The sequence below is a fragment of the Rhea pennata genome, chromosome 3, assembly GCF_028389875.1.
Source record: "Rhea pennata isolate bPtePen1 chromosome 3, bPtePen1.pri, whole genome shotgun sequence".
NCBI lineage: Eukaryota > Metazoa > Chordata > Aves > Rheiformes > Rheidae > Rhea > Rhea pennata.
In genome coordinates this window covers 54,552,453-54,624,209 of record NC_084665.1, presented here as the reverse complement: position 1 = coordinate 54,624,209, position 71,757 = coordinate 54,552,453, and the positions used below count along the sequence as shown (strand labels likewise).

General features: G+C 41.3%; 1 protein-coding gene across 4 annotated transcripts; it reads left to right on the top strand.

The window, feature by feature from the left end:
* Positions 1-17,863: 17,863 nt before the first annotated feature.
* Positions 17,864-68,759, top strand: FNDC1 (fibronectin type III domain containing 1). 4 transcript variants are annotated; one of them, XM_062572330.1, is made up of 19 exons: positions 17,864-18,065; positions 19,916-20,014; positions 21,804-21,921; positions 23,807-23,994; positions 24,577-24,684; positions 28,635-28,823; positions 29,587-31,782; positions 34,671-34,786; positions 36,366-36,477; positions 39,528-39,914; positions 44,941-45,009; positions 46,350-46,511; positions 47,950-48,180; positions 49,646-49,754; positions 59,384-59,463; positions 61,934-61,963; positions 64,204-64,365; positions 65,380-65,502; positions 66,942-68,759. In XM_062572330.1, exons 1-19 carry the CDS (start codon positions 17,864-17,866, stop codon positions 67,055-67,057), a joined length of 4,797 nt encoding a protein of 1,598 aa, XP_062428314.1. In that variant the 3' UTR covers positions 67,058-68,759. The 4 variants fall into 4 exon arrangements, with proteins under 4 accessions (XP_062428314.1, XP_062428317.1, XP_062428316.1 ...); XM_062572333.1 differs by lacking the exons at positions 44,941-45,009; positions 46,350-46,511; positions 47,950-48,180; ... (4 more) ...; positions 65,380-65,502; positions 66,942-68,759 and adding exons at positions 40,817-40,898; positions 42,041-43,566; XM_062572332.1 differs by lacking the exons at positions 44,941-45,009; positions 46,350-46,511; positions 47,950-48,180; ... (4 more) ...; positions 65,380-65,502; positions 66,942-68,759 and adding exons at positions 40,785-40,898; positions 42,041-43,566.
* Positions 68,760-71,757: the final 2,998 nt, after the last annotated feature.

Sequence of the window (71,757 nt, the reverse complement as noted above, 5' to 3'; positions counted from 1 at the left end):
ATCTCCCACTTTCCATGTTAAAACATGGGTACATTAGCAACAGCAGACAGTAGTTTGTGCACATGGGTGACTCAGGGCTCAGGCAGGCTGCTAACTACAGCATTTTGGAGACTGAAAGCCTACCTTGTTCCTTCCTGAGACTTGTCTCCTGGTTTTTACAGAAGCTTTGTTCACATGAAGGGTTGATTTTTACCGCCAGACATCCTACTGGCTGGATATTCCACTGGTTGGAGGTGCTCTGCGGTGCACAGGTAGAGGTGACCAGCTCTACACCTCAGCATTAGAAGTCAAATTATCAGTTGCTTTGTAGATATTTGTATTTTCAATTCTAGATATCCTAGAATTGATAGGATTTCTTGGCCAAACCAAGGAAGATGGCAATGATGTTTTCACTTTTACAAACCTACAAAGCCATGGGTATATTCAGCCATCTTTCAAGGCTATTAATTGGTTAAAATCTTTGCTGACTGTCCCTGCTGATAGTTAACAGACCACAAGTATAAACAAAAGGGCTGATTACTCTCTTGGTTACCTACCTGAAATTAAGGCAAGCTGCTGCTGCGCTTTTCTTGGTGATGTCTGCTAAAGTGTGGTAGCATTAGACGTAATGTAGAATACAGCCCTGGACTTTGCATGAAGATACCGCTTTGACAAGAGGCAATGGGCACAAACAGGAACAGAGGAAGTTTCCCCTGAATATTCTTAGCAAGCCTGCACTTTGATAAGCTCTCAATCTTTTCTGATTTATGAATGGTTTAAAATGTGAAACAAAAGTTGAGAGTTTTAACTTTCTCCCTTGAATACATGATGAAGCTTGAATTCCTGTTTTCTGAGTTCGTGAGTCTGAGGAATTTTTGGCAGTTTCTAGTGGAAAGTTAAACGTGCGCTTCAGCTAGCAATGAAGTGGGAAGACTTTACATAAACATATGAATTTCTGGTAGACTAAAAAAATCTTTGCTGCTATACAGGGTAAGGGAGCAGGGCTAGCACATATTTAGCTGTTTTTAGAGAGAGGTGTATGCTACCTCCCCCTATCCCCTTGCAAATATTTCAAAGCTCTTAAGGAGGATGATTTTGTGAAGTCTTCAATATGCATAAAGGAGTGAAAGAAGACATCCAAATTGTCAAGACCTTTGATCCAAAGCTAACCTTCGCTTCGTAAATGCCTCACTGACCTGTTTTTGTGATAATCTCAGTTTGGAGTACCTGAAGAACAGTTTAAGCCATGAGTTTTTAGCTAATTGTCACTGCTGCCTTGTTAAGAGTTGTTAGCATTTCCGCAAAGAACTAACACACACCATTTTTTTGGGGGGGGGGGGGGATGTGTTAAAGTGTCCAAGCTGACTTGCTTTTTCAGAGGCTCTGGAGAGTGGGAATGTGAAGGGGGCTGAGAACTGTCAGTTCCCTCCAGACCTGGTGAACCAAACTGGGAAGGGGAAGGGCAGCTCTTATCTCCTGCTCTGGGACTGTGCCGCAGAAGTGTCTCTGAGGCCAACAGCTGGGCAGGGTTTGGAAGGGATTTATGTGTTTGAATAGAAATGTTTCATTAAATAGGATGAACTAAGTGTATAAAGCTTGGTGGTTTAGAGGTGTAGGTAACCACTGCTTCAGGTTGGAGAAAAAGTGGGTACAGGTAGAGGGCTGTGCTACTTGCTGTGGATTTCCAGAAATGTAATCTATATCTCCCATCAGGATAATTATGTGCAATGTTTTCTTCAGCCTTTGAATGAGCAGGGCCTCATTCTTCACTTGACTGCATCTGTAACATGCCACTGATTTTAATGAGATTTTACTAATGTGAAAGCAGTGCAATGGAGTGAAGACTGAGGTTCCTAAGGAGTAATCCAGGTGCACAGCATAAAGATGCTGCTATGGTTTAGTTAGCCTCCTAATGAGCATTGCAATTTTAGCAGGTGTGCTTTCCTCCTTGGAGATTTATGGCCGTACCTGCAGGAAGCAGGACACAGATTTGGGCCATAGAGCCTATGATCCTCATCTGGTTTGTGTCCCCTGCCAACCCACTTCAAAGCTAGCTCAGGCTACAGGGAAGCATGGAGCAGGGGCAGTGGTGAAGGGGATGTATGACAGCCTATAAACAATGTTTGGTCTTTTCTGCTGCTTTTCTGCCTTTGGACACCCTTTGGGGCTCACCTAGAGGGGAACAGGCCAGCTCACCTGCAAGCCATGCTTATATGGGTGAGGATAAATGTGGGTAGGCTGCCCTGTGGTTACCCCACGCCTCCGCATTTTCAGACTGGGCAGAGGGCCATCCCTCAGGGTCCATGCTAGCATCTGTGTTAGAGAGAAAGGCATCTCTGGGCTTGTGACCTGGTGTGCAGCTGGGCCACCCTTTCAGTCTGGGCACTCCTGTGTGGGAGAAGGAGTGCTATCTTCATTTTCAATGTAAGGAAAGCTCTGTGTCTAGTTCTGTGTGTGTGGAAACCTCTAAAGAAATCTCTCCCTTGGTGGCAGCATCATAGAAGATGAAACAATAAGCAAATTGCAAATTGCAACTGAGCAAATGCTTTCTCATATTCTATGTGCTCAGGACAATAAAATTAATCTAAAAGCAGCAGTGCTAGCAAAAGGTGCCATTTCTTCCCACTTCCATGGTGAATTTTATCATGTGCTTTTGTATCAGTGGTACAGTCTTCCCCTTAGAAACACATTGAGGGATTGAGACAGGAAGTGCCAGCTGTCAGCATGGGGGCCATTTTACCAGAGGTATAAAATCCATCATGAAGCAAACTTTGCACTGGGTCTGCTCAGGAGCTGTGGAGTAGCTCAGTGTGATCCTGCTACCTCTGGAGACCCTCAGGGACTCTTTTCTTCTGCTGCTACTGCAGCATGTAGTCAGCATGATCAGCTTGCTTCTTGCTGTCTGGACTGGCCCAAATGCGCTCAGGGAGAGAAATGTGAAATGGACTTTAAAGCCACTTTCTTTTAACTCAAAAAAAAGTTACTCTTTATGGTAGCTTTTTTAGTGCTGAGCAAAGTGTGCATCCAAAACCTATGCAGTAAAAGACCCTAGAATTTGTAGAGATGGTTGTGATAAGTGTGTATAGATAGTGAGTGCAAATAGGTAAAACCTCCCCAACCTCCAACAGTCTGTGACTCAAGGGTGTCCTGGGACAGAGGTAGCTTCTAAAAATTTAGCATTGCTTAGCAGATTCTGTTCTATGGTGTCTTTCTCTTCGTCTCTTCCATGGACAGTGTATGGTCAAGGCCTGAATATACCAGCAAAATATTCATAAAAAAGCAGTATGAGTCAGATCACCATGACTTTAAAGATAAGAATGTAGCTGTAACACTGTAAGGCTGTAGCACTGTTAGCTTTCTCTGTAGGTTCCCAGATTTTTGGTATGCTGTGTTTAATTTTAAACTGTCAGAGACATAAAAACTTCTGAGTAAACAGAGAATGTGATTATGAAAACGAGAATGACTTGGAGATGAGAGTCTTACATGTAGTGTAGAAATACACAGACTTTGAAGGAGCTAGTTTTGTTCCAGACATCTTGCCATGCAAGAGGAGCTCAGTGTGGATTAATGTTCTGTATTTCTCAGGCAGTTTCATAGCCTTCACAGAATTTCTGACTAGGACTAGAGAACAGACTATACAAGGATTATCTAGAGGAAAACAAGCTCTATTATTGTCCCATGCTTCTGTCATATTTGTGATTGCAGTCAAATTAAATTCAGATCTCAGCCCTTAAAGCACCCTTAGGCTCTGATTTATCTCAGAAACGGTGCTTAAGATATTATAAGTTGATATTTGTGGTATTTCTGCAGTTAAATACCAACTGAAGCCAAGGAATGTGAATTTCTTGCCCACTAAGAAGAGTCTGAAAGTCACAGGGAGCCTGCCAAATGAAACAGCCACAAGTCCTGCCGAGTGGTGCCGTGTCAGCACTGGGAAACCTCAGCTGCATCTCAGGGAAGAAGCACAAATATTCCCTTATTACTGAGGATGTGGAGACTGAAATTATGTGCATGGAATCAGCTGGAATCAATGGCTTTGTTGGGCCCATTGACAGCTCAGGCTCTTCATGTTTGTCTTTGTAATGCCGTAAAAGAAATATGTTTCCGTTAGTATTGTCTCACTTTCAACTTGTTTTTCTGATAGTTAATGAGTTCACCTTTTTTGCAGACCTAATTTCTGATTATGGGCTTGATAAGGAAAGGCTTCCACTGCGATCAGCAGGCTTTGAGTGAACCCTTCCATTTTTAAGCCTGGAGAAAGATTAGGCTTAAAATCAGTTGGAAAGGATTACAAAAATACCTGTGTATGGAGTTTATATTCACTAGAATGTTACAGACATTTTATAGACATTTATAGCCATTCTTTGTTACCAAATTCAAAGTTTAAAGGCTTTAAGCCTAATTCTGCTTGTGGTAAAATCTATCACTATTGTGCTTTTTGCCTAGGATTTTTCACTGGACACCTGAGGAATAGCCTCAGAATAGCCTTAGAAAAGGAATAGGAAAGGACTAGCCTCAGAAAGTCAGAATTTGTTGCTCTCTGTGGGGGAAGAGGACTCCTTATGTTGTTAGTTGTTCTGGCAGTACTCTTAGCTGATACAGTTAGGCCATGTCAAAGAGAACAATCTTTCTCCAGAAAACAACAGATGTAAGATTATTTCTGCCAGATGAAGAACTTCAAATGTTAGCAAGCAAATGATGTTAAGAGTTGACAGGTGTCTTGGAAAGACTCCAGAAGGAAGATGAGAAAGATCAGTTCTAGTGTGAAAAGCATAGACTAATACCAACATGAACTAGACAGCCAGGTGGATGGAGGAGATGTATCTAGAAAAAGGGATGGTCAAGTGGCAGATTTAAAAGCCAATTCCTAGTGTTGCTTTTGAAGTAGCTGATTTTGAAAACATTTCTGAAATGGGTCTGCCAAATGTTTGGATTTTTCCATTTTTTGTTTATTAGGGAATGGAGAATAATTAAAATTTCTATGACAGAAAAGTATGACAGTCAGAAAAAGTACACTCTTCACTAACTGTTGCTCCATTTTCTCTATGCACTTGAAGACTTCATTGTAGGGCGATTACAGTTCTAAATATCTTACCTGCTGTTATAGCCTGTGCTGTATCTATCTATCTCCATTTCGTTCTTGCCGCCTTTTACTTAGATATTTTCAATAGGCTTGATACTGGATTGGGTTTCATGTATTATTCTCATAGAAATGGCTGCTGAGTTAAACTGTGGACTGTAAAACTGAAACAGTGGCTTGATGTAAAACATATGTTTGGAGTCCGAGGTAGTGCAACCCTTTGTGTGGGTTGCAGCAGGGAACCCCAGGGGAGCGAGCCATTCAGCCAAGAGAGCTCAGGACCCTCCTGCTAAATTTTACTAGACTGGTGGCATTTTTGTCTTCTCATTGGACTTGAAGCTGCAATGATTTGCTGCTTCCCCTGTCCTCCTGGAGTGGGAGTAAGTTTCAAAAACACTAGGTACGCAGAGTACTACTGAGGTTTCAGCTCACAGTGCACCAAAGAACATTGGATGAAGTCTTTGGTCAAAGACTTCAGATGCATATTGTGAGGGATATTTTAAAGTGCTTCTGAGACAAATTTCAGTTCCTAAGTGAGGATCAAAAATAGAAAAGATATACTGCATTGAAACCATTATGTAAAATAAAACAAAAGGTTTTTTTAAGGTATACGTCTCCACAGCACTTTTTGAGATGACTTTAGGAAGGGAAAGATGGAAAAAACCCCAAACTTTAATTTTCTGAATGATAGCAGTAGTGAATCTAGGACCTGAATGGCTCAGAACCGATGGCTTTCACTGTTACTGTTTCTTGCTCAGCTAGAGAAACCATCACCTTGTATTTTTCATTGCTTGGTTTATGCATGCAGCAAAGCACAACTTAGCAGAGTCTCAGTTCTCCCCTTGCATGTTCAGTCCCTGCCAACAGTCTTGTTTTTACCCAAATGTTGCACTGGCCATTTGTGTGACCTGAGATCAGTGCCTTTTGTAGCTGTCATTCTGCATGTGAACGTGCAGTATGCACCATAACAATGCTTCTGTGCTTGGTGCATAGTTGTTTTTGTCTCATGGTCTTTGCTCATGAACTCTGCCCAATGAGTATGTCCCAGATGGCCACAACTTCCCAGAGGGAAGCTTTTCCATCTCCTGTAATAGCACATCAAGCCAACCAATCTCATCTACAGGGCAGCAGGTTTACATGGCAGCTCTGTCTTAATGGCAACTTAAAAGAAGAGAAAGCCCCGTTGAATAACGTGCAGACCAGATATCTATCCTCTCTGCCTTGTATGTGGTCACAATGATTGTACTATTGTTTTGCTGCTGTTTTTTGTTTGTTTGTTTGTTCGATTTTTTATTTGTAGTGCATATACCTGCTTGATTAGAACCATGCTCATTTGTTTCTTCTTGCAATTTAAAGTTTTTGGCTGTACAAATACAGTTTTCGGCAGAGTTAGTGAGCAGCATCATGATCAGGAACAGGATACCAAAGGCAAGTCCTTCAGGGAAAACAGACAGACAATGAACTCCAGTAAGTCAATGAGAAGGAGTGACTTGTGTAGTACCCTCATGTAACCTGGTTCTAGGTCCCTTCAGGGCATAGTTAAGAAAAGAAATCTTGACACCTTTTGTGCTTGTTCCTTAGGATCCCAGTTGGTTGTACTAGCTCAGGGAGGAGCTAGTAGTTAATCAAGAGATAATCCTGTTCAGCTTGAGACAGAGACTATGCTAAATAAAGCTGGCAAATTCTAATCTTTGGGCAGAGGATTTCCAGAAGAAAAAGAAGGAATTGGCCAGAAACTTTCCAAAGAAAGGTATGAAGAGTCTTAGAATCAGCAATAGCTGATACTGTAAAGGGGGTAACTAAATCATTCCTGCTTACCTGTGCCTGTAGAAAATAATGGAAGGATCAACAGTTCAAGCGGAATGCTGTATGTTTGAGACCCATGAGACAAATCTGGATTTCTCCAACAAATAAAGTATTTGTGGAATTTATTGTCAGTAAATAATATTGATTCAAAGCACCACAAGTCAGACAGGAAGGATATTTTTGTATCAGTTAAAGAACTCCCTGATTACCTTGCATTTAAGGAATATAAATGTGTTGGGTGGGATAGAAGACTGCTGATAACTCCTCAGAAAATACTTAGATTCAATAGGAAGTTTCCTTTGCAGAGGTTTTATAAGTGCTCCTCCTGGGAATTCCAGCAGCCATTTGGCACTTAATTTTCAGAGACAGCAGAGTACCTCAGTCCCTAGGTGCTGTGAGTTTTTTTCCTAGCCACAATGGCCATGTTTTCTAGCCTTTTTACCATCTTTGTAGCTTTCCTCCTGACTTTCCTAAATAGGTCAACATCTGCTTTAAAAACAGCACCCAAAACTGGCTACTCACTACAGTTCTTAAAGCAAGTGAGTTTTTACTGCACAGCTGAGTAGAATAATGGACCACATCATACACTCCAACTGATATATCCAGAATCATATTGATTTATTTTGAATGCCAATGTACTATTACTTCTGTTTAGTTTCTGAGCAACTACAACCACCAGATCCTTGTCTTGAATACTGCTGCTTTACATAGTATTTTCCTTTTATGGTTACTTGTGCCATTTTAAAAAAAATTGAAAACTATGCTGTGTTTTATAAATTTCGTATTTGGGTCGTATGTATATATATGTGTGTTTTATATCAATGTTTATATAACCTTAGAGAAACGTTAAGCTTGCTGGTGCATATGTACTACTAGAACGTGTTTCTTAGTATAGGTATACTTATTTTTCAAGAATTTAAGTGTTAAAAACCTTAAACAATAGAAATTCAGGAAACTCCAAGTTAAGGTTGCAGTCTTGTCAGCACAACAGTAAAGACATCTGTCCCAGAAGTGCTGGGAGTGTTGAATCTTGCATTAAGCCTGTATTAGAGAGAACAGCCTAATGCTATTTTTACAGTGGAGCTTGTGGAAGACTATTCATGCGGCCAGTTAGTTAAGAGTTGAGAGTAAATGTTAGATTGTTAATATAATTTATGGGCCAGTTACTCAGGTTTACTTCATGGTATGGAGTAGAATTTGAAACGATTTTTGCTGTAAGCACTATTGTAGTATAACTATGTAGATCTGTCATTTTGAATTTGTAGTGAAAGGAAAGAGTGAAGCTCTCATCTGCGCAGATGCCTTGACATCCAACAGAGCTATACCGCTGATAGCTCTTGTGCTTGTCCTTCTAAACTTGCCAGTGTAGAACCATTAAGAAAACATATCATTTTAGGGCTTACGTTTGGCAATGAAGAAGTGATCCTTAAAGAGCAGCAAACAAACGAGTTTTGAATTTGACTGCGATTGCCCTGCTGTGCAGTGTGACAGGATCATGAAGCTAATGACCTTGATCTGGGCGTAGGAAGGGGGTCCTAGCTGGAAGTATTTTGAAATATAATTGTTGCAGCTCCTTTGTCTTCCAGCCTCCGGAGCAGAAGCACTTCACTTGCTCTTACTACCCTGCCGCCCTTGCATCAGGCTCGGTATGCATGGCGGGGGGTGGTGTGTGTGTGTGTGGTGGTGGGGGGGATGGGGGGGTGTATGTGTGCACAGGACTTCTAGATCTTCTCCTTTGTTCTTCCACTGAAGGGAGGTCCTGCTCCCTTTTCACCAGAGAAGGGTGGCCCTGCTTCCACCCAGGACTCCTCCTTCCCTATCACTTTGAACCCCCTCCCCCCCACCACCAATTTTCATTTCCTCTTTCTCCTATCTGATATTTCCACTAACCTCTTTTAGCTCCTATTCTCCCCTAGAGTCCTGATGGACCACTCTCAGGGCCCATGCAATGAGAGTCTGATGGTATTTGCTGTGCTCCTGCCACAGCATTCAGCTTTGCTGATGCTGCTGAGAAGCCTTGAGCTGTCTCTGCTTGCATCTTCCCTGTTGCCTTCTATCTTTACCCTCTAAGATTTAGCAAGTCCTGCAAATTTCCTAACCACTCTCCCAAGTTGCATAAGGCTCACTGGGTTCTTCCCAGGGTGGAGAAGGTTCTTCCACCTCTGATGAGCCTTAGGAGGGTATGGAGGGCTCTGGGCTATCTACCATGGGCTTTTGGAGAAGTGGCTCAGCCATCCATTAGCCCTTAGCTGTGAGTTCATCCAGATCTCTGTAGCCTTCCATTTTAGACCCATGAGCAAGGTACCATACAACCTTGCAGCACATCCAGTATAGCACCGCATGTGTTGGTTTGGCCATGGCACTGTGAGACTTACTTGCCCACCTGCCAGTGCAGGCAAGGAGCATGCTGCTGGTGGCTGTCCTCAAGGAGCTGCCATTGCATGTGCCTCCTTCCCACTCTGCAGCTCTCGTCCCACCAGACCCCTGCCACAGCTCAGTTGGTGCCATACTTGGGCAGCAATGGCAATGGCGAGCAGAGCGTCCAGACATGTTTATCTGCTGATGTCGTCTGCTCTGCCCCTTAGAGAGGTTCCCAAAGGCACCTTCGCTGCCTTTCTTTGGGCTGAGTGAAAACACAGATGCTGGACGATGCTCCTGCATGGGTGGACACTTGCAGATCAGGGCTGGCACTGTTGTGTGTCTTGATGGCCCATTTAAGGTTACCGGGGCTTTTTGTTGGAGGAAACTAGGCATAGTGGTTTGGTTACTAGAGAAACCCAAAAGAGCAACGTCTGAACGCATTGAATGAGCCAGCAGAAAAAGGAGGGCAGTCCAGACTCTGTGGGCCCAGTTCAAAAGCCACCAACACAGAAGGGAACTTTTGCATCAATTTCAGCAGACCCCTGGAGAATGTGTCAAGTAATATTAAGCCATCAGTAACTCACCATCAGTTGTCTGCAAATCATAATATATGCAGTAAACATATAGAAATATGGTTCTGCGTTTGAAAAATTCCTTAGTCCTACTGTACTTAGCATTCAGAGGGCTCTTCAAAGAAAGTATTGGAAACTTCTGTTAATACTGTCAGTTTAAAGAATGTACCTTGGATGCCAGGTAGCCTCATCTAAAGATTTATAATGAATAGCTTTACATAAATCAGACATTACCATTGGATGCTGATATTCTGCCCAAAACTCCTGGCCTAGGCCTGGTGAATTATGGCACACCTTCCATTGTGCAATGCAGGAACTAAAGAGTTCCAGTCCCTGCTTTCTGCAGCCAAGCAGAAGTGAGAGGAAATGTGTTGAACAATTTTTCTGTAAGAAACAAAGGATTTATTTGGAACTTGCCTCCATTGCATTAACTGAGCGGCATATTTCCAAGGAGGCGATCTGATGCTGAATGTATGAGTTAGTGGCATTAAAAGAACTGAGCAGTCCACACAGGGACAAGGTTGACAGGGCTTTTTAAATGGTAGAGGACCTACCTACCCAATTAGCCTGAGGCTGGATTTTTTCTCCCATTTCAATCCTACTTTCTTTGATCCTATACTGTACTCTTACATATGTTCACTGCTTAATGCCATGGAGAGTCCCATTAGAACTGGTGATATGCTCTGTGCTAAAACTGAGCTTTAATAAATCATCAAATCCAGAGTCTTCTGTAGTTAGAGTAATCAGCACATCTTGATTTAGAGGGCCACATCAGCACTCTTTGAGCTGGCACATCAGTTACAGGAAATATCTTTGCAGAATGAATTCTTCTGGGGATGGCCCTGATCCAGCCCTCACTGAAATCAGTGGAATTGCTCCCATTTTCTCAATAGGGCTCAGATCTAGTTCTCAGCTAAAAATAAAATAAAAATCCATTAATATTTTGCCAGAGTGACATGGTCATTAATTTTGGGATGGAAAACAAGTTATCTTCTTGCAGCATTTTGTCTGTCCTCTTTGTTGTTTACTTTTCTGCTGATGTGGCTTTGGGATATCTGTGTGAAGGTGGGTAACAGTGAGAATATATGAAAGTAGAGGACAAAGCTGCCACCTCTTTGTGGATTGCTGGACCAGAAAGATGGGCTGTTCTCTTTCTGTTGTGCCTTTGAGTGATGGTAAAATGCCATTTCGCTTTTGCTGTTGATGAATAACAACTTAATGGAAAGCCCTGGGCTGCACAATAGATTGTAGAGCTTTAGACACCTAGCTCTGCTGCTAGAGCTCAGCTTATTTCCTCTTTTAGAGACACCCTTTTCATAATCTACTCCAAATGAGGATGAAAAAATAAAATGGCACATGAGAATTGTCCCAGTCCTTAAAATGAGTGTTCAAAGTGATATGCCACTGGAAGGCTATAGACCTGGTAGCTTCTGCAGCATCAGCATCCCTGACTTTTTCTGTACTCCTGGGCAATGATGATGTCTCTGTTTCCCAAGCTACCAAATAGAGGCAATTGTAGAGGCTCCCTAGATTGCATTTGCCATGTGTGCTACAAACTTAAAGGTGTCTTTGAATATACTTTTTTCAGAGGTTGCTGTTTAGGGGAGACTAACCCAGTAAGTTTTAAGAGTGTGAGTTATTTACAAAGGTGTTTTACCAAACAAATTGAATTAATTGATTTTAGAGTTGCCAACTGAAGAATAAAAATATAGTGTCTTTTTCTGCTTTCACTTAGTCTCTATTGTTTTAGGTAAAAGTGAAGCTGCTAGCTCTATGATGCCTTCTCCATGGTGGAAGGGCTTGGACAATCATGAGAGTGCATAGCATATAGTAGTGTCCTATCCCAAAGAAATAGCTCAGAGATCTTGGAACCACAGGTGGCTGAAATACTTTACTTTTCTAGCCCTGATGGTGGCTTTTGAGAGGCAAAGCTGTAGGGTGTTCTTAAACTGGATTACTCAGCTCTGAAACTGGATTGCTTTTGGACAATTGATTGTGCTTAGGGAGCAGTTAAGGACTAAGACGAAGTTCTACTCTTTGAGGAGAGTGACCTGAGCAGTTTGGCCCACTTTATTTCATCTTACGTATTAAGTTTTCTGTACAAGAGCGTTAGTTTCAGATCCAGAGTACAGAGTCAGTGAATCTGATTTGACTCCTAGAACTTCCTTAAAAAGTACGTAAGACAAAAAATCCCTGCAGTTTGGTGTTGCAGTGTAGCCTATGATGGCTTTTGGTACAGTGAACCAGGCCCAGATTTCATTTGCGAGTTGGTGTTTTTGGTCTTTTCTAATGAGTGCATTTGATCAGTGTCTGATGTGCTCATTATCTCTAAGCAAGTACAACTTCTCTCTTCAAGCTGATACTTTTTCCCTGGCTGGGTTACTCTGCTTAGCCTCCTAAACATCGTCCTGAAGTGAAATGAGAGCTTGGTAGATGTTTATAGACTACATGAATGTTGTCTACAGACTGTTTGCCAAATGTGTGTTCTCTTTGCAGCAGAACACATTTTATAAGCCCATTTTTCTAGTCCTGAAGTAATGGCACATAGGAGGAAAATGCAGAAAAGTTTTTGATGAGTAGAGAAGGAAAAAACAAATATTTGGTACCTAGGATTGTTGGTGAATTGACAATGCCTGATCTTATGGCCTCAAATTTCAACAACTTGTTAAATTTATATCTTAAAAGGTTTTGATTGGTTGGGATTGGCTGGGAAAAATTTCCCCACAATTATAGATTAATATCAAGGGGTCAAGAGTTTCCTTTTCTTCTGTAGCTAATTTGCTTTTTCCTTTGCTAGATAATTGATGAAGCGCTCTGAAGAGCCTGTGTGATTTGGCAAGTGCAAGCTTCCTCCCTGTGTGGTTGTTTAGAGTATTTTTTATCCTAAGCTTAGACCTCATGCTCTGTATTTGCATCATTTATAAACTGTTCTCCCACAGTCCTGACACACACAGAAACTTTGGCATTAGTAGTGGACATTTCAATGATGAAAATCCAGTACCAGGGTTTTAATCAGCCCTGCATTTTTGGAACCAAGATACTATACTCAAATTCCTGGAGCTATAGCTAATGTTGGATTTCTACATTCAAGATAGCAGAAGGGAGTAACCCGTTCTCACTACCCTGAATGCAGAAAAGGATTTAGTTTTATTGTAATTGCAGGTAGTTCCTTAGATGAGGTCTAAAGATGTTTCCAGGTTGTTTTAATTTGTCTACAGTGCAGGTCTAAAGAATTGTTAAACCACTTTTGGAACCAATAATGAAAAACTTAACCATATTTAAAGGGGCAATTAATGAGGAGGCAAGGAAGAATCAGCCTTCAATTCTGCTAAACACTTGGTTGTTGATCCCAGCATTTATGAAGAAAGAAAAAAGTTCGGGAGCGAATGGGTTCAAAGAGCCAGCCTTTTCATTGCTATTGTTCTGGGACCTCATCTAGAATTTGCTGAAGTCCAGTTGACTTCCTGAGGCGCCAGAGTAAGTGTTAGATGGGGAACGGACAGCTGGAATCCTGTATGCTTTTAAAAAGCATCAGGTCTAATGTGTTTCATAGGAGAATAACTGCTGAAAAACACAGGCACTGTAATAACTGGCAGTTGTCCAGCTTTCATGCTGTTCTGAAATCTTACCTTGGGACCTGTTAGGGCCATCTTCCCCTGAGGATCCAAGCAGCCTGCTGAAGTTCAAACCATTGTGAGAGACTTATGTTTGGAAGAGATGACAGGCAGGATCAGACTGCAGCTCAAGGAAATGCTGGACATGTCCCCCACTGCTGAGGGGCCCTAAAAGTAAACAGTGTTCTGGTCCATTTCTGGATGCCCAGTTGGCAAGCTTGGACTCACCAGGGCTGGATGGAGTTGTAGTATTGAAGTTCAGAGTGAGCAGCAGTATAACTTGTCTGTTCTGCGAAGTGAGAGGTGGGTTATGCTAAGTAGTGACAGATGCTGGGTTTTCTTTACATGTTCAATCCTTCCTTTAGTAAATCTACCACTTCCTACATTATTCCTACGAACTCACAGATATAATTTGATGTGTATTTTCTCCTCCAGGAGGATGAATTTTTATTTACAAATCTTTGTACCGCTGTTACTGAGATTAGTGTACTTGTATATCTGGTGGATATTTCTGCTTAAGGGAACCAATTTTTCTTATCACATTAATTTGTTTGGAGGAGGCTGGAGAATTTGTGCAAGGTCCTGTTGACAGAAGATGAAGCCCAGCATCCTCCTAATGGCTCCAGCTCTTCATAGTCTTGTCCTTCTGTCATTTCCATTCATGCTACTTTTGTCTTACTTTTCTCTCAAATTCAGCTCTATGTTTTCTTCCAGTCCACATCAGCTTACTGTTGGTGTTCCTATTTCCATGTCACCTTTAATATTATTACAGTACTTCTTTCACTGACTTTTATGTCCCTTGTTTCAACCCCTCCTCTGCCTGATGCCTTTTCTTGGACTTTTCCTTGTCTTCCTTAATGTAGGATTGAAGTGATGCCTTGATTTTTCGAAAGGTTTTGCTTTCTTTAGCCAGCATGGTACAAAATCAGTCACATAAGCTCTTGAGCAGGTTCAGATCTTGCTATGTGCTGGTTCTCATCCAGCATCGGGATGTGCAATGAATGGTGGGATCCTAGTGACACAGGGAGGTCGTGGGATATGTTCCCTAGTGCTGGAGTAGGCCCAGCTTCACCTGTTTCCTCTGGGCAATTGAGGACCTTGAGCCATACCCCACATCAGCATATCAGCTCCCAGGCTATTGGCTACAGCAAGGTGGTCTGTTTCCCTTTGTTTTTAACCAAAAATCCCTTTCTTGTCAAGCCTCGCACATGTTTTATACACAAATATTGTTTCTGGTGAATCAACACTTACCAGCAAAACTATTTAGTTGAACCATGCTCTGATAGCTCTATGCTTGATGTCTTCAGATAGTTAGGGTCAAACTTCAACAAGAAAAGATAAATAGAAAGTGAGCTAATTAATGAGAAAGGAACAATGTGCAGTAAAGTGTGGTGCTACCACGAGGAAAGTAATCAAAACATTAGAAAGTCCTGTTTTTAAAATCTCAGTCAATCCCCTTCATTCAGCATTAGAGGTGATAAACTTCTCTTTGCCTAAAGCCACATTTGTTTTAAAACAAGTACTTTCCATATGGCTTTCTGGCTGGCTTGGTTCCTTTTGTATCCTTTGTCTCCTACAACTCTTTACTGTGATTCCAGTTTGAAAGCTGTGACTTTAGTAAAGCAGAGCTGATCAACTGCAGCTTTGCTTCCTACCACACTGATCCTGCAGGCTCCTCAGCAGTCGGTTACCTTGCAGAGCCACCAAAAGAGAAAACCTGAGTGGTATGCTCCTGCTGCAAACCAGGCAAACTGCATGCGCTAGGGGCAGTGTGGCTGGAGGTCGAGGGAAGTTGTTATTCCCCTCTGCCCAGGGCTGGAGTGCTGGCCCCCTTCTCAACTGGGCCCGCAGTTTAAGAGTAATCGAGGATCTAGGGGTTGGCCAGTGAAGCCTACAGAGATGGTGGCTGCCTAGAGCATATGGCCAATGAAGAGAGGCTGAAGGAACTGGAATTGTGCAGTCTGGCAGAGGAGGTTAAGGGGACGTCCCATAGCAGCTTGCAGCTACTTGAAGAGGTGTTATAAAACAGCCAGCTCTTCCTCATGTTGACAGGTAATGCAACAAGGAGGAATGTACACACGTTGCAGTTTGTGAGGTTTGGTTTGGCCATTAGGGAACCTTTCACCCTCGGAAGCTAGTGAAGCACTGGAGCAGGTCCATAGAGAGGCTGTGCAATCCCCTTCCATGGAGATTTGAAGAATCAACTTGACAAAACTAGAGCTGGCCTCACTTCTTTGAACTGGAGGTTGGACAAGAGACCTCTAGGTCTTCCAGCTTGATTTTTGTCATCTTTCTAGTTCCCCATGGTGATACTGTAAATGGAGGCTGGATACCTACATGATCAGTAACTAATGGGCTTTGGAAACCTGTATTAAGCATCAGTTCAGGAGAGCAAGAAAAAGAAGCTGTGTGAGAGCATTTTTTTTTTAATAAAGGTTGACTGCATGAGAATGTTCCTTGAAAAGTGAGAAGGGGGCATAAACCATAAAAAAGCATAAAAGCAACCCTATTTATTGTATATAAAAAAGCATTTTATTGTTTATGAAATATCCAGATGTTTTACATCCAGATGTTTTTGCATCTGTAAACCTGGTTTAACTGGCTGATTAATCAGGGTTTATAGATGCCTTTTTTTGCTGGAGTAACAGGGAGCAGCCGTAAGAGAGAAGCTGCTGAGGTCCACATATTTAAAATGAAGATCTGTCTCTCTGTAGGCAAAATAAAAAGACAGGGTTTCCTCCTACCCTGAGCTGCTGCTTATTGTTTCAGTAGAAAAGCAGAGTTCCCAGAGTACCCTGGGAGGGTACTGTTTCCCTGCTTATGTTATATATTTTATCAGCACTGAAATCAACATTTTTCATCAAATTCTTAAGGGAGCTCTACAAACATCTTTGAGAGTCACTGTAGTCCCTTCCAAGGGATAATTTAATAGAAGATGATTTATTGGGAGGGTGCAAGAAGGTGCAATCCTGTCAGCAGATCAAGATCTAGACTTGTGAAGAACAGCTTGGTTAAAGAAGAAGCTGTCATTAAGGAGAAATATTAGAAGGCGACCTGCTTTCAGCATACATAAGGACATGAAGACATAAATACATACTCAAGGTCAAGTACATGTTTATAATGCTGTCCTGAATAAATATGAGCTCATAAACTGTAGCTGAAAAGAAGATCTTGCTCTGCTCTGGCTGGTTTGGTGCAAAAGGCCTGTTAGAGACATTTACCATAACTAGGTCATTGCAACAGTTTCTTTCATTGTCTGTCAAGGTCTCTGTGGTTGGCAGGTGTTCTGTCCGAGACTCTAATTCTCTTGGACATAAACATTGCTGTAGTTGCAATAACTGGCCTAGGCAGCGAGAGAGAGGGTTTCATCACAGTGCGTAAGCTCTGTGCTGGCAGCCCCTGCAACCTTGTGCCTGGGGAATGTCGTTGCTGAAAGAGAATGAGAGACCTGCCTTTGAGTGCAAAGTATAGAAATAATGGAGGCAAGAGATTGCTGCTTCACCATGACCCACACTTCTTATTGACTTTATGGCTGGTCAGTCTTTGCTGACTGGCACTTTTCAACTTACCATTTATAATAAGGGTCTGGGAGATTTCAGTTATAGCTGGTGCAACAAGTGCCCTTCTTCCTCTTGTGTCTGCTTACTCCTCTTGCAACCTGTGCATTAGCATGATGCAGTTCATACACAATGGAAAACAGCACAAGCAAACCAGAGCAAGCAGATCAGTTGCTTGAATAATCCTTGCATCAGTCTCATTTCTACAAACAGAGCTGCTAATTTGCCAGCAAATGTAAAAACAAGTGACTTGTGTGAGGTACCTGTTGCGGTACTGGATGCTGTATAATGGTTGTATAATGGGAGCTTGTGATTCTAAGCTTTAAAAGTCAAGAGTTGAAGCATGTGCAGAACAGACCTGTTAAACATGAGTCTGTCAGTGAGCAGAACCATTAGTGATAGATTTAAAGGAGAATCTGCTTTTAATGTAGATGGCTTTCTAAATGAAAGTTTAAAAATAGTGAAATGGTTCTGTGCTTCAGTTTACAGTGACCTTTAGCACTTGCCAAAAAAGCAGTGTAGTGGTATGCCTGAACTATGGAAAGGGGATTAAGGAAAAGGGAAAAGATGAAACAGGAAAACTGCAAGATATCCACAGTTTCTGGCAGGCATCCTTGTATTATGGTATGCTTTCGTTTTCGGTGTCTTTCACCAGGCTGTCTGAAGTGCCTAGGAAAAGACACTATTGAGCACTGTATATCCCACTTGCAAAATTTGTTATTGGAGATGGAGTCTATGAAAAAATTAAAAAGGTAAAAATTATGCTTTTTATTCTTATGTTGTTTTATAGATGACCTTGCAACAGACTTATGTGGACTGCCATACATGCCATATGCTTCATAGTAATCATGATGGACTTTGTTTGCTTGTTTGCTTTTTTTTGAAGAGAAGAACATGCCAAACAGACCTCTGAGAATGCGTGCTCAGTCCCCAGATGGCAAGTTATCATTTCGGTGGAAGCCACCTTATGGAGCAGGCTTCAGGGGTCCACGCAGCAGATCCCAAGGTTACCTCCGAGGGTATGGAGAAAGTGGCCGAAGGATGAGCTACGCTCCGCTGCTGCAAGAGCGACAAAACCAGGAAGCGAAAAAGCTAGGTAAGCCAGATTTCCCTGATACCATGTAGTTCAGGTGATGCCAGGCTACCCTTACTCATAGCCCATCAATTGATTCTGTACCTTTTGTTTCATGTACAGTATCTCACAAGAATGCTCTCCAGGCAAAAAGCACATCTCTAATCCCCTCTTGCAGCTTGGTGATCATAGATCACACATTATTGTAGCCATAAAAATTACTTGTATAAATGAAGATGATTGCTCTCATTGCATAGTGCAGTATGTTTTTAATGGAAAAATATGATGGTCAGGGTAGAAAGTGTAGCAGAACTTGATTCTGCATTAAAGAGAGACCATGTTCATATTATTCATATTCATAACAAGGAGATGGCCAGATAAAAAGAGGCATAGATCGGATTCTTCTGGCACGCAATGGGGTCACTCTTAAATCCATTGCTGCTTCTTCTGTTCTTACGCTCTGTTTCCTAAGTTGTATCTATAAGTTGTATCTACCTTTGCCAGTAAAACTGTTCTGTGGACTCTGTGCCTTCTCTGGGTGGTAGGTGTGTGTGCTCTTAAGTGTTATTTTGATCTTCTCCCTAGAAGCTTCAACTTTCTGCTGTTTGGGTGCATTTACTTAAGGTTAAACATGTTTCCCTCAAGATCTCTCATATGGAAGCCCATCCCACAGACGATCTGGTCTTAGATTACAAAATCAATGTTGATTCTAAAATTACATGTGGCTGCCAAAATTCCTGGCTTTGAAATGTAAATATCTATTTCCTATTCTGCTTTCTGGGTTTTGTATAAAAAGAAAATCTTTACCTTGGTTTGCTCCAAAGGAGAGCGAACTCCCCAGTCTCCATTATCAGTTATTCCAGGGTTTCAGACCCTTTCCTAACACAAATCTCTTACTCATTTCTCACTCTTTCTCTAGTATTCCTTCACTTTTTCATCTTTCTATGCCATGACTGTCTCTGGATATAGACTCACTGTGGCCACCAGTCTTCCACATCAGTGCAGATTTTGGGTTGGAAATCCAGTACCCCCTGTGCTCTGAGGCTTTCCACCGTGACCTTGCTTTTGTTTTCTACTTCTTTTCCTGTTGCTTGTGCTCTTGAGTTTCTTTGGGCAGCAGCTGCCTCCAGATGCTTTGTACTATGTGTTGGATAGTAGCTATAAAGGGAGTCTGTGGACATAAAACTAGATGGATCTGGTGTGGTACAGACACAGAGATGCTGCTGTCATATTACCATGTGCAGGAGGGCAGACTCCAAGTGTCCTGCTCAGCCGCTGCTGCCTCCTCTGCTCCCAAAGGGGCTGACCTGACCCCTCTGTAGAGGCAGTTGGATTGAGACATGTACATGTGCAAGAGACTCCCCCGTATGTTTTACACTCAGTATGTGCTGCTGCTGTGCAGAGTTGGAGTGCCTGCCTAGGGATCAATGAAGTCAATGGAAATCTTTTCAACAACTTAATGAGAGTTCAGTAAAGTACTTAGTCTTGATGAGAAATACTTTGTAATATGGTTTTAAGCATCTACTTCTTGTTTTCATTGCTTTTATACTATTTTTTAAAAGAGGGAAAACAAATGTTTTTTAAATAATGAAGAAATTATCAGGAGAGAAACTCAGAATGATGGACTCCTGTAATATTTTTCATGTTAACAATTTGCTTTTCTGCTTCTAACATATGAGGTTTATTGTTTTTGCTGCACACAAATTCAAATCTTTGAGATAGATACCATCAATTTAAAAAAAATTACCTTTCAGGGAAGCTGCTCCTTTTGTATCTCAGAAAGGAACAAAGCAGGGTTTTCCCTGAAAAATGTACATTTTTTGCTATGAAAAAGGTTAAAGGAAGGCCTGTTTTTTTTTTCCTCACGTATACAGCCTCTGAATCAGTTCATGTGGTTTCACTGCCATCAAGGAACTCAGAAGGGCGGAATCAACCTGTATATAGGTCATCTTTAACTAAAAGGAAAGTCACAGGTATGTTCTTTTCACATCTGCTGTGAAATCATGGGACCATTTGAATGAAAAGAGCTAGCTTTGTGATTTTAGACTAAATTCTCTGAGGCAAGAACTGCTAGATTTTTCTCTGTGGGCCACAGAGCCTGCTGGATGTCTCCAACTGCTGCTCTAATTCAAGAAAGTTCTAATTCAAGTATGATTAATAAAATGATACAACTCTGAGATAGGGTTGGTTGCTGTGTCTTATTGGGTTTTTTAATCTCCTCTCTTGACAAAGCTAATGCACTGCAGTGACCACAGGAGAGGGCTCAGTCAGGATCAATGCCATGATCTCCAGAACTGTGTGCCTCATTGTTGGGGCTCTGCCCCATTTTCTGGACGGTTGAGCTGCAAGTGGCTGAGCCTGGACAGCAAAAGTCAACTTTCTTTGGAACCAAAATACAGTATACTGTAGCTGAGGTTAAAAAGGATCAGTGAGGCTGATCAACCTGTCTAGGTTACCTTCGCAGCTACCTACCCATCGCATTACAACAAGAATATTACAGAGGTTACAGAAAGTGTCAGATATTTTGACAGAGATAGAAAATACCTGTGTTGGAACTGTCAGTCATATTTTGTTTAGTATAACTAAACTTAGAAATAATGTGGAAAAATTACATAGGGAAAAAGCAAACAAGTGCTAGTTTGATACTAATGAAGTGTGCTGTGAGAGCATGCTGTGGACTATGAAAGGGAAAGCACAAGCTCTATAGCTTGAAATTTTATTTGAACTGAAACTGGAGTTTATACCCTGTACCTTCTCCAGTCCAAGGTATAAAGATTTCTGCTTTGATTCAGAAGGAAATGCTTTCCCTTATCCCCAAGCCTGAAGAAAACAGTAGAGCAGCTATGTGACCAATACTGAACCCAGCAGTTTATGTAACCCTTCGCCAGTATATAAAGTGACGGTTACTGATCCCTTTCCTGAGGCATTATCATTTTTCTAATATTATTTTTCTGTAAGATTTGGAGTGGGACATTGTGCTTTGTGTATTCTGTGCCTTTAGGTATTTGGAATAGTCACAACATATTAATAGCAAGAGTAATAAATCTCCTTCATAGGGTAGTCCCTAGAGCAGACTAGAAAAATTTTGATGAACAGATAGAGAATGGAGCTTTATCAAAATCAAAATTCTTCAGAAAATCAAATTAGTTAAACTTCTGTTTAAAGTTTTATAAAAATGTTTGCCCAGGCTATTCTGATAATATCAATGATTTTATTTTTTTCCTTTTAGAGCTTTTTAATTTTTTTGTTTGCCCTATATGCCATAAAAACTTAAAAGCTGAATTTGAACAACACATTTGAAGTGCTCATAAATGTAAAATATACAGGAATTCTCTCCTGTGAAGTATTTTTGACAGTTTCTAGACTTACAGTCCTTCAAAACGAAGCCAAATTAAAAGATTTCCAAATTCTTCACGAGGCAAAATATCTGCTCTCCAGGCAGCTCTAGTAATGGGTTTACCAGAGATGAGGAATGTGAGTAGGTTAATAAAATATTTGCTGTAAGTAACAGTTTGGGAATTGGTAGAATATTTAAGGACTGTAGAATACGTCAATACTCCGGTCTTATAAGCAGAGACCCAATAGAAGAAATGATGTTACCATCAGGCACTGTCTATAATCAACATACTTTGTTTTCCACTACCATCATCTTTGTTATACATGTGCTGTGCACCTTTTGTAACACCAGTGGAAGCCAGTTACTGTTTACTAAGATCTCCAGTGTTCTTGTTATTGACTCGCTATTTTACTTTGCGATTTCAGAGGAGGAAGAGGTGGAGGTGGCACAAGACGTAAGTGTTCGAGTTATGTCCTCTCAGTCTGTACTTGTTGCTTGGACAGACCCACTATATGAAAAACAGAAGAGGGCTTCAGCAAATAGGTAATTAGCTGTGTGCTTTTTTTTCTTAAGGCCCAGAAGGCCGATGGTAAACCTGGGTTGCATTAGGATGAGCGTTGCCGGCAGGTTGCCCTCACAGCAGTTTGCCCTCACCATTGCTCAGCCCTAGTGAGGCCGCAGATGAAGTGCTGGGTCCACTGCTGGAGCAAGTCCGGCAAAGGGCTCCTGAGATTATGAAGGGCCTGCAGCATCTCTCCTATGAGGAAGGACTGCAAGAGTTGGGACTGTTCGATGGGGGAAAGAGAAGCCTGGGGGGGAGGGGAATCTTGTCAATGTGTATAAGTATCTGAAGGGAGGGAGTAGAGAGGGTGGGGCCAGACTGTTTTCAGTGGTGCCCAGTGAGAGGGCAAGAGGCAACAGGCACATGCTGTAACGCAGTTCCATCTAAACATGAGGAAAAACTTCTTTCGTGTGAGGGTGACTGAGCAGATTGACCAGAGGGGTTGTGGAGTCTCCATATTCGGAGATATTCCATAGTTGTCTAGATGTGGTGTGAGCTTGCCTAGTCTAGGTGACCCTAGCAAGAGGTTGGACTATGTGATCGCTAGAGTTCCCTTCCAACCTCAACTATCCTGTGATTCTGTGAATACATACTAAAGGTGAACCACTTCAAACTGACTAGTGATTCATTTGCATTTATTTAATAATAGTTCATTATGGGAATAATTTAGCTGAGGGCATAATAAAAGATAGAGTTCGCATATGCCTTCCTATTTGAGTGGCTGGTAGTGGATGCTTCCGAGAGGCTGCTAGAAACCTGATGTGGGTGGATGTGGAGCTATTTGCTCTCCTCACCCCGTTGGACCTTACCCTGGTCTCTGATATTTAGAGGTCTTTGTAAATGTTGGACCACAGTCTTCTAGATCCCTTCCAAAATGTCAGCACCAACCAGGGATATTTTTGTTATTCATATGACTGGTATATGGCTGTGACCATGTACCCTTGCACTCTGGAAGTTCAAATCCTCATTCGTGTGTGAGAAAGAGAGAGATGACCTCCATAGGCAGAGGCAGAAAGGCAGAGGCGAGGCAATGGGTTGGATTGTCAGAGCAGATCGTGGCTGCAAGGTGGCAGCATGGTGCCTTCTGGGATGACCCGACTTGGTTTAGAGGGAACTGCAGCTTCCTTTGAAAGAAGGGGTGTTTTCAGTAAGAAGCTGGAAAGAGCAGTCGCTCCCGTGGGGTGCATGCAGTCAGACTCGATTAGAAGAATCGAGCACAAATGCTCGCTTAAAAGATGCACGCACTTGGTGGTGGTGGTGTTCCATTGCTTGCATCTGGGTAATTTCCAACCCCCCAGGAAGCACTTGGTATTTCTGTGCACTGCTCATGTACTATGCAGTGAAAAAAATAACCTTTCTCTGAAAGTCTGGAGGTCTGTGTACACAAGGGAGACTAAATACACAGCAGGGTAGGTTACCTCTGCAGAGATTATCAGTCTTTGGATGGAGGTTGGGCAGAAAAGTGGTGTGTGTGGTCCCGGCTCCCTGGGAAGGCTGCAGCTCATGGGGCTGGCTGCAGAGGGGCACTTGCTGGTTGCTGTATCCTGTGGACAACTGTCACTGAGGCCTTTCCCCTGTGGTGGTTCCCTTTTACACCCATGCTGTTTCAGAGCCATCCAGCATAGCATTCTCACCGAAGAGAGCGAGAGAAACTTCTTAAATGGCCACTGCCAGTTTGGGCAGGTTTTGTTTGTATTTCCAGATTTGTCTTTAAAGACCAGCTATTAGGGCAAAGTAAGTAGCATAGACTTTGCTTGTTACTATTCACTGTTCCCACTACAGTAGGTAAGCCAAGGTAAAAACAACCTGTCTAATTCTACTAATGTTATTTTTTTAAGGTGTGACTTCCTGTGTTTCTAATTCCAGGCAGTATAATATTCGTTATCGGGAAAAGGGGGAATCAGCAAGGTGGGATTACAAGCGGGTGTCTCACCGTCGGGTGCTAGTGGAGAATCTGATGCCAGACACTATGTATGAATTTGCTGTCCAAATCTTGGAGGGAGAAAAGGAAGGAAAATGGAGTGTATCTGTTTACCAGCGAACCCCAGAAGCAGGTATGTGTTAAAAGGATCTTTGGTTTGGTACAAGTTTTGAGGATTTAATCTGCAAAATAGGGCTTGCTTGAGGCATAGCCAGGATAAGGAGAAAAACAAAAACAGCCTCCATGCCGCTGCTTGTTTGTGGTGCTCTTCGTCCACCACAGGCCCTGGTGAGCACATCCAGGGCTACTACTGCAGCAGAGTTAGAGCAGGTGAGAGATTGGTATGGATATTTCTGGGGCTAAATTCTAATAATTTCTAAATTCTACCTCTACCACTGAGAAGACTCAAGTTTTGGTACAGTGAAGAGAAGTGATCCATAACAACCAAATTACAGTACTTTCCACTCAATTAAGCCACAGTAGCAGTCTCGTACAGGCAGCCTGTCCCCAAAAGTGTGGAGTAAAATTTCGTGATAGGAACCTTGTACAGAGATCTAATACTAGGCGCACATGGACCTAAGTCATTTGTATACTTCAGTTTTTATCTTTGAAATAATCATATAGAAAGTTCTGCAATGAGAAGAAGGAGCAAGAAGTCTATACCACGTGAATAAGCTTGTCTTAATTGCCTCTTCTGTCTGTGGCTGTTTCACAGCTCCTGCCAGTGCACCTGAAAATTTGGATGTTTGGCCATTAAAAGGCCAGCCAACCTCTGTTGCAGCATCCTGGGATGCTCTTCCAGAGAGTGAAGGAAAAGTCAAAGGTAAGTTATCACCATTGGTTTTAAATCCCTGAAGGGAGCTGGTTTTCTTGAAACCAGACTGTCACTCTGCAGGAAGCTGGAACGAGCAGGTGTTTGTCCTCACATCATTGCCGACTGTGCCTCTACTTTGACAAAGACTTACGCAAGAGCAAGGTGTTTCTTGTTTCCAGCCCAGCTTCTCCACTGTGCTGTTTGGAAGCCACCGCCTTGTGCACAGAATGCCAGCCTTCCTGGGGTATCACAGATGCATACTTACCCTCTCCTAACTCAATGGGATTCCTCCAAATAGGTCTCTGAAGAGGCCAAAGTTTGCTTTCCTGAAGTCCGGGATTGAGATTCTTCTTATTACCCTGCTTCCTCCTTGCAGGATCTTGACCTCCGCCATCTCATGCTCACTACAGGAAGGCTGCCCCCAATTTTCACAGCTTCAACCAGTCCTTCTTTGTTTGTTAGTACAAGGTCCAGCAGCACACCTCTCCTCGTTGACTCCTCCACCAGCTGTGAAAAAAAGTAATCACTGATGCTCTGCAGGAGCCTCTTGGACTGTTTGTGCCTAGCTGTGTTGTCTTTCCAGCAGGTACCAGGGTTGTTGAAGCTCCCATGAGAACGAGGGTCTATGATTATGAGGCTACTTCCAGCTGTCTGTAGAAGGCCTCCTTCCTGATCAGGTGGCCTGTAGTAAACACTCACAATAGTGTCCCGCATGTTAGCTTGCCCTTTAATCCTTGCACATAAACTCTTGACTTGCTGTTCATCCACCACTAGGCAGAGCTTGATACATTTGAGTTGTTCTCTCACATATAAATCAACTCCACCACCTCACCTTCCTGGCCTGTCTTTCCTAACAAAGCATGTACCCATCCATGACAGCGTTCTAGTCATGTGAGCTATCCCACCATGTCTCTGTGATTGCAATGAGATCATGGCCTTGCGACCACACACAGATCTCCAGTTCCTCTTGTTTATTCCTGGCGTGCATTTGTGTGCAGTCATTTCGGAATAATAATCGAGCATGCAGGTTTCCCAGGAGAGGTGCAAGAGGATCCTCCATAGTCATGTCCTGTATGCGCTTCCCTGGCTAAATGCACCAGCTGGAGGCATTCTAACTTGAGCTACATTTTGCTGACAACCCTGTCTCATAGATCTCCCCTTTTCTAATCTTTGCTGGTTTAATGCCCTCCTTGCCAGGCTGGTCAACCTGTTGTCAAAGACGTACGCCCTGCTGAGTGAGGTGGATCTCATCTCTTCCTAACAGTTGTCAGTCTTTGAACAGGGTCCCATGGTCATAGAAACCTAACCCTGTTGCCAACACCAGCGGTGCAGCCAGTTGTTAACTTGGAAAAAACATCTATTCCTCCTAACATCCTTCCCCTTCACTGGCAGGATCGAGGAGCAAATGACCTGGGCTCCCAGACCCTTGACCACCATCGTCAGAGCTCTGGAGGGATGGTGGTCAAGGGTCTGCTCTGAGCATCAAACTGAAATCCTGTTTGATAGTTTTCAATTTGCTCTTGGTATCATTAGTGCCTGCATGGAAGAGCATCAGAGGGTGATAGTCTGATGCATGGACAAGCTTTGGCAGTTTTTCCATGACATCTTATATTTGAACCCCTGGCAGGCAACAAACCTCTCTAGACAAGAGGTCAGATCAGCAGATAAGTGCCTCTGTCCCCTGCAGCAAGGAGTCACCCACAACAATCACTCTCCACTTCTTCCTTGTGTTCACTTGTGTTCAAGGGAAGCCCAGTTGCTTTCCTTGAAGCCATGCCCCGCTTCTCAGCCTGGAGGACACTAAACCTGTTCCTCAACTGTAAGTCCTCAGTAGGAGTAAGAGGCTTTCTCCTTCTTTGAGAACTGACCAATTTCCAGCTGCCTTCTACACTGTTATGATGTACCATTTCACACGGCACAGAGCCCTCCAGCAACTCTGCTGCTGTGGTGGGTTGAGAGTCCTAGAGCTGTATAGTTTTGGAGAATATCCTGTCTCTTGCTCATATGCTTATACTCCAGTGTACCCATCATGTATCATCCTGAATAACCATTACATCTTAAAACAAAGACTCAAAACAGAAAACAAAACTCAGCGTGCCTTCTAATATTTTTGGCTTTTTTTACTGATCACTAAACGCATTTGCATTTAAAAAAATCAGTGATTCTTTGTAGTTTTGATGACTTACACTTGGCTCATTTCTTAATGCAATGAATATAGGCTTGTTTTCAGAAGCAAAATAATTTTCCTGTTTTAATGTTGTTATGTTCTAGAATTTTCTTTGTTCACAGAGAGGAAAATTGCAGCTCTTGGAATTTATTTTCAAAATCCTGTTCGTGGCTGCTGTCAGGGCCTCTTACAGAGAATTCAAAAGAAAAAGAAGCCTACATGTTACTAAAATCTTATTTCCACTCTAAGATACATCCCTTTTGAGAGTATAATGGGAAAACTGCTCTTCATGCTTACAATTATTTGGATAAAGGTGAAAATTCCGTAAATATAGAAAGCTATTATGATGCATAGGTACCACTGTAATCCTAAACTGAAAAGCAAGAGAGCAGGGTGAGCATCTTAAGTAGCAACAAGGCCTTGCCTTACTCCCTGTGCAAATACCTGCTCCTGATACAGTTAATAAGCACAATTTGTCTGACAGTGAAGATTTTAATTTTGTGGGACAGATGTGTTATTGTTACCATTTGGTAATAAGCAGAGCCAGTATTTCCTGGTGGGAATACTTTTTAGAGAAGAACCTCAAAGCATCAAGGCATGAATTTTACCTACTGATCTATAGTTTGCGGTTAAAATCCAACCCAGAAACCGCTGTAACCAAGGCTAAGCTGGAGACACTTATATTTGATTGCAGTGATGTTGTTCACTTGTGTAAAGTAAATGCTTTTTGTTTTCATGGGGATGTCCTTCAGGCTCCAGCACTGCTTAGGAATGAGTATATGGACCATTAATGCTGGTATAGTCTTCCTGGAGTGGACAGGCAGAGCTGCTTTTGTGTGGTGTTGAAAATGCCACCAGATATTAATATTGCTATCTTGAAAGTTAATTTTGTGAATATGCCATTTTGATCTTCTTCCAAATAGTTTCTGTAGGAAAGAAAGATTTTTAACATTCTTGTTTGCTGTGGACGTAGGTACAGTCAGTAACACAATTGTGCGTTACCCATCTTTGGAGCAAGTGATGTTTTGAAAGAGTATTCTCTGGATCGTGTGTTGTAGTTTGTAAATATCTTTGTTACTTATCAATAGGTTGAAAATTTTTATTTCTCTGGGGAAATCTAAAATCTGTTCACACTCCAATGGTCATAACAACATGGGTATTCTTCTTGTAATTATTCACCCTACTTAGTATTTATACCATCTTTCAGATTGTATTTCCAAAATGAGTAGGACAGTTTGTATTTTCTTGGCAATGTTCATATATGTTTACTGTCTTTGATACATTTTCTCTTTCAGGTTTGCTTCATTATTTTTGATTTAGGACAGTTTGTTTCCTCAGAGGACTCATTTTTTTTCTGATTAGTTGGTCTTCAGAAACAAAAAGTGGTCTCCCAATGCAGCAAGCTAAACTGCTTGGCATTGCTGTTGCTGTAATGTTCTCATGTCCCACCACACCTTCTGTCTGGAAAGCAAGGCCGTTGTCAGGGCACTTGGTGGTGACTCTTCACACTTACGGGGGCTGTTGCCTGTGTATTGTTAGAAAGGTATAGCTAAGGCCTCAGTCTTTAGCTCATTCACATGGTATGCTTTTGACTATTAATATGAGCAAATGTTTATTCAACTTACAAATATGTTTACCATGTCTTTATACTCCAGCTGTTGACTCGACGTGCATTGCTAGTGTATTAATTTTAGTAATGCACGTTCTAATTCATCCTACCCATACAGTCTGTCCGCTGGAAACAGGACTGTTTTCAGTTTCCTCCTTCCAACCGTCTGCCAAATCATTTCAGAATACATTCTTTCATACGCCCCGGCTCTCAAGCCGTTTGGAGCAAAGTCCATCACCTACTCTGGAGCTACAACGTCAGCCATAATAGATGGTCTGCAGTCTGGGGAGCGCTATATTTTCAAAATTCGTGCAGCAAACAGGAGGGGACAAGGTCCTCAGTCTAAAGCCTTCAGTGTTGCCATCCCAGCAGGTAAGCATCATGGCCTGGTCTGTCCATTCTTGCCTTGGTCCCAGTTTTGTTAATTCTTATTGGCTTTTCATAGCTTCCTCTATGCTCGTCTAACCAGTGTGATTTTTTCTTCCTTAACACTGTTTCTGATAGCTCTTCCTGACTATATTGTCCTGAGAGATGCTTGTAGATAAGCATTCATCACTCTGCAACAATTAAAAGAACATTTAATACAAATTTTAACATTTTAAATAAATTGTTATCATACCCCATTTCATAGTTTGCTGCATGAGTATGCTGTGTCCTCTTCTTGTTATCTGAAGTCCAAAGAAAACCATATTTTGTTTCTTTATTTCCACTATTCCTGGCCACTTCTACTCTTCAAGGTTAGTCATTTACTTCTCTTAGACTTTATTCAGACTTCTTTCTCTTGCTTCCTGCAAAAATGCTGTTATGGGGACATGAAATTTACTGAGTTAACTAAAAATGTGGCCCACATCCTCAGATGGGGTAACACAGCATCAAGCCGTCAACATGACTAAGCTCTGCTAGGGATTTGGTTCCACTGATATGATGCTTCAATCCTTGCTTTCAGATGTCTTACTTTAATTGCTCTGTTTTATGCAAATAATAATATTCTATAAAAGTTAGTTAATACAGAAACAATTACTGTCCCATATTTTCATATGTAACCGGTTCTTGCTAGCTCCGTGTTTTCTCTTCTTCGTCAGTTTTTGTGCTTCTTTTGTTGTTACGAATAAAGATTGTCTTTTTTTCCCCCTAGCTGAGGATTCAGTTTCTCCACAACAAGCAAGTATTCAAGATAATTCAAAGGCTAAAAAACCTGGAAATGACGGTTCATCTTCTTCTCAGTCTTCATCTGTTTCTTCAAAAATCCAGCCATCTCTTTCCTCTAAGCAGTCATCTGTTCATTCATCTAGTGTTAATGAGAAAAAGAGTCTTCTTTCTGAATATAAGAATAAGCTCCTGGCTGGAGGAGGAATCCTGAGTAAATCTCAGTTACTTTCTAGAAAGACAGGTGAGCTGGAACCTGATCTCCAGTCCACTGAAGTGACAGAGGATCACGATTCCTCCCACGAAGCTCCAACACCACCACCAAAAGCCCCAGATCAGAGAGGCATTGTTAGACCTTTGCCCCCTAGTCGGCCGGTCCACCCTGTCCTTGCTTCAGGGAGGACCTCTGTTCGAACCCATGTATCAGAGGAATCACGACAGACGAGCACAGGTAAACGTGAGCCACTAGCACTGTTACCATCCTCAACACAGCACTCTTCTGCCTCTTCTGTTCCTAAGTACACAGATAACGAAACAAAGCAACTGAGGCAAAGCAACACTAATATTCCTTCTCCTAAAACCTCTTCCCATACTCTGCCTGCCAAAAATAATGATCTTGCTCGTGGTAGTTATAGCGAGTATGACAGTGAAGAAGCAGAAGGCAAAGCAGAACAGTCTAGTTCTCGGTCACAGCAAACAAGGCTTCCTTCAGCCTCCAGTTCTCACATGTGGAAGGATTCAAAATTAGCTGCTGTGGCAGTCTCATCAAGGTCTGCTGTTTCTGGTCACCCTTCACCTCACTCTCACTCCTTCACTAGTGCCAAATCTGATGGAAAGGATGGTGATAGAAATTATAGGGAGGGTACACAAGATGAAAAATCCTTGTCTCAAGCCATTGCACACAATCCTTCTGTATCCAGTTCCAGGCAGTCTTCTTCAGCAATCTATTCTAAGAAAAAAAATCCTCAGATAGATTCTGATTCTCACCTCAGAGACATACATGGTGAAAAGTCACCTCACTCTGACTCAGAACATCAGAGTAGAGGAGCTGCCCCAGAAAGACATTCTCCTTTGCAATCTCCTCTTTCCAAACATAATCCTGAGGAGCAGGACAGTCGAGAGGTAAAAGAAACTGTTGCTCAATCAAAACCAAGTTTGTCTTTGCCTAAAAAGGCATTCTCCTCTCATCTTCCATCGCAGAAGAGCTCCCACTCAGAGGCTCCTCGGAGGGCACAAACCAGCCCGTCCTTACTTCATTCTAGGGGTCGGCGCCTCCCATCTCCCGCCTCATCCCAGAGTAATGAAGAACTGCAGGAAAATGAAGATGAGGATGTAGCAGAGGATAGTGACACAGCAAGCACCCGCTCTGTATCTCCTAAAGAGGTCTCCACTTCCAGGGGATTGCCTGCCTCTTTCTTTCAGGGAAGCTCAAGTTTGTCTCTATTAAAGCAACAGCAGCCACATTCTCAGGCACCTTCCTACGAATCAAAACTTACTCAGCCAGACTCTAGTTCTGCCAGTGATACAGTAAAGGACAACCAATATAATCCAAGATTGTCATCCCCTTCTTTGAGACAAGCTCGTCCTTCATTACCTACTCGTTCAAGGGTTGCTACAAGAACAGCACCCCAACCAGAGAAAAAATATGGCTTGTTGCCATCAAAAATATCCAAACTTGAACTTCCTCAAAAAGTTCCTTCCTTCTCTTCATCTCAGTCTCATCAGTCAGGCTCTAATGAAGAGGATGATTACTATGGTGAATATGATCAGAAAGAATCAGAGAAGAAATCCACATCACCTTTGGCAGCTAAGTCATCACCTTCTATTTCTAGAAGTAACAAAAACATATATGGTGACACTACTAGCAGTAGAAGGAAATCTATGGACACTCTTCTACCTCACAAAGTAAGATCTGAAGAGGAAGAGAAGGAAAAAACTCCAACATTAAAAATATCTTCTGAATCATCAGGCAGCTCTGCTGTAGCATCACGGATTCCTCATCCCCCTAACAAACATACCCCATCTAAACCAAGCTTTGTTTGGCCACGTTCTTCTGCATCTACGACCACACACACAGTTTCTCCAACTGTTTCTTCTTCCACTTTGTCCCCTCGCCAGCGGCTACTGAACTCCAGATTACGGAGCCCTTCCCAACGGCAATTTGTTAGACCTTCTTACAGGCAAGGTATGTTGTCTTTGTTTTAGTAATATCACAATGCTGAGTTTTTCCTAACATCAGCCATTAGATGAAATGGAAAGTCCTCCTTCAGAGTGCAGTTTAAGTTATTTATTATAATATATTAGCTTTAATTTTAGTGGTCTTGGGGAGCCCGCTTCTTGAGCACAAAAAGCAAAGTGCGATGCGGTGCTTTAGACCCTTGGTCTTTCAGTCTGAGCTGCACAGGATCCTATGTTCCACAGAGATCTGTGAATCTCAGGCAGATCAGATGACAGAGTTAGGGACCATAATGGAAAGAGGGCTTTGTTCCTTATTGAGTAATGACTTCACTGAATATGCGTTGAAAGAGCATCCGTACTCTGAATATGACTACCTCTCAGGCGTATTGTTCTTCCTTATATGTACTATTAGAAAGGCTTTGGCAGATTATGTGGTCCTGCCTTGCCCATCTCCAGGCAATGAGATGTTTCCTCAGACTGTACTGGAATGCAGTATTTTCTTTAATTAATTCTAAAGCACTTTCCTCTTATTTCTGAGTAGAGGGATGAAGTGTCTAGGCAGCTCAGGATTGCATATTCCTAGTGAGGATCGCTCACATTGCAGGCAGGCCTTTTGATACCTTTATGGCTGAGATTTATCCCAAAGGTTAGAGGCTTGCTTTCTGTTAAAATATCTGCTGACTGTGAGTGGTGGAATGGCAGGTCCTACAGTAACGGTGTGTCACATACTGATTTCCTGTGTGACTTAAGGTGATCCTAGACAGTCTCAGTGACTTCATTAGAGTTACAAATGTTATTTTCTCCCTCTAGTGCATGGACATTCAGGAACTGTATTGAGTTACCTGAGTGTTTTAGTAAGTGCTTTCTATGCTCTAGGTGGATAAAAAATGTCTTATTTAATGCGGTCTCACTACTATACAATGAACAATACACCTGGTTATTTTACTTTCTGTGCACTGGCTTTAGTCAGACTAAACATTGTGTAGAGGGCCACCAGCTTGCAGAACTTTCAAGAAGAAATGGACCTTAAATACTAAATCCTCATGGAGGATGAGATTTATAGCAGAAAGTTTTAATGTTATATTTGACTTTCAGACATGGCAAAGTCCTCAGAAGTCTGAGGACTCAGAGTTGACCCATGGCATGGAAATGATGTAGGTAGTATCTCCTCCCTGAAGGCTGAGGTTCTTCATCCTTCTAAAAATCTTGCCCTTCATTTTTGGAAATGATGCCATTACCCATGGGATTGGAAAGTTAATAGCCAAGGACTGTTTTATTTCATATATATTCATTTCATGTATATTTGCTGGAGGTGAATCTGTGAACTAGAATGTGACAGTTACTGACCTTTCTGAGTGTGAGAGCCTGCATCTCAGTGCCGCTGCTTTTCTAGCTCTGAGCTGAATGTATTTCTATGTAGCTATGTAAGGTAGGTCTTGTTTATCAGCTAGAGAAATATCCTTTCCTTTTAGAGGGGAAAAAAAAAAACCCTTATGGAGGTAATTCCTATCCCTTCTCCTTTCAGTTCATCACTACGGATTTGTATAAGGATAGGGTAAAAAAGCTCTTCTGTTTAATAACTTTTTTTCCTCATTCCACTCCACAAATTACACAGATCACAAACATACTAATGTTAGAAATGCTACCTAGAAATGCTTCCCTGTTTTATTCAAATTCCCAGAGAAATTGAAGATACCAGATAAAGTGTAAACATCTTTAGAATAAATCATTTCGGACTCTTGTGTTAGTTGCATAGATACGAGAGTGTCATAACAGTTGCTTTAAGCAGAAGTGGAATGCCTGATTTGTTGAGTGCTACGCAGGCTTTTTCTGCTCTCACTTATTCCACATCAGTAAGAAGATTCGCAGTATTGGTGCTTCTCCCAATTTACTGTGCTGGAGAGTAGAGTCTAAGAGTCAGGCTGATTTGACTCTTCCAATCAAAATTTTCTCTTTCTGCTGCTTAAATGTTTGTAGAAACAAAGGATTTGGCCTGTGTTTCTTGGGTCTGAAGCAAACCTCCTGTCAACTGCTGTGGTGGCAAACCTGTGTTTGCTGTGGGTTGTCTAAACCAGTTCATAAGCTTTTTGAAAAGTCTGAACTAATCACTAAGCTAAAGCTGAAAATCCTGAAATCCAGACTGGAAAACTGTCTTCTGTCATCAGAAATTCACCCAAGATTGAGCTTGATCTTTATTTTAATGTGACATGAGGTGAAAAACAGCAATCCCAGTGTGTCTGGTTTCTTAGCAGGTGATCCCTTTGTGCTGGTGTTTTCAGAACAGCTGATTTGGGCAGACAGTTTTGCATATCTGTTTCCAGCATATGAGCTTCCTATATATTGGATGTTACAGAAAAAGGCGCCTGGTTGTTATGATGTTGGGAGCCATTTAAATGTGTTCATTATTTTAATGATTTTGATTTCAAATTTAAATCTCAGTTTTCTGATGCTAAAACTTTCCAAACCAAATTCACTATGGCTGCTTTGCACCATATTGGTGACATAAAGTAGTCCTATGGACAAGCTGAGTAGAACCAGTGAGGCCATGTTTCTGTCTTTGCAGCAGTAAATGGCAATTCAAGCATACTGGTGAATATAACCTTTTATGTGTAGTCAGATTCAGCAATGACATTGTATTTTGGGCTTAATGTTTGAATATTGAATATGGATTGTGAGAAACTTCATAATGACAAAACCCTGAATATCTGCAAGTGTTACACAAAGTTAAGAACCACTAATGGCCATCATTTTATAACCTATACAGGTAAAATACCTCTACCGGCCTTGTATTTAACAATACATTCATATGAGGTACAGCATTTCTTTGTGTTTTCAAGTATGATTTGTAATATGTGCAGCTTTCTTCAGAATAGTGTGTTTTCTTCTCTATTTCAGGTTATAATGGCAGGCCAAATCTTACAACGAAAAATGGAAATGGAAAAATACTACCTGGTAATAATGGAAAGCCAAGTGGACAGAGAATAATCAATGGCCCTCAAGGAACAAAGTGGGTAGGGTGACCTTCTCTGCAAATACAAGATGCTTTGGCCTTTTGTTTTACTTACCTTTTTTTTTACGATAAGAAACAACAGTGTTCCTCAGTCAAAGAAGGTGTAAAATGAGGTTACACTTAGTTTCCACTGTTGTTCCATTTAAATCTAGTGACAAATACAGCATTTTGTTCTTCGGACATTTTAAATGACTGATTTAAAGCATAATGGCTTGAATTTTCAACTATAATGTTAGTCCCATAGATTTAGTGAAGCGTTTTTCCTCAAAGTCAACGGTACTTGTGCTCCCAAGTTGCTCAGGACATGTCTACCATGCAGTATGAGTGGAAACTGACTGGGATAGTTATCGTGGAATGCATATTTGGCAACGCTTATTCCAGACTGACACTCCAGGGAGAAACTCATGAACACGAGTGTAGAAATATAAAGTTGCTCCACAAGTGTCTTTATGCTTTAAATGCATCTCTTGTCGTATTTCAAAATAACTTCCCTAGGTTGACAGGCCTCAAAGTGATATCTTAAATATTTCATAGTTCATACAGATATGTTTCTAGTGATACTTTCAGAAGAGTTCAGGTATCATTAATGAGAAAACCCCACTAGGTGTCTAAATACCCAGATCTTGTCTTTTAAAATCCTTTCCAATCAGTTTATAACCAACCAAAGCAGGGAAGAAACTGGTGTTTCTGACACATTTGTCCAAACATTGGATAGAATGAGACTGTGACCAGCCTCACTGAAATCAACGTAACTGCTCACATGGTAAAACACTACATGATACAAATAAATGAGGGGGTGTAAAGACATTTTGTGGCCACTTTAGTTTACTAGTTTGCAGTAGAGAAACATTAAAAGATGTATCAAGGATAGCATATTCAAGAGAGGAGTTTTGAAAGGCATGTCCAGGGTCATTTAAATAGACTCCAGAAAGAAGACTGAAAGGGTCCTATGGGGTGTAGGTCCTTTCTCCCTTCCAAGGTAGTGGAGGTCAGAGAGCAGGACATTGCTTCAAGCAAGACAAACATCCTGTAAGGATGTGAGGATTTTAACTGCAGTTACCCCCTTGAATTCAATCCAAGCTCTCAGATAGATTTGATTTATGAGACAGAGGCTTTTCATCAGTCTCCTACCCCAATTAAAATCTTAGTTACTTTATTTTCACTGCTATTTTAATCTAAATGGGCCAGTTTAATCTTTATTTTTTCTATTTGGTAGACTTACTCTTAAATTCCATTTTCCAAAGGGATCAGCAGCCAGTATTACAGGAATCCAACTCTGGAGTTGTGTAGCCCAAGAAGATAGAATTGTTCCTTTGCTAATGAGTCCTATAGTAGGTAATATAAATACAGTTTTGTGCAACTCTGTAGCCCAGTTCCTGTGATTTGCCTTTTTAAGCAGTGATTTTTCAGAGATTGATAAACCAACTAGTGACTCAAGTTTAAAAGTCGCTCTGTAGGTGTTGTAGCTATTCCTGAACATTACATTTAAAATCTGCATTTCCCCAAGATCTCTGTTGCTTTGAAATTTCATTTCATATTCTCTCAGGCTATCTAAATGTGAATTCATCTATTGCTTTTAGATTGTAGATCTTGACCGAGGGCTAGTGTTAAATGTTGAAGGAAAATACCTCCAAGATTCCCAAGGCAACCCTCTACGAGTGAAATTAGGAGGGGATGGACGTACAATTGTTGGTAAGTAATGTCTTCCTTGTTAGAAAAAAAAAAAAAGAATCCACAGTTTTTGTGTGCATGGTAACAGATCCTGATGAGCAGTGGGAATAGGTGGAGAGAGCCCAGTACCAGTCCATAAAAGGGGAGACTGCACAGCCATCCTTACGCCACGTGGTGTGGGACCACTCTGCATGTTTCCCATAGTTCTCTCTGGGAGATGCTAGGCAGACATATGGGGTGCATGCCAGGTAGCACATGCCAGCAACCATTAGAGGTGGAAGGACAGATTGTACCTGTGCTGCACGTTTAAAAGGTTACGTACCACCTCCTGGTTTAACTGCACAGCACTCATTGCCATGGTTCAGCCCCAGTGTCTACACGTTTCTCCAAGACTTTTGAATGTCAAAGTGCAGCTAGTCTACCAGATAGAACGGGCTGTATTGGCAGTCATGATGGCAGGAGCTGCCCTGCAGCCACTCAGCACAAGCTGGACTTGTGCTCCTGCAGGAGCAAAGGGCAAGGCTGAAAGGAGTCACTTGGGGCTGGGCCTTTGAACTGACCTGTTCCAGGAGGTGCAAAAATATTTCAAGGATTGTTTGCTGTATCTGCTGCATGCTACAACCTCCCTTTGCCTGGCAGTTTCCTAAGAGCCTTCTGTTGCTGTAGGTTTGCTGGGGGAAGAACGAGCCCAGCCCTCTGCCAATGTGTGGATTTTTAAGTATGCCCCCTCCTCTCACCAAATCGAAAAGTAGAGCTAGGAGCTTGTGCCGTAGCAGGCCTGCTCTGAAAGCCCAGCTGGCTGATGGGCTGTCTCCTAGCATGAGAGACTCTAGGAATATGTAACACCTCTGCGCTAGCTACTTGTAGTGTACTGTTTTTTCTTTAAATCTAATCTTGATCTCCATTATTTGGATTTTTTTCTGACCAATGTCCCTTTCAATGGTGCTGTGGCAATCAGTTATTTCCAAATTACAATATTCTCAGTAACCATATAAAATTTCGTGCCTCTTATTAAATTCCTGTTCCTGACTTCAACTTAATCATGGCAAAGAGTTCCACAACTCAGTCCCCACAGTTAATTCCTTTCTTGGCTCTAGTGTTAGTCTTTGAAAACAAACTTCTTCAGAGGGATATAATTATTTTTAATGACTTCAACTCGTCATTCTTTGATCATCGTTTTTTTAAAAATCACACCATTCTTACTCAGAAGTAGCAATTCCTGAAAAGCATCACTGCCCTTTCAATGATCAATTTTATTATTTTTTCAATAGAAAAAAAGGACTTGTTCTTAGTAAATAAAGAATTTATTGGTACTTTTACAGTACCACAGTAGATTTGATCTTAGAAAGAGGGGGCAAAACAGATGTAATCCTAGGGCTTGCTCTGACTGTATCTTTAGATCTTCATCATTCTCTCTCTGATGGTTGCAAAGAGTGATTATTCTTGAGACACTAGTTGTTTTCAGCCAACATGGGAGGGATGAACAATCCAGGCCATTGTTTCCCTGAGAATATCCTTTTTCAAATAGGAATACTCAGGTGATATTCACAATTCTTAATGAGGACATAGGCCTTTTGCTGGATGTCCGTGCATCCCTGCAGAAAAAACATTTTTGACATGTTCATAAAAGCAAGTAGTAGTGATGAAAATAATTCCCAGTTAATTTGGTTGCACTTCTGAGCAGATCTCAACAATGTAGCTGAATATGAATTAAGCAAGCTACTCAGAATCATGATGAGTAGTCTGCATTCTGTAGGATTTGCCTTCCTCTGCTGTTCAGATAGCTCACACTGCAGATTTTGACAGAAGGTGTCTTGTTTTTAGAAAACAAAGGTGCAGGGGAAGGAGAAAACCTGAGCTGGAGGATGGTATATTGGCTATGAATTTGCTTTGGGATTATAATAATGCCAGATCAAAGTCTTTGCACTAGCGACTCTTTTCACTTTTTATTCAAATATTTTCTTGCTGGTCATAGGGCATGTAATCAGGAGGTGTAGCTAGAAATTGTAATCAAAATGGAGAGTGGGACTCCTGTGGAGAGCAGGAGAGTGAGTAGCAAAATATTTACCTCTTGCTGATGTAAAGTTGCTGAGATCCTTGTGTCTTGAAATACTCTGAATCTGGAGAAGGCATCCTGCAGTGCTTGTCTTAGGTTTATGAAAGGGATATTTCTTGCCTGGGGGCTAGTCCTCTGGGCTGTTGAATTCTCCAAGCATGCTGAAGTGCTGTGCAAGCTGTTTGGGTTGCTGTACCTCAGGTTACCGGAGGGCAGTCAACACGTGTGTGGGAGCTATCTGACTAGACAGAGTCTAGTCAGCAGGACTCACCAATGTCTGTTTTAGTTGTTTCAGTGTGAGAGTGAACTGCAGGATGGAGCTAAAATAAGAGTTTACATTGTGTATATCTTTCTATATCTAGAGATAATTATTACCTATCAGCAGCACTGTATCACCCATAAATATGCAATTTTATTTTTGAAATTGACCACAGATAATTAAAAAAAAAAAACCCTCCATGTGATCTATGAAAGCACTGCTGATTACGTATCGGTCCGTCTAAATAGGTCTCTTGAATGCAAATTCGGTGCGTGCAGTTAAACTGGTTACCGTAAATACTTGCAATATCCAGAACTTGGCTCATACTTTTCTTTGCAATGACAGCATCTTACCTGCTTCTCAGTTTCTATTTGCACATGTTTAACATTAGAGAACAAAAAATTGATTCATCATACCTTTCATCAGCAGTTAAGAGATTAATTTAGATTAAATACAGGCTGCACATTGTGACTCTGAAGCAAAATCTCACCACAGTCTTTGCAAAAAAATGTTTACCAAACTGTTGATGAAAGTGAACATTTTTGTGGTTTATCTGAGGTTCTTCTGAACCTTTTTTCAGCTTCCCTAGATGTGTGTCGTTCCTAGATAATAACCCCCTTCTCTATCAGCTTAGTTACAGGAGGCTATGACCACACTCTCAGTGCCCCTGTGGAATCTACTGTTGTTTAATACCATGCTGTAAGCCTGAAATGGATTAATAATGAGATTTTTCTTGGTTTCATTCTTCTCTCCTAGATGAAAAGGGTGCCCCAATGGTGAGTCCCGATGGATTACCTTTGTTTGGTCATGGCAGATTTAGTAAACCTGTAGCAAGTGCGCAAGATAAACCAATAATAAGCCTTGGAGGGAAACCTCTGATTGGTCTTGAAATGATTAAGAAAACAACCACTCCCTCTACTACTACTACTACTACTACTACTACTACTACTACAATACCCCCAACAACTACCACAACTACAACAACAACAACTACTACTACAACTACCACTCCTCAACCAACCACAACTGAACCGCCCACAGAGAAACCACCCCCAACCTGTCCTCCAGGCACCTATGCACAGTATGATGACGAGGGCAACTTGATGTTGGGGTTTGATGGCCTGCCAGAGTGTAATGCAGAAGGTAACTTCCTTTTTGTGCTGTTTAAATTTTTTTCTTGTACTGTTTGTACAGTATGATTTCAAAAATATAAGGAAAGAATCTACCTTTGAAAATAGATTTTGGCCCATGTGATAACCTAGAAACTGATATTAGAGTGGCTGTATAAGGGTTGGGGGGAAATGGTTTTACATTGGAAAATGTCAGCTTGCCCTCAAGCTCAAGTTTTTCATGAAAATATGTTGATATCCCACATACGATGGGACAAGATTTTGAAAACGAAATTCTTGTTTTCTTGCCAGCTCTTGGAGATAGAGATTGTCAAATAGGAATGTAGCACAGCACCGATAAAGCTGAGGAAAGACAACCCTGGCAGCACATAAAGGGCAGAGAGCTGTACATTAATTCCTTTCTCATCAGAAAATATATGACTTTGTCAGTGAATGTCATTTTTTCCCTATTGCAGTTACACAAGCTTAAGACATGGTGTTAAACTGAAATCCAAAATAAACAAGTATACGTCCACTGGAGTCAGTGGGTGTTGAGCCTCTTTCTACCAGTTTTTTTTACCCTTTCATCACCTGCACGTTGCATTGCAAACCATTTAGCTGTTTATTTTGAAAAACTACGTCAGGGAGTGCCTCTGTAGTTTCTATCCCTTCTCTTTATAGATAGCCCCCAACTCAGTCTGGAAACGGGGAATACGAGCAGGGACAGGTATGGCCATAACCTAAACAGCAGGTTGTGCAGTCAGGTATCTGCTGACTGCAGTGGCTGATTTTAATGGGTAATTAATCCCTCCTAACCTTTCCCACATCTGCATCTCAGAAGCCAAAGTAGATTTACAAGAGGTCATATAATCTTGACCTGGGAAGCTAAATTATCAATTTAAAGAGCGCAGAAGACATGGAAATATGTGGCTCCAGGAACTGATGGTGAGCCTAAGGATGGTGCCTTTGGAAAGGATCTCAAGCAGAAGACTGAAAATTGTGTTACCGGATACACTGGGTAAGAAGTATGTCAGAGATGTTACTGACTTGTACTGATGGAATTACAATGATTTATAGTGTGAATATTTATCTAACAATTAGCTTCATGTCATGTTTTTAACAGTTTGTTTGTATAAAAGTGTGTATGTTTATATACACACATACGTAGGTATGCATAAGTACATATACATGGGAAGGTGTATACGTATAAATATTTATACATAAATTACACAGTCATTAAATATTTCTGTGATATTTTTTGGTTTTCCTCTTATTAAATGGTCCTAAAATGTATGTGCCATACAAAGAATGGCCTCATACATAGCCTCATACAGTAGAGATGTTTTATGCAGTATTTCATTGGATATGTCCAGCTTAACTTTTCAGTGACCATACTGTTTTTAAGTAATGCAGCCAGACTCAATCTTGAGACTGATCAACCTCAGGAATTCCTATTGTATCTACTTCTAACTCTTTTTAGATCATTTTCTTGTGTGCCATTTGCTCCTTTTAGCATGGCCTTGGTTTAGCTTGGCTTACTTGTAAAGGAATTGACTTTCTATTTGGTGAGCATTTCTTTTTCCTTCTTACTATCTTTCTACTGTTTTTACTGCCTTTCCTCGCGTATTTCTCACTCAAAGATGAGTTGCACTCAGAAAACTTGTTTGAAATCTTTGCCTATGTTGCTAGTATACACTGCGCCCCATCCTACCCTGAACCCATTGCTTCAGTCTAATGCAACAAAAAATTGTGAAATCCTATGCTGTTACCTCAGTGAGGAAAGGCCTGTCCATTTTAACAAAGAATGACTGCAGAAAAGCTGCCTTCTCTCAGAATGTGCATGCTAGTTTTTTTTCTTTTCTTTTTTTTTTGTTTTTTGTAAATAGGATGCAAAACCTGTAGAGATTGTATCCTTTGCCTACTAAATTTCCCCTTTGACTGCTGAGTAGCTCCTTATTCAACAAGAAGAGGTGTTTACTTCTCTGGTACAGTTCATGATACGTGTCTGGGCTGAATCTGAGCATAGGTTTCCAGAAGCTGAACAATACAAAACCTTTACCGAGCTTAGTACCATTTTTAGCAGAGGTGTGGGTTGGGATTTTTGCTGTGATTTAATGAATATTTAAAAATATTCTGCTTGTTTTCTTTCCTTTCTGCCAGTGGCCTTGCTGAAGCTTTGAACTTTATAAGAGGCATGAATGAAAATTAGTTTTTATGCAGGCTACCTGTTTCGTAAGAACGATTTTACCTCTTAAACTGCCCAGCACCTCAACATCATCTTTGCAAATCCATCAAAGTAGAAGACTGAAAGAATAAGATGGTGTTTGATTTCTACATCTCCACTACTGATGTGCTATATAACTTGAACAACATTAATTTCTACCTGGAAATTGTTAGAATTTATGTGAAGAGTTACCTCTCTGAAGAGAGAGTTTTTCTTTCCTCTTCTTACTTGCATTGTGGTCATCTGCCCCAACATTTCAGAAATGCAGCAGAATAGCCTGCCTGTTCCACAGAGGAACATGCTTGAAAAGAAATCACCTTTATGGTATTTAGCAATTGCTGTGTTGTTTGATATATCCATTCCAAGAGAGATAAACAGCTGCTACTTGAACTACCAAAGCATTTCATGCAGTTCTCCCTTGACTATTTCCAAAAAATATTTTTACGTCTTTCCTCTCAGTGTGAACCTAGAAAATACTCCAGTTCTTTTAGGGAAATATTGCATCTGCCAGAGCTTGATATTTTGTCACTAAGTGCTTGACTCCCAAACAGCTGGAAGCTGCAGTTGCCAAAAACGCCGCCACATGTTCTACTTAAGCTTTGGCGTATTTGTTAACTCACTGGCAGAATACTTGCTCATCCCAGCAGAATTTATTGCCAGCATTTCACTAGATTCAGCAGTCTTTAACATTCAGGAAGGAGTTTGGCAACACAAGTTTGATTTGCCAGTGAAACCAACTAAACTTTTTAATGAATTCACAAGGAAAAGTGGTGGATTCCTAATCTCTTTTTACTCACGTGATAAAGTTATAAGTAGGTAGTCCGCTATTCTTTTGGGTGTCCAGAGACCATGGCAATCAATCTTGCCAAGACTTAGTTATATTCAGTACAAGCAGTGCTAACTGGAGAACTATTGGAAGAATACCTGAAGCAAGCTAGAAAACACAACAGATATAAATGGAGAAAATTATAATGACAGAGCTTTTTTTGGAAGTACACCATCATCATCATGCCACTGCTAATGTAAAGGAAGAGAAAGAGAAAGAGAAGATGATGACCAAGCACAAATATAGACAAAAGAAATTACTTATGCTGGACTGTATGTAGATAAAAGGTTTATAAGATAATCGGTGTGAGTGAGCTGAAATCTGCCCATGGAAGTCTCCAGACTTCTTGCACATCTGAGCCTCTGTAAGAAATTGGACCTAATCGACAGAAGTGCATACATGCAGACATTGATTCGTGCTGGCCAACTATGGTGAGAAGATCTACTGGATTCAAAAAAGGGTCTACTGGGTTACTCACTAGCCTCACAGAAGTCAAGTGGATTTCCTGCCTAGAATGATTTGCTGGAGAGTGCCTGCAGAAATCTGTAATGGGAAAACGTCAGATTTTGTTATATGAAAGTCTGACTGAATCAACTAATTTCCTCTGCTTTCAAGGCTTATTTTGGCAGTTAAATCATTGCTCTGATATTCAAGCTGTTTTTAAAAGAAACTTATTGTATTAGGAAAAAATCATTCTTTGTACATTAATTGTTCTAAATAAAAATAAAAAAATACAAAATGCAAAGGTATGGTTCAGATTATGTTTGTGATTTATTTGAAATTGTCACTTGAAATTTTGTAACGTTTATAGTACTGCCTTAATGCAAGTAATATTACTTTCTTTCACATGAAGAGCTACAGGAAAATTATCATTTTTTGTAAAGTATCTTAAGGTCAATCTTACCTTTTTTTTGCACACTGGCCTCTCCCCAGCCCTGACATTTAAGTGAAGACTTCTGATCCCACCTACAGTGGGTTCCAGCAAAACACTTCTGTGTTCTTTGCATTGCTTTTTGAGGCTAGTCTGAGCTTTCTGTGCTCTTTGGCTTCCTTGAATAACAAAGAGAAAAATACACTTCTCAGACTGTTCAGGAAAGCCTCCTGAATTTACCACATGAAAGCAGGTATATCAGGTGCTGGATGCATGACCCACAGCGACACTGAGATGATACATAGGAAGAGGCATCTGGGTAGTCTGTGGGTGCATTTGTATTAGTTTTTGGTGTGGATCAGGAGTGTGCTTCTGATGTGCACCTCACGATCATGCCTGCTTGCTATGCATTTGTTTGCATTGTAGAGTGTTCTCAGTGTGCACAAATTGGATTCACTCTGGATAAAACCAAAGCAGAAGATGTACTTCAAGATCATGTGTATGTGCCCCAACCTGTAATGGACATTCAGTCCATTGGATCAGATCAGAGCTAGTAAAAAATAAAACCTCTACTTTATTTTACAAATCTGTTCCTTTTGGGTACTTGCAGGCATAGACACAGCCAGTAACTCACATGGCTTTGTGGTGGGTTTTATTTATTTGTTTATTTATTTATTTATTATTCCCTTGTAGAAAATATTTGAATAGAGGTTTTCAGTTTATTTGAATTGCTTGGTCTATTTTGTGCATATAAGTTCCTCATGTATGCTGCTCTCAAGACTTACAAAACATTATGAAATCCCGACCTAAGTGTTATGTGGATGCTGACAGTGCTGCCTTTGCTCCAAGAGCCCTGTGACCCAGAGCAGAGTTCCCAGAAGGTGCATTACACTAGATTTTGAGGTCTGAGCCCATTTTCCCTCAGCAAAACTGCCGGTTAGTTGCAGTTAGCTACTCATCTGTTCTGAATATGCAGAGTGGAATGTCACTGTGCTGTCTGGAAACTTGGCAGTCGTCTTGTTTCTTTACAAATTAAGTGGCTAAAAATTTTTATTTTAAACTTTATTCAAGAAGTAATTTGTTAGGAAGGTGGGGATAATACTGTTGAATTCTTAAAATATTTTTTCTTTCTTCTTCAGAAGATACATTCTCAGGACTGGATTCAGATGTGACAGCAACTCCGGAGGCATATGTGATATATGATGATGGTACTGTTTGACTGTAAAGGTCTCTTACAAGAGGGATTTTTTTTTTTTTTTTTTTTGAAATTGGGTAATAGAAAGCCAGTTGCTGAATAAGAGTTTAAGAGGCAGTGGTGAGCTGGAATAGCTTTCGAGTCATGTGTTACATGAAAAGAGGGGTTCCTAAGACAACTGTTTCTTGACATGAAGGTCTCTTTACATTACTCTGGTAATCTGAAAGGAGAGTGAGGGCATTGAGATAAAGATACTGTAGAAATTACTTTTGCGATTTTTTTTTATGCTCCTGGCTTGATACTTAGGCCGAACTTAAAATGTGGGGGTAGAAAGGAGAAGATGGACTAAAATCTGCACAATTAATACATCTCCATCTGAGTGGAATATCTTTAGCACACAGGGCTTTTGCTAGATAGTAGTAGTTTTCACCTACAGAAAACAGAGATGTTCAAGCAGAAAATACTCCAGGCAACGATTAGAGCCCCACAGCCTATATGAGGACAGGACAGCGATGCCAAATGCTTCTTTGCCCTTAATTCTGTGTTTTTCAGTCTTTTATCACAGTAGCATTTCAAAGAACATTATATATAATGGGACTGAATACCAGTTCTAATATAGGATTGCTTACCGGGAGAAACTGTTGGATTTATGTAACTAGGTATTTCACTGTGTCAGTGTATCTTCATCTGTTTGCTGGTGTGGTCTGTATTAGAGCCCTTAGACTGAAGTTCTCCGAGCTGTGTAGCAGAAGGCCTAGCACTGCAGTAGGCTTTTCTTTCTCACTACTCAGTTGGTATAAACTGAGAGAAAATGGCCTGGAGGTTCACAAATGCCATTCCCTAATCAGCATAATGGGGCCACTAATGGCAAGTACAAGACTGGATACCTCTAGTTTGTAGAAAGGTTCAAGAGTAGTATGAGCCAACTCTAGGATTACAGAATAACACAAAGGTCACTTAAAAAGTGATTTTTTTTCACTCCTTTAATTTTCCTCCTTCAGCATCTGAGGGCTGTGGCAAGGGATTCAATTACTGTACTGTCTTCTTTTGAGGGTTGCTATGGGAGGTAGTAGTAGGAGCGAGTTCAGAATATTGCTATATGAATGTGTTTGTGTTGGCTCTCTTAACCTGTGTGAGGAAGGTTTAAATCAGCAATGACATCAATATTGCAAGACAAAGACTTTGTTCTTGCTTTCCATCAGTTTGTTAGAAACCCTTGTAAGACTGAGGTGTTGTAGATGAGCGGGATATTCTTGTGGGACTGTGGCTTGTAGTGCAAACATTTCCATTCTTATAGTTAAGCCAAAACAAGATGAAGCAAGCTAACATTTTCATTTTATGTTTCCCCTGAAGATTATGAGTTTTTTGAGAGCACTTTGCCACCAACCACCACCACTGTCACTACCACCACTACTTCTACAACAACAGAATCTGAAATTGTCTATCCAGAGACTAGTGTTGTTGGTACCAGTCCTGTGTCAGAATACGATATTGCTGGGAAGAAACGGTTTACTGGTAAGGATATACTTTATTTATGTAGCTTATTACTTGTGCTGCAAATACTTCATGTTCTAGCAAAGTCAGTCTTTAAGCTGAGGCTACTGCGCGAATTTGTCCACAAAACAGCCTGTAGTCCTTGTAAGGACTGCCTCCTGGGAAACCCAAACAGCAGGACTTTGTTCATGGCTTTGACATTTACATGTCTGCATGTGAACTCTGACCAGTGTTCTGAAGCAATGCAGTTCCCTTGTACTTGTTCAGTTTAAAAGTGTTCTGCTTTGTGTTTTGCATTGTGTTTGGTTTAGCTTAAGTCAGTTAAGGAAACAAGTATCTACTCTGGTGCTCAGTTCAGCTGAACTACATCAGTTTAAATTCACACCAGTAGTTCAGTCTTCATATAGATGTGAATCTTCCTCTGAAGAACCTAATGCTTTTCTACTGCTTCAGGCAACTGCAGTGATTTCACTCACCTTGCATGAGCATATAGATCAAAGAAGAACTTGGTGTGCTTCATGCAGGACATATGGGAAAGTCAAGGAATAAGTGAAATTTTGGATGTGAACATTCCAAAAAGTAAAACTGATAGATATAAATTTCACTTTACTATTTACAGCTTTGCTTTGTAATTCTAGAAGGAACCCCTAGGTTCCCCCCCTAGAAGGAACACTACTCACAACACTTCAGAGCTGCTGTGCTTCTGTATCAGAGGAGCAACTCAGGGCCAGACTGGATGGATTCGAGGTGGTAGGAGACTGCATTTCAGTCTTCATCCTAGATTGGTAGCCCCCTGGCAGCCCATTATATACTTCTGCCACTTGAACTGAGGGTCAGGTCAGCTGCTGGGCCAACTGGGGTTTTGGGCGTAAGTTCAATGGTTTGAGGGGCAACTTTTGACTCTTTAACTTCTTTTCAGTGTACTAGCTCTGTGGCCGTATGGCCTCCAACCGTTACACCTCAGGCTTTCTTCATTGTACATATAACCTATGTAGTGTTTTGCCTGTCAAATCTCGACTGGAATTTGCCGCTTTAGAGCAACCATGTGCAACTAATCAAATGGTATCTCCCCAAGCTGTGCTGGTCCCTATGTATTGCTCAGAGTAGAGAGAGTCGTATTGACTGTTTGTCACTTGATGGTTTCCCTGGTGCTATACGTATGTGAAATTATAGGAACACTCCAAAAAGTTTCTAAACTGCATCGGAAAATGAAAAGCAAAATCTTCACTGAAATTGTAGATGTGCACACTGGAAGTTCAGGAAATGAAAGTCTATTTTTTATTGTTAAGAATAAAGTAAGTGATTTGTATTCATGCAGTAGTTTGAACAGGCTGGAGGAGGAGGAATTTTTAAAAGCATCACAAAACTTCATTCTCTTCTTTTCAGAAAATTTTCAGTGTACTTCCCTGCTGATATCTACAAACTGCTAACTAATGCCACCTTTCCTCATCTCTTCCAGCTCCTTATGTGACCTATCTAAATAAAGACCCAGCAGCTCCCTGCTCCTTGACAGAGGCTCTAGAGCACTTCCAAGTGGAAAGCCTCGATGAAATCATTCCTAATGACCTTAAAGAAAAAGAGCTGCGTCCCCTGAAGGCCCCACACAACATCACCGTTGTGGCAGTAGAAGGTTGCCATTCCTTTGTCATTGTGGACTGGGCCAAACCTGTTCAAGGAGACATGGTAACAGGTATTGCAGAAGTAGCAGCTGGTAGCCCCAGCACCTGGAGATGTGGGGCTGTTTCCCTGAGCGGGTTTGGGGGATGGGAGAAAGGGAAGTTTTGTCGAATTAAGATCTTTGCCTTAAATTGAGTTAACTTCTCATAGAAGTTGTCTCTCCATTATAGTTCTCTCAGGAGATGTAAGCTAGTTTCTGAGGAACAAGAAAGGTCTTCCTGTCATCTGTCAGGGCTAGACCAGGGCCAGTAAGATCAGCTCATGCTGGTCTAGATATTTCAAAGGGCTGCATTTTGGAAGGGCTTTTGAACCACAATTCTGAAGTCACCACTTCCTGGTGATACACATGATAACACTTAGCTTGACTGAGCACTTCTGCCCCTTAGCACCACCGAAGGCAACCTTCTAAATATGTCTATTGAGCAGCTTTTGTATGTGGGTTCAGGTCACTCTGAGCTAATGTGACTATTTGGCTGGGGCTGATAAATGCCCCCAGATGTCAGCTGTGAGTGTTGCTGAAGGAATGTAATCTGCCTGCAGATGTATTTCTGGCTAGGCTTTTCTCCGAATCCCTGAAGCCTGTGTTTGCTCCTTCCTGAATGCTAACCAGGAAGGGTGGGAGTGAAGGAAAGGGCTGTGTGGGAACAGGGTAAAGCAGTGTCTCTTGTGGTTTGCCAAAACTGCATGCCCTAGTAGCAGTATCAGTGATGCAGATCAGAACTAAACTGGTCCTGTACACAAAGAAATAGCGTGGAGCTTGTAAGAAAGTGAAGAGGGAAATTTAAGCATTTTTTCATATAACAAAGTGTATCAGAGTTGAACTCAAACGGAATCCATGGCCCAAGCTGTGCTTACATTGTTTTACTGAAATTTTGTTCAGATATCAGTCTGACAAGTGAAATTTGGGACAGTTAATCAAATGTGTTAAATTCAATCTCCTTTATCATCCTTAGGCCATTTGAGAGCCCCAGGTAAACCCAAACCCAAAGAAACCCATCTCAGCGTACATTTTGTAGCAGAAGATACTAAGTGTGCTAGTCTGGAACCAGAGAGAAAATACTGTAATGCAGATGCAACATAACATAAATAGTGTTTGAGATAACTTAATTTAACTGATGGTGATGAGAAGGCAGCATAGCAGCAGCAATTTTAAAATGAAAGGCAGAAGTAGTTTTTTTTAACTGTGCACTGGTAATTGCATAGAGGTGTTGAGCAGTATCTATGGACTCAAGGGTGACACTGAGGGAAGTCACTTGTTATATGCTATATTACTTACTGGCTTGGAACGGGTAACTCTTTTAGCCTGCTTTTTTTAATTTTATTTGTTTTTTTTCCCAGAAATGTTAGGCATCTGATCACTTTCAAATTCAAAGATGCTTTCACTCCTTTTAACCCATAAAATCTACAACACCTAAGATTTAGTCTATCATAAATTTACATGTGGAATCCCTAAAACTACCTGTCTTCCTCATTTACAGGCTATCTGGTTTACAGTGCATCTTATGATGACTTCTTGAAGAATAAATGGTCAACTAGGACTGCAGGGACTACTCATTTGCCGATTGAGAACCTGAAGCCAAATACACGGTGAGCTTTTGATCCATTGGTTTTCAGTTCTGTTAGGAAAGTAAAACAGGTTTTGCTGATTACTGATTATTTTTCTTGGCCTTAGTGTAAATGTCTCAATCTGATCTAGATCTTACTAATTCTGTTTGACAGCAAATCTTGGTTTATAAACAACGTGGATACTTCAATTATGTGATATTTGTACCACATTATCTCTGGAGTAGATGACTCTGTGACATGTACATATATTTTTGTATATAAAAACACATAACAGTAATAGAAAAAATCTTAGAGTATTTTGTGACATGTTTTCTTGTAAGGATAGAGGTTACTAAGGGAAGTCCACGGACTGCTGGAGGCAAGGCTAAGACACTCAAGAGGTATAACTATGTTTGCATGTTGTCATTCTCTTCCTGATCACATGCCAGTAACCACTGCTGAAGACAAGATAGTGAATAGGAGACTTTTGGTTTGATGTAATGTGGCCATTGCCACATATTTGCGTAGCTGGGATTTAATCACCTAAGGGTGGTGGGAAGAGGTCCTACTCTATGATTTATTTTCAGTCTCTGCTCACATTAACCCTCCTGCAGGAGGAGGCTTGGAGGTATGTAATAAGGCAGTGGCAGTTGCTCAAACTCAGCTTGGCTGGGGCTTTAGAATTTTATCTTGCAAAGATCTCACGGAAATGGCAAAACAGGCATACATGTGTTGTGCAGTATTGGAATAATTCGTGATGGTTGGGTGAAAAATGAATGGGCACAAAGGGGATACTTTAAAATCACTTTTTTTGGCAGCTACTTGGTGTCTCTTCATATTTTTCTTGAATTTTGAGTCTAGAGCACTCTTGGTGCTGTCTTGGACTAAGTGATTCCTCTTCATGTGCTGGTGACTATCATCTGTTACAGACTGGAAGCAGGTGTTGCTGATGCATTTGGTAACATGGGAGTACAGTGGGACTAGCATGCTGCATCTGATGACAAGGTGCAAATCAGAGCATCCGTCTGTGAGAGTGACAGAGCACTGGCACAGGTTGCCCAGAGAGGTTGTGGAGTCTCCTTCTTTGGAGATAGTCAAGGCCCGCCTGGATGCAACCCTGTCTAACATGCTCTAAGTGACCCTGCTGAGCAGGAAGGTTGGACTAGATGATCTCCAGAGGTCCCTTCCAACCTGGCTGATTCTGTGATTCTAGGATTCCTAGAGCAGGCATGCAGGCTCCAAGGCTATGCAGAAGAGAGAGAAATGGTCTCACTAAAATGATCTTTTCTTTTTCAAACAGTTTATAGATAAGGGGAATATTCTGTGGATTAAAAGCAGTTGTTTAAGAATTCAGGTCTTACTTGTTTAAACTGCTATATAAATTCTCATATAGTTAAAAAATATGGTGAACTGCTAAAATCATAACCTTCAACCTAGAAAATGGAGAAGAGCTATTTGAGCCTGCTCTTAAGCTAAAATCTTAATAAATTAACCAAAGCTTATGAAGAGTTTGTTCAATGCAGTATTTGGGTCTCAAATATGACATTGCACATTTTTTCTGATCACATTATAGTGCTTTTTGAAGTGATTATACCCAATTATTGTCTGTTTTGAAATAACTGTAGATGACCGACTACTCCCAGAGACAGTGCTAGGATGCAAGTTTCCTCATCATCGATAGTATACTGCTGACCAGGAAATGGCTGCAAGGTGTGATGAAAAAAGATTTGTCATGTCCTTGTTGGCTGTTGTAGGAAGGTGCTGAAAGTGGTTCCTTCAGTTCAAGTAATAATAGTCTATCTGAACTGCAAATGAAGATACAGCAGCAGCACATACTGGTGTCCTTTTGATAGTTCAGTCCTTGGTTTGAGCACAAAAGAAAGTAGTTCAGCACTAGAATAGGTTTTCCAGAGAGGCTGGCCACTCTCCACCCTTAGAGATACTCACAGCTTGACTGGACCATGCCATGAGCAATCTAAGCTCAAAGTCAGCCCTGCTGACTACAGATAGCCAGAGGTCCCTTCCATCTTAATGATATGAGTTTGTGCTAAAGCCAGAGTCAAGCAGTCTTCTTGGCTGTTGTGATGTGTCTGGGACAGGTAACATGATGGTCACCTGTTGACTCAGTCCCATCTGAGTTTTACTGTGCAGATAAAACCGTAAGTTATGGTACTGAACACCCAGTTATGGTACTGAACAGAGACTCTCCTTGTAAAGGGTATAGGATGCGTGACTGTAGTTCACATACAACAGGAACAGACCTACAGATCACAACAGACAGATTTTTGTGTTGAATTTTAGCCCATAGTATAAGCAAGACTGGAGCTAGTCACTCCTGTATGTGTCCTCATGTGGCACATTTGTAGTTTGAACTGTCGGCTATCGGGAGCAGGGCCCTGGAGGAGAGAGGAGTACAACAGACAGGTCTTGCTCAAGGGGCACAGGTGCACCTGCCTTGCCCCTGCAGCTGCTTTCGGTGGCTCTGAAACATCCAGGCATCACAGTGCATTTTAACAAGGGAGTGCTGCTCCTTTTCTTCCTTCTTGGAGATTTTCCTCCAGCCAGTGAGTTCTGGCAACATCACTTCTCTTCAGGAGAGCCAGCATGGCAGCAGTTTTCAGCAATTCCTTAGGCAGGTGTACAAGGGAAATATCCACCACAGCGCACCTTCAGGATTGAGTATCCATTAAATTAGCAAGTGAACAATTCATGTAGAGGTAGCATAAACATACATAATGCATCCAAAGAATTAAAGGACTAGAAATAAGACGTTACAAGGATAGGCTTTGTGCCATCTTATTCCCTTCCATTCTGTCTACAGTGCTGTTCATCACACACTCGTGGCTTTTGCTAATGTATCCAAGAGATACAAAAAGGCAACTGTAGTGAAGATGAACACTCTAGACCTCTTAACACAAGTCCTTAAGAGCTGTGCCTAGTGCATTAATTACTTGCATAGCAGGGAGTTGCAATCAGATGTTCTGGATCTGCTAGCGCTGTTGTTAAAAAAATGCCATTTTTCTAAAAGTGAAGAATTATGAGCTACAGTTTATCTCTAAGTCTCACCTGCTATAACAAGACAGAAGAGGTCTGAGGTCTCCTAGACTCTGACCCCCCCACACACACTCACTTTGCCCCGTGCTCAAGCAAGGGAGGCATCTTCCATATACCCCAATGCCCCCTGCCTGGGCTCTTCCATCACTTATATCTCTGCCATTTCCACCTTCCAGACCCAGCTCCTCACCCCTTCATAGTCTTCCAGTCAAGTGTCCTTCTCCTTTGACCACTAAGGACAGTGCTGAATGCCTCCTATAGCTCCTACTTTCTTGTGGTCAGCATCTCAAGGGCTTCAGGTCACCAGAAAAAGCAATTGGAGTAAAGGTGCCACTGGAATCCTGCAGCTGCTGTCCCAGCCATGCACTGTGCAGGGGAAATCAGTGGGGAACTGAGCTGCCAACCTATCATACTTCTACTGAGATATATGGGAACTCCAAGTTTCAGAAGTTCAGACTTTGGCTGAATTTGAATGGATTTTTATAGGAACAGCAAAAGGCATATCCATGAAATTCATGATTCCCCTGCTGAATTTTAAGGCTCTGTTTCAAAGTAGGGAAATTCAAACACGATTTAAGTGTATTATTTCCCTAGCATCTTTCTAAAGAACAGTGTAATCCATTGGCCTCTATTATGCACTCAGTGGGGGAAATAAAGGCTTCCTGTGGGGTCCATAGTGGAATAGGAGGGTTCTTTCCAATAGGAAAATTGTGAGTTTATCAGCCAATCATCTCATTTCATTCTCCATAGCCACAGATTGAATTGATTGTGTATTTTGCATCTTAAAAATAACTCCTTAGCCTCTGGTAAAAAATCTCATGACTAATTAAGAAAATATGACCTGGAGTCTGAAATTAGTGTAAAAACTATGTGTTTGCATCATGAATGTATTTTGTGAGAAATCTCTGATTAAGTCAGATTTACTGTACACAGATGATGTTGATTCTGGCTGTTCTATATGAAGGGTTATTGCTGGTACAATCTGTGGTGTGCACACCATATGAGAAAAGGGTTAACATCTTGGCAGAAAATAGCTCTAGGAGATTTGGAGCTGTCACCATATCCTAGAAGACACTTTGGGGAAAGCATTAGACAAAATTACGGTTCAAAATTCTGCCCACCTTGAGCTTTCATCTGTCTAATGATTAGGTTTTACAGAATAAAACAGAAGTCTAAATATGAGATAAGATTTCTTTTCAGGCCTGGTTTAGCCTCCATCTGAGTAGTGGAAGCTTTTCCATTAGCAAAACTCTGGTCAGCTTCAGTGGGCACAGGAGCTGCTTCGTTGGAATATTTTAATATAAACCCCAGAATTCCATAAAGCTTACTAAACCTTTAAATAGCAGACTTAATAATGTCTCTTCCACAGACTTAATTCTCAGTCATCACAGAAGAGCAACGTAAAGGGCTGGAAAGCCTCTCAACAACTAAATCCAATCTCCTGCAATTACAAGCATTGTAATTGTTTTCATAAACATTTCAAACTCCCCTTCGAAAGTGATTAGGCTTTTTCCTGCCTTTCTGCTGGAAGGCTGTGGCAGTGCCTCATGGGAGTGATTAGGTAGTCCCGTGATTTTAAGTAGTCTTTGTTTTACCACCATGTCTTCATGACTCATGACTTTCTTTTGCATTTAATTTTTGTTCCCTTCAGGGCTGTTTTGATCCCAGACTGCCAGCTAGTAATACCAGTCTTTTCATATCCTTTCACAGGAGGTTCTCGAACATCCACTCAGAGCTCATGATTACAGAGGCTTGATCTCCTGGCTCTAGGGTCCAGATGCATTGAAAATTTGTGTTTCCTTTCTGTATCTCCATTAAAGCAAAGCAGCATTATGTCCAACAAGCAACATAAGCCACAACTAGTTGCTTTGTATCACCAGAACAGCACAAAACAGATAAGATGTAAACTTGGGAATGAGGCCTCATCTCCTGTGTAGGCAGTAGAGCTGTATAGCCCACACCTGCCTCACAACAGCTGTGTAGGAAACTCCTCTTCCAGTACTGCTCTGATGCCCACTGTTACATGTATTTTTAAAGGCTTATGATGTATGTAGTGCTAGCTCATCTTTGATGGAGAGAGATACTTTGCATTAGCCTGTCAGCCTACAGGCAGCTGATTTATGTGTATTCTCTTCTTGTGGGATTGTAGAGTTGCACCTGGAAGGATTTCAGCCCCTGCTATGCTCTCCACGTGCTTGTGAGGAAGGTGCATGCTGGGCCATCTTGCTTGCCACTCACAGCTTCTGTCCCCTTCCGTCCATTGAACTCATTGCTGGGCAAGTGCATCTGTGCTGGGCTGTCAGGTTGACTTGTCCTCTCCCATTTCTGGGGCAGGGGAAACCTATGCCCCAGTGGAGGAGGCATGATACAGCCCTTAGCCTTTTAGACACCTCCCTGATTGTCCCTGCTGCCACCAGACAGGGAGCAGGATCTCAAATTGGTGGCTCCTGTTTGGAGCAGGTTGTGGTGAGAGGAGCATGTGGGTCTATTTGCAAATCAGCCAGCAGCTCTGCCCCTCTGGGCAGCGGGGCAAGCAAGGGGGCATGACTGGAAGATTGGGTGATTCTGCGATGAATTAGATTAGGCAATGGATCTGGCTTAAAATGAACACCAAAGAAAATTTTAAAAGGATTAGTTTTCCAAATCAGAGGGCTCTCTGCTTTGCATAATGATGCACAGACATAAATGTGTTAGTGTCAGCACAGAGGCAGTGTGCAATCACAGATTTGTACTACCTGCACTAGCTGGTGACAAGCTACATGCCAGAAGCTGTACATACAGCAGCATTAGCGTGTTGCTGTGCTTCAGCTTGCTTGCTGTCAGCAAGGTGCATTCACACATGAGGGTACTGCCTCTGTGCCGTTGTGCATCTTTCACGCCTCAGCTGGCTGAGGTCCAGCCACCTCAACATGCTGTTGGAGAAAGTATGGGAAAGTCTTCATGCATGCATTTTGATCGGCTGGAAAAATTATTTGTGGCTAACACACTTTTTGAAAACAGCTGCTTCTGTAATTAGTATGCTGAGTGATTATCTCACTTCGTAGCTGTGAGTGCCAACTATTTATTTCTAACAGAAGGCAGATGCTTTGAATTAGGTCATAAAATCTTTCATTTTGCTTTAAGTGACAGGTATGGTTATATGATTAGTTATAGGAATAAAAATAGTACTTACTCATTTTATGTTACAGTTTATTATGACCTTTCTTGACATGTCAGTAGAAGTGGTATATAGCATCTCAAAGGACGTTTATTTTTAGGAAGAAAAGCTTTTCTTCTCATCTATATTAAGAGTAAACAGTGAGTGGTATAGCATTTGCTGTGATTGTGATTTTTTATGGCTAGTCATGAAAATTCATTACAGTTCTGGTTAAGCAAAGTATTATCAAAACACGATCAATTACTACATTACAAATTTTATTCTTTCATGTATTTCTTTATTGAGTCATGAAGAACAGCTAAGCAATTGATTTGCTATTTCCTGGCATATTCAGCAGCTATAAAGCAAATAAACAAAGATTTTGACTAATTAAACTGTCAGATGCCTGGATCTGGGTAGGGTTTGCCAGTTTAGTTTTTTATTTGTCATGTCTGAAGAAGAAATACAGCCTGACTACAATATTTTATTGACATTTTTAGTATAGCAGTCATAGCGGTTAAATCACAAATCAGCAAGTCATGAGACCCAGCTCTCTTTCTGGCACTACTGAAGGCTTCTTCTGTATAAAAAAAAGCTTAGGAACTAGTCTTCCTTATGTAGCGAAGAAAAATATACTCATAATTTCATCGCTGTTTTTTTTTGTCCAACAGTCAGTCAGGCTGAACAATCATGTGTCCCAGGTGGCCTTTTATGTATGTAGTAGAGCACCTGAACGCACAGTTGCCCTGTTTACATAGGTGATCAGTTATTACATTACATATTAGATACACAACTGCATGTTTTTTCCACACTTAAATAGATACATTTTGAGTATGAGACTAGCCCTCTTCAGTTGCTTTCTCCTGTATTAAATGTGGACTGTGATACTTCTGTATCTCATGTTTTGAAGATAAAATTAATACGAGCCTATAAAGTGCATTGGAAGTTTCACACAGAAGATGTCATTGTGTTGCAAAGATGCTCTCTAATTATCAGTACTTATCTCTTTGGAAGCAGCAAAAAATCAGGCATCTATATGGATGTCTTCATTATGCGTTGAATTTTTACAAAAATCTAGGCTGCAAAACTTTTTCTCCTGCACTTTGCTCTAGTTAAACCAAATGGTGGGCTAAGTTAGCATGGCGTTATGCTGCACTGTGGCTGTTTCAGGAGCCAGCTTGAGGAGTAGCAGTTGTGTTCCTGGGTTCAGCCTTATGTAGATGCCTGCCCAGGGCCAGGTGGAAAAGGTGTGACCAGGTGAGGGAGGTGTGGATGGAGCGTGTCAGCACCACTGAGTCCTTTGAGAGCAAGGGCCCTCAGCAAATTAATCTGTTGATAGCTGTACTCTGCTCTGTGAAGTGCTGCTAGTGGCCAGAATTGCAGAAGCACACAGGAGACTCTTTGCTCCAGCTACCCTAAAGACTTAGAGGCAGGAAGAGTCAGGAAGTCAAGACCAACAGTCTAACCTCTTGCAAATATTCCTGCCAGCAAAAGGATTGTGCTGGGAATGAGTAGAAAACACCATATTGCTTAATTCCACTCTTTAATGTGGTTTCTTTCTGCCACTGTGCATTTCTTTTAAAAGAAAGCTGTGAGTCCTTTGCGATCATCATACAGTCATTAATTACAAGCAAAACTGTCTGTAGAAAAGAGAAGTGTAGTGCAAAACACATAGGTTTCTGATGTCAACCATGGGATGCAGCAGGGATACAGGGGACTGTCATCATTATGTGGTGACGGAAGTGGGTCCTTGCAGAGACTCTGATCATGAGTGTGCTTCGGGTCTGGTACCAGTGAGAGTTGATGCTTATGCCACTGGTGGGGCTCAGAATATTCCAGTCCCTGCAGCTTCTGTGCTGAACTCACCTAGTGCACCAGCCTGTGATGCTGAGGGAGTGAGCAGGAAGGTGCTTTGGCGTGTTCCCTGGTGATAACCCACCTGTTTCACAGCAAAACTGTGTTTATGTGACTGTCATCCTTCTGCTGAAGAAGTGGATGTTATTTTCATGTCTTTTCAGTGCTTCCATAGGAATTGGTTTCATTTTGCAGCAAAGCAGTTCGTCTTACGTAAGAAAAGGCATTGTTTTTAATAAAAAAACAGGGCAGTTCCTACAGGTCTTTTCCAGTTTATCAGTGTGAATAGATTCATAAACATTTAGCTGGTGCTTAGACAAAACAAGCTGTTTTCAGGAGCCCAAGAGAAGGGATAGGCAGGGATGTCAGGGAGCAAAGACCACCTCTTCCATGGAGGACAGCTGGCTGGTGAAAAGCCGTAAGGTCTGGCATGGGTTTCGCTTCCTTCCCCTGCTGCCCTTGGATGTTACAACTCAAAGTCAATATTCCTTATAAGCTAAGCCCTTTTCTGTCTAGATTTAGCCATGACCTGCAACCTTGCTTGGTTTCCCAAGCTAAGGAGTATCAGACCTGTGACTTGGAAGAGAAATCACCAGAGAAGGTGATCCAAGCGCTCAGTAGCATTCTCTGGAAGCAAGCACTATGTGGGTCATGCACAGCGTTCACAGGTGCTGCACTTTTGGAGACATCTGCTTTTGGATAAGAGGCGAAGTCAAGATCCAAATGCTGTGTGGATATTAGAGATGCCTGGTCATTTTTTTCTCTTTATTTCTTTACAGGAATGGTTTTGTGCAAGCAGGCAGGAAAGGAAAACCATAACACAGGCACTTACAAAAAATGCTGTGCCAGAACTTTTAACAGTAATCTTCAATTCTAATTGGTTTTTGCTGGTCTAGATAAAAAGATAAAATGGAAACAACAAAAACATTTAAATATCAGGGTAGGCATAAGTAAAAATCATCGTATGTGGAAATGAAACAAAAATGTTCTTAAGCATGTCCTTTAAGTGTCAGAATAATCTTGCTTATATCAAGCAAAGAACGGCATGCTAATGGCTAGTCATGTGCTTTGAGTTAACCATGTGATTTAAATACTGTGGTTAATCATGGCCCAAATAATCAATAAGTCAACATATGCAGCCTTCTCATATTATTCAAAAATTGTGATCTTAATGCTGCTAGAGTTTGTAAAGAAAGGTCAAAAGCTTTGGTTCTGATCTCAGAGAAATCTGACCTGGTTTTAGTCTGCAGCTTATGCTACTGATTTTAAACTGCCATACTTGAGATCAGACAAGGTATTTCCTTGCAACTTTTTCTTTTACTCCATTCTTTTTAATTGTTTCATAGAAAGTAGATATAATTCTGCACATTTGTTGGAAGCAGGATGGTAAAAATAAATGATCTAAAAATATACCTGTGAACAAATGCAAAAAAGGTGAAATCTCTCTATAACAGCTGTCCCTGGTTGAGTATGCAACTCCATGTAATACAATGGACAGCTGAACTCAGTGAATTCTGCTGGTTTAATTCTTACCCCATTTTTATATTGTATTTTATTTATATTTAAAATCTAGTAATTGCTGTGGAATCAATGTTTTAATCTTACTTTCCTTCTCTTTTTGTTACAGTTATTATTTTAAAGTCCAGGCAAAGAATCCCTTTGGTTATGGACCTGTTAGCTCTTCGGTCTCATTTATCACTGAATCTGGTATGCTTTGCTTTTTATTTTCATCTCAAAGCTGACTTCCTAACAATAGATGTGGCAAGGCAAAGACTGAAATCAGCATGGTAATAATGATGATCATCCTGAATTTGCTGCTTTAAGATTCTTTCTTAGGTTAATCATTTGTTTTCAACAAGGGTAGGAAAATAATATGTGCTCCTAATGCCACTATGAAAATGTAAGTGATATTAAGGTAAGCTTCAAGGGAATGAGAAGTAAAATTTAAAATACAAAAGACTACTAAATACAAAATACAAAAATACAGAAGCATTGGAAAGTTCAATGTCTTTGATAGATGGACCAGACGTTTAATAAATTAGCTCCCTAACTGTGAACAGCTGAATGGTTGGAAGCAGTTTTCTCTGGAAGAAATACAGGAAACAACTGTTCCATCAGATGGGCAAAGTTCCCCCTTTTTTTTGACAAAGGGTGCTGCTCTTTCACAGGGCTAATAGGGTGCTCAAGAGCAACACCCTCTACTAAAAATAGGATGTTAAATGAGCTTTTTTTATTCATTGTTTCTTTTTCTCCCATTGAGCGAAAGGCCAGTAGCCCTGTTGAATAACAAAGGGCAAATTCTTCAATCTTAACTTGAGCAGAATGTCCCTTGGCTTCAAGGACTGCAAATTTGCCCTTCTCACAACACTGGTGTATGCTGTCCCTGTCTTTGCCCATTTCATTTCATCCTATTTTGCTTGCTTCAGAAGATCCTTTAAAAACTGCAGAAGTCAGTCTTCACAGAAAGCAGATGAAGATGCAACTAAATGGTCCTATATAACATATTCACTTTTCTAAAAGATATAATACAAGCTCAAGTATATATCCAACCAGTTATTCCATTTCAAATCAGCCACTTGAAGAGCTTTATTTAGCAGGTTAAATCAATCCAATTTACAGTTTTATTTGCAGTACTGATCTTTGATTTGTCATGTGGCCAGAGAACGTGGCTTTCCAGCTGGCACAAGCAGAAAAGCAATTGCTAAATCTCAGACGAACTGGTGTAGTTACAGTGATGGAATAAATCAGGAGAGAGCGAGAGCTACTGGAGAGAGTCCAGCGTAGGGCTACAAAGATGATCAGAGGGCTGGAGCACCTGCCCTCTGAGGAACGGCTGCGAGAGCTGGGCCTCTTCATCCTGGGGAAGAGAAGGCTGAGGGGGGATCTTATCAATGTGTACAAGTACCTGAAGGGAGGGTGTCAAGGGGATGGGGACAAACTGTTTTCAGTGGTGCTCTGTGACAGGACAAGAGGCAATGGGCAGAAATTGAAGCACAGGAAGTTCCGCCTGACCGTGAGGGGGAACTTGTTCCCTGTGAGAGCGATGGAGCACTGGACCAGGTTGCCCAGAGAGGTTGTGGAGTCTCCTTCTCTGGAGATCTTCAAGGCCCGCCTGGATGCAACCCTGTCTACCATGCTCTAGGTGACCCTGCTGAGCAGGGAGATTGGACTAGATGATCTCCAGAGGTCCCTTCCAACCTGACTGATTCTGTGATTTTGTGATTCTATGGTTAGTTCAGAGTGCTCTGCTGGCAGAATTGAAAGATTTCAACTGATGAGCAAGGCTCTGTTTTTTGCTCATTCCTAGCACAATTCTTGTGCTGGCAGAAATACTTGCCAGTGTTTTAACTATTTGCCTGGATTGTTTGACAGCAGCTTGTGATCTTGGGATTAAGCAGCTTATTGAAAATGTTCGCTCTTACACTAGGTAATGTACTGAAGAGTAAAGAAAAACCTTTGCTCTATTTCACTGAACAGTAAAAGCTCCCTGGAATTTTTCTTTCCAAAGAGTAAATAAGCATAGTGCTTTTTCTTCAGGTACTTTTTGTTCAATAAGGGCCAGTCAGGAAATGCAATGTAATGCATGAAAACATGTTTACACAGTAGAGACTGCTGAGTTGTTAACTCTATTCCACATTTATTTCTTTATTCTTTCTTTAAAACAGAGAGCATTTAAATTGAACAGCAGCGATTTACATACTGGCCAATGGTCCTTAAACTATCCAGCTGGCTCTTACTGAAATTCTACCACTAGAATAAAAGGAGTTAAAATGTAGGTTACATTTCCTTCTGAAAATTAGGCCTGCAGGTGTTACTTACACGGTATATTCAGAACCCTGCAGTGGACTTGTCTGTCTAATTTGGGGAACTTCTGAAAGGAGGCAGTTAGTTTCAGAGCTGGCTTTGAACTTTGATAGTAGTCTCAATAATTTTTTATAATATCAGAATGAATATATAATCCTGCAGCAAGTTTCTTCAATGGAAAAACCCACTACAATAACAAACAATCCTTAGCTTTGCAAATCGATGGGACTTGAATCTCACATTCGTAGTGTTGCCAAAGGCAGTTACTCTGCCACTGACATTTTGGTGAGTGGCACTATATATTTGCTATTATAGAATGAGGTTTGGGACAAAATACTAAAATCTTTCTTTTGTATTTGTTTCATTCTTCTAGACAATCCCCTCCTCATTGTCAGACCACCTGGTAAGTCTTATTCTGGAATTTTTTTCATAAAGTCCATTAAATATGCAAAGCAACAACGTCACTGATATTAGAAGCATGTTAACAGACAGTTTCAGTTACGGGTTTAACCAGCAACAGAAAGTAGTTTATTGTGCTAATTCACAAAGCATTTTCTATCTCAAGACTCCTTTTTCTGGTCTTTGCAAATAAATGTTGTACAGATATATTAGCTTATACGCTTGCTTTTGGCAAGTCTTGCACCTGGTACAACAGCTTTTACAGCTTTGTAACATAAGCACTAGACTGTATTACTTCTGTATCTGTGTCCTTTAATTGCCTGAGCATAGCTTGAACAGTGTGATCAGTCTTTCCTTTCTCTAGTTGTTATGCTCATCTATACTTATTGTCATGCCTTTATAAATGAAAAAAGGATTCAAGGGTTTGTAACTGAGCTGAATGAGAGGGATATGCTGTGAAGCTATTGAGGTTGCTTTGCATTTCCAGATCTGCCAGCTTTACATCTTGTTTGACTTATTGCACATTCAGCCCATAATCCAGAGAGCTCCTTTCCTGGTGCTAGGAACAACCTTGCTGACATGGACACTGGTGCAGTGATCCCAGCAATCCATGCTTTCCTGCAGAGAAGCAGGGAGCAAGGCTTCACGATTATTAGTCCCTCTCAGCTTTCCTAACAAGTTCGGCTGGTTAGTTCTGGGACTTTTTGACTACGTTGTTCTCACAATGTCCACTGTCTCCCTTCCTTCTATTTCTTGCTGCGTATATTAGTTATTTCAGCATCCTCCCAGATGTCTCTGATGATGTTCAGATCACTATGTGGCAGTCAGTACGGGAGGCCCCTGAGAGCAGAAAGTGTGCTGTGTCCCTTGTCAGCTTCAGGTTGCTTACTGTCAGTTCTTTTATGGATCTGCTCATGGAAAGGAGAGTTTGGATTTCTTGCATTTTTAGTTTCTACTTCAACTGGACAAAGGAAATATTTTTCTGTATTTGTGATGGCAAAGATAAGATAGACTGAAAAGAGGTAACAGAGCTCTGGGAACCTGTGAAAATGAAGAGCATCAGAAAATTCAGCTTAGCTCTTACAGGAGATACTAGATTTATTCTTCAGGATTGTTGGTGAACAAAAGTGATGAACAAAAGCATCTATTACTCATAGCAATAATATTGCCTTCCAGAAATAGATAATTTGTGGCTTTATTCTAAAGAGAAAGCTATGGCCAAAATCATACAATCCTTTGCCCATGTGAGTAGTTTCCTAAAGTCAATTCAGTTACATTTGTGTCCATTTCAGTGGTATTTTGAGAATTACTGATCTGTATTGATGTTTCTCACGTACAAGTGTGTATAAGATTGGATCCATGTGCTTAGTGAGAAGGAGGAAGAAATATTAACACAAAAACCAAACTGCCTCAAAATAGCTCTATGAGAATGAGGCTCTGGTTAGTAGCTAGAAAGAAAACTACTGGTTTTCACAGTGAAAGCTTTTTGTATCATTCCATACACATTAATACAAGAGCCATTTCAGAAGAAGTTATATTCCTTTGGTTAGTATAAAGCAAACATTTGGGCAAGCCAGTTAGAACACTGAATATTTTGCAATGTAATTTAAAAGTTGCCTCTGCAATAGTGTTCTGGACAGAGGTCCTCAGAAAAGGTCTCTGTTGTTTTCTACTGTAATCTAATCTGTTTTGATGTAATGTGAGAAAACAAAAAAGAAAAGTGGATTTCTCATTGCATATTTTTAACAAAATAGCAAGAGCAGACTTTATTTCAGAGTCTGTTACTTCCTGCAGAATTTTTAACATCTGTTCTTTAGCAAAAGGATTAAGTTTTGTACTTAGTGTTAAAATGCAAGTGACTATTCAGGTAATGTCACTGACCTAACATCAGGCTCTATTTAAAAAGGAAACTGAATATATCCTTATCTTTAGGTACAGGAGATGTCTTGCTAAAAGCAATGAGACTGTTTACTTACAACTATAATTCAGCACATACAACCATATTTTTTACCATTTTAACTTATTGACTGCTGCCCAGAAGGATTTTAATCAAATTCCATGCCTAAATATTTTTTTAAAAAATATTTGTTCTTGAACTTGGATTTCTGGATATAAAATGTCATCATCATGCATCAATCTTCTCTAACATTTGTTGTTTTAAAACGTATTGTGAAATGTTAATCTCAACAAAACTCAGACTAAAATGCTTAAACCTGTCCATAATATTCAATTCATTTCTTCAAGGTGGTGAACCTATCTGGATCCCATTCACTTTTAAATATGACCCCACCTATTCAGACTGCAGTGGCAAGCAGTATGTGAAACGAACTTGGTACCGAAAATTTGTAGGAGTGGTTCTTTGCAACTCCCTAAGGTACAAGATTTACCTCAGTGATGACCTGAAAGGTAGGCACCAAGACACCGATATTTTTCTAAAGTATGATTAGTTGATGTCATCTCCATTTTCTCACTTGTCTTCATTTCTGTCTGAGTCTGCCTGCTTTTGCACTGACGACATTGTGCTTATCCCTTGGCATTAGCTTTCAGGCAGAGCTCTTTAAGCAGAAGACAGTGGGAAATTTCACTTGAAAAGCCTGTGTGCATTTATATTCTAAGCAAGCAAAGTGCTTTGTGCTGTGAAAACAAAACTATGCTCCCCCGACATCTCCCTGGGAAGTCTCACACTTGCTCCATAGGCATGTGAGCTGTGGTTGCATGTGGTGGCAGAGAGCAGTATACCCTAGAGATCCCCAGGGCCGGTCAGAGTGGAGAGCAGCAGAGAGGGGCACTGGTATTACACTGACAGGGTGAGCAGTACTGCTAAGAGTTAACAGTAGCTCTTATTGGGATGTATTTCCTGAGAGATAATGACAAAAACTTTCATATTATAGATTCAGAGTACTGAGATTATAGCTTTTCAGACTATGCTAGTGCGTTATTTTTATGGCTGAGCATTTGCATTATTTGAAGATAGTGTTTGAATCTGTAATAAACAGTTAGGGAAGCAGAACCCACACCATCTATTAGAGCTTTCATCTGAGACTACTGTCAAGCTGACAGATAGCATTGGCATATGGAGCTGTTTTTACTTTCTCATTACGCATTGAGATGACTGGTGTGGTTGAAATTCCTTCCACCTGACATCTGTGCTGCAATGTATTCTGTCCATGGACTTGTAAAATGGGGAATATTCTTTACTGATCTAGAAAACATTTATCTTTCCCTTAATTCCCCTTGGCAAAGGTAGTGTTCTCCCTCTTCTCAGCCACTGTTTGTTCAGTGATGTATTGCTGTTTGTTGCTGAAATACTTAGCTGATTTCTCTCTCATATCTGTTTTCCTGACAATAGAAGAGCATCCTAAACTAAAATAAGACTCTATGTAATGACGAGTAAAATAATCTATCCATGTCACCCTTCAGACACCTTCTATAGCATCGGGGACAGCTGGGGAAGGGGTGAAGACCACTGCCAGTTTGTGGATTCGCACATGGACGGAAGAACAGGACCTCAGTCATACATTGAAGCCCTGCCCACCATCCGAGGTGCAGTAACGCGGGAGTACAATGCTGGGCGGTGCTGTTTGCACAGTCCAAATTAGGGGGTGTGAGAGTGGGGCGCAGAGGTTGGCTCCTTGTCCACAGCTGCTGGCACTTCTCTGAGGAGTCCTACTGATGCAGGATGAGATGATTTTGTATATGGTTTAATGGATTGCAGAACCACAGGGGCTTGTGGGCATTGAGAGAAAGACAGGAAGGAAGAAGGAGATAATACAAATAATTGCAGGAACAAAATATGAAAATAGAAAGGAAAAAAAAAGTATACTTCTATGAAACTTTTCTCACAGTTATGAGATCTGCCTCACTACAAAGGACTGAAACTCTACCTCATGGTACAAATGACCAGCTACAGCTATGCAAATAAGGCTCTTGCAAATTGTTTCTGACCAGTTCATTTGGTGCAAAACACGTTGGAGAATGTAGTGATTTAAGGTCAGACTGCAGGACTTTTATTATGGCCTGGTAGATCATCTCCATCCTGGTGAAATTCTCTTCTTGAAGCTGAGTAAATTGCTAGACTAACATAGCCAAGAGAGTGACAGCTTGCCCAACAAAAGGAACCTAATCGTGAAAATCAGCCACTCTGAATCAGTTGATTCAGATTATTCAGTTAACTTTAATGGTTTTCTTGCTAAGTTGTTTCTTAATATTCTTTTCATGATGGCTTTACCATGAAGAAACTCAAGTAGTTACTGACATTTATATAGCACAAGAAAGTACTGCATTTGTCTATTCAAAATAAGTTAATCCAGTTGTGTATTACTTAATCTAGGAGACAGAGATACAGAGCACACAAAAATTGTATTATTGGCATGATAGTCAATGTTTCAGATGTTCCAGTGCATAAAGTATGCAGAAAAGAATGCTGCGCCTTTCTTAATGCTTTAAGCAGTTACATTCTTTCTACAGATGATGGAGAAGGCCATCAGGAGGAGGAAAAAAGGGGGTTAAATCCATATTTAGTGCATGAAATGCTACCTTTTTGTTTTCTGATAAACTGATTATCAGTACTCTCTTGGGCCTTACGAGGTAACATGATCTAATGGCAGTTTTTGTCCTGGTGTCCGTTATGAATGGGAAATGGCTTGCAAACTTTGTAATTGCTGCTGAAATACAGCCACTTTTTTTGCTGTGAAATTCAGAAGCTCTTTGGCAGACCACAGAATTATACAATAGTTCAAGAGATTTTTGAATGATGAAACCAATCAAAACTAGAAGAAATATAAAGAGTCAGAGTGAAATCATTAAAAAAAGATCTAGGACAAATACCAGGGCTAGTAAATCTCTTTTTGACAAAACTCCCCAGCAGACTGCTTCCTAGTTTTGTCTGGCTGTGGGATTGACTCTCATGGCATCTGTTCCTTTTGTCAGGTTACTTTTGTCTTTATCTTTAAATGCAGAAACGGGTATTTTTCTTCCTACAGGGTATTACCGTCAGTACCGCCAGGAGCCTGTATCATTTGGACGCATCGGATACACAACACCCTATTACTATGTGGGCTGGTATGAGTGCGGTGTGCCTATCCCAGGGAAATGGTAGCCGTCTGCTTTTCCATCCCAGGCGGGACACGCTGGCCATGCTTTTTCGAGTAGAAACTGGAGGACTGTGAGCAGCTGTTTTGGAAAGAGAAGAAAAGAGAAATGAAGCAAACCGGGAAGGACCAGCTGCTCAAGAAACCGCTGTCAAGCCAAATGTGGCCCCACTTTATCAGCCGAAACCTGTCGTGCTGCTTGATTTCTCTATTTAGGAGCATGGACAGGATTTATGTATGGTGTCCTACCTTCCTTCTCTGGGTTTTTAAGGCACCAAGAGGTGGTTGCAATGTGCACAACCTGTGAAAACTAAACCTGTATTAGTCATGAAATTTTGGAAGTCTCTTATATCTTGCGGGATTGACCTAAGCATGCTGTGCTTGCTTAAAGGAATGTTCAACTGTGCCCCTGGCTGCCAGTGGCAGACTTGGCCGCTGCCCCAGCTGAGCGCGGCGCTGCAGGGCCCCACTATACGGTCATGCCATCCACCAAAGGCAATATGTTCTCCTGAAGACTTACTCTGTGGGTTTGCCCCTTGCTGGACTAAATACCGGGTCACAATGTAAATTCACTTTTTATATCTATCTATCTATCTATCTATATAAATACAGTACTGTACATCTGCAGAAGTACTGCTTAGAGATGCTGAGAATTTCTTGTTTACTAGATAAATATGTTTGGAGTTATTATGTAAAGGGTGCTGTTAATTCTTTAAGATATTACTATGCACAATATATTAACCATGGAAAGAGCTGTGTTCTTCTGAGTACTGTTGAACTAACATTTGACGTATTGATCAAAGACCTATGTCAAGCTTCCTTGGCAGCCTTAGGACTGGATATTCAATAGGAGTCCATCCCTCTACCCTTTTTAGCGTGGCACTGTATAGTTTAGCAAAAACACTTATCCAGCAGTTTATCAGCATCAGTTAAACTTTCTATCGTTTACAGTTTAAAAGGTTTAGTGCAACATTTCATTGATCCATTCTCATCTTACTGATATGTTATTTATTCCTTGTCAGTATCTTTCATTTCGCTGTGCAAAGGCATGAGATAAGCAACTTTCAAATTGGAAACTGGTTTTAACTAATTTCCCCCCAAGAAAGAAATCTGAGACTAATTCAACTAGCAGGAAAATCCTTTGAATTTGATCCACCCTGGGGACAAATTGGGATACATTTCCTCCAAGATACTACAGAAGTCTTCCATCCAAATCAGAAAGCAAAAGTTGGCTTGGCTGAAGCGCATGATGATCTTAATCAGGCATTTGGATACTTGCAGTAATACAGGATTTTAGTATTCCTTCTGGGCAGTTTGCTTTTAGGGTTTACTCTATAACTACTACGGTCTTACCATGTTCTTGTAACACCTTAGCAACCTTTACTCATGTTAATGAGATTGCAGCATTCTGAGGGCCTGGGAGAATAGCAGCATACCTGAAGGACAGGTCCCGTCCGTGGTCTACTGACCACTCTCATTCTAGTTTACATGCAGTATAAGACTAATGTCTTTTCAGTTGCTTCTTGTAGTTACTGTAAATTGTATGGGGAGAAAAGGAGCTAAAATAATTAAAAGTGCCTTTTATTTTTCACAGTGATCTGGATTTGAACATTTTAATTGTTCTCAAATACTTTTGCTTCAGTACAGTGCTGAATACATGGTCTTGAACTATAACTGTTTTCCCTAATAAACCTATGATACATGGTTTCATTTCTGTTCTTAATTTCATCCTTTTTTGGTCATCTATGTCAAGTAATCTGACAGACAGACAAATTGTTAGATACCAGAAAGTCTTTCTGGGAGAGGAGAAGGTGCCAACTTTTTTTTAAGGGAATGAAAGCATGTAGGTGCATTGTACCCTTAAGAAGACGGTTATGAACGGCTAGCATTGATTTACCAAGAACAAGTCATTCCTGACCAGTCTGTGGACAGGGGGGAACAGTGCGTATCATTTACCTTGACTTTTGTGAGGCTTTTGGTGTAGTCCCTCATAGTGGCCTTGTAGCCAAATTGCTGAGATACGGCTTGGGTACTTGGTCTTTAAGGTAGATGTAAAACTAGTTGGATTGCCAGGCTCAAAGAGTTGTGATCAGTAGTGCAAAGTCCAAATGACAGCTGGATACCAGGGCCACCCCTCAGGGTCAATACTGGGGCCAGTACTATCTAATGTCCTGGACAGTGGGATGGAGTGCACCACCAGAAAGTGTGCAGCTGATACCGAATTTGACAGAGGGGGAGAAGTGGTTGATGCACTGGGGACAGAGCTGCTATTCAGAGAGACCTTGACAGGCTGAAGAAATGGGCTGAAAACAACCTCATGAAGTTCAATAAAAGAGATGCAAAGTCTGGAATGTGGGATAGAATAATGCCATGCAGCAGTACAGCCTAGGCTCTCTGTCTAGAAAGCAGTTTTTCAGAAAAGGCCTTGGGGGTCTTTGTGGGTAAGTTGAATATTAGTCCTCCAGAGATCACCTCCAACTTTATTCAGTGATAATTCAATGATTTTTTACAATTCCAGAGGATATATCCAATTAAAAAAAAATATTTTTTCTTTTATTAAATGAAAGTAATGCCTTGGCCCACAGCCCAGTCTTTAGCTGGTGTGAATGGGACTTGTGCCAGTGACTTGAAAGAGCAGGGCCCAGTTGCTCTAGATGATAGTTTGGCCTACTGTTTAAAGGTGATATTCTCTACCCAACAGCCAATGCATTCTGCATTTTCTCCTTCAGAGGCCACAGGTGCGTTTTGTTTTGTTCAACTGCAGAGATCTGTTTCCTTCATTTGCCTGCTGGAAGTGCCGCTGTCCAAACCCAGTTCAGGGATGTCACTGTGAGTCAGGAACTGAGGCTGTAATTTTCTTTCCCCAGCTTCAGCTGAGGAGCAAGTGGGACTTGCTGGGAGTAAGGGCCAGAGGGTGCTGCTCACTGTTCCTACCCAGTGTAGATCTTCTGGGAGACTAAACCAGCTGGGGTGAAGTCGGCTGTAAGATACAACAGAGAAATGCATGAAATGCTATAGTATATAGTCTGTTCCCTTTGCTTCAGGGTCTAGATAAGTCTTATGTGCTGTATGAGGTGATCAAACGAACATATTTACATCCTCTGCCCAGTGAGTAGGGTAGCTCATTATCGTGATAGCCAGTTTCTCAAAGAGATGATGCTGTTTTGCACACTGCTCTTTATTTGTCTAAGAGATGGCAGAATTAGGTAACCAAAGCCATGTGGATTGGGAAAGGCACTTCCCATCTAGAGCCTCTCTCCAAGCCCCTGGAAATGCCCTGACCATGGGGCCACCTTCCCCTTTCATTTTTCCTTCTCTGCTCTCCTTGTGACAAGCTGTTCCTGCTGCGCTGCAGTAGGGACCAAACTTCACCCTGCAGCACAAGGAACAGTGTGTCTGGTCAGAGGTAAGCCTGATCTCAGTCTAGCTGTACAGACTTGTGACTGTGTTACATGGCAAGGAACATTGTACTGCTCTGAATGGTGCTAATGGGAGAGGGATGGGTCTGTCCTTCCACTAGCTCTCCTCACTGGCAAATCCACAACTGCATCTGGTCTCCAAGCCCTCAGCACCAGCTTGGAGAACACTGTGTCCCTTCGCAGGCTCTGGCTGGTGTTGTACCAACACTATCTTCTTGTCTGAATAGTCCTTGAGGGAACAGGATGGAGAGGGAGGATCCCCACAGAGAGCAAATACACACAGCTTGTGTCTGCATTGCCTCTAGTCCAAGTCTCCCTGGGGCAGTGGGATATGAAGGCCCTGCCCAGTGTGGGAATTATATAAAGCTGAAAAATAAAGAGAGCAAAACACAACGGGGGAAGGAATGGGGAGACTAAAGACAGAAGAAGGGGTTGCTTGAAGTGTTGTCTGGTCCTAGTCAGTTCCAAATACTAATCTCCAATCACTGTACCATATTTTTGTGAGAAACGGGATTTCTGCCTGAAAGGCAACAGTAACAACAAGTATGTGAGAAATACCAAGGGTTCTCCAGGGCGGCCAGAGCCAGTCATGGGGACCAAGGATGAGAACAGAAGAGCTCTTCAGTGGTGAAGGAAGCATTGGGTTTCATTTGGAAGATAGCTGAAGGCCTTCACAGGAGGTCACCCAGCCCACTGAACAATGTAAAACCTTCCTGGTGGTTCCCTCCCTAAAAGAAGCTGTATTATTTTTTGGACCCAAACTGTATGTCCTTTTTTCTAGCCAAGCAGATAGACATCATTCATGTGAAGAGTTGCCTTCCTCTGAGACAAGAGAATGAGGTAAACACCAAAGAAAATGAGGTCAATGCTGCAGCAGGCCAGCTCTGCTTCCCGAGGCAAGGCTGGCATCAGTGAATGTCTAAAAAATCCCATCCCTGGAGAGCAGCCAGTCTGCCTGAGGAGCCTTGGCTGATAACATTTCAAAACAAACCCATGCCTTGTATCGTTGCTCTCTTTCTCATCATGTTTTTGTGGCCCTTAAAGCCCCAGGACTTGTGCCGCATCACCGTACTGATTGCACCACAACAGCCAGTGAAAAGTACTGCCCTGATGGGAATGAACACTGGGAGCAGAATAAGGACAGAATTGTAGCTGATGTGTGAAAATCATGGAAGTCACATGTCAAAGGCAACAGCCTCTGGGCCTTATCCTTGAGTGCTAACAGTTGCCATTGCTCTTTAATGCCAGTTATGTTGCTTCTTTACCCAGTGCTGAACACAGTCTGAATA

Excerpts from the sequence above, each read along its gene's own strand:
- FNDC1 (XM_062572330.1), top strand. The coding sequence starts at position 17,864 with ATGCCAAACAGACCTCTGAGAATGCGTGCTCAGTCCCCAGATGGCAAG. Across the intron at positions 39,915-44,940 it reads GCCAGAGTGTAATGCAGAAG|AAGATACATTCTCAGGACTG; the intron begins GTAACTTCCTTT and ends TTTCTTCTTCAG. Across the intron at positions 49,755-59,383 it reads AACCTGAAGCCAAATACACG|TTATTATTTTAAAGTCCAGG; the intron begins GTGAGCTTTTGA and ends TTTTTGTTACAG.